General features: G+C 52.0%; 3 protein-coding genes and 1 long non-coding RNA gene across 6 annotated transcripts; 2 read left to right on the forward strand and 2 right to left on the reverse strand.

Annotated features, from left to right (window-relative positions):
• Positions 1-3,940: 3,940 nt before the first annotated feature.
• On the reverse strand, positions 3,941-9,823 carry SERPINF2 (serpin family F member 2). Its single transcript, XM_047080860.1, has 9 exons — positions 9,758-9,823; positions 9,546-9,584; positions 9,364-9,426; positions 8,866-9,067; positions 8,236-8,379; positions 7,918-8,121; positions 7,282-7,424; positions 5,184-5,388; positions 3,941-4,524 (listed from the first exon to the last, which is right to left on the reverse strand). The coding sequence occupies exons 1-9, from the start codon at positions 9,821-9,823 to the stop codon at positions 4,112-4,114; spliced, it is 1,479 nt and encodes a 492-aa protein (XP_046936816.1). The 3' UTR covers positions 3,941-4,111.
• Positions 9,824-11,874: 2,051 nt separating this feature from the next.
• WDR81 (WD repeat domain 81) lies at positions 11,875-26,115 on the reverse strand. 3 transcript variants are annotated; one of them, XM_047080621.1, is made up of 10 exons: positions 22,188-26,115; positions 18,270-18,377; positions 17,819-18,009; positions 17,510-17,700; positions 17,033-17,198; positions 16,780-16,945; positions 15,426-16,112; positions 14,612-14,757; positions 14,152-14,331; positions 11,875-13,108 (listed from the first exon to the last, which is right to left on the reverse strand). In XM_047080621.1, the coding sequence occupies exons 1-10, from the start codon at positions 25,861-25,863 to the stop codon at positions 12,788-12,790; spliced, it is 5,832 nt and encodes a 1,943-aa protein (XP_046936577.1). In that variant the 5' UTR covers positions 25,864-26,115; the 3' UTR covers positions 11,875-12,787. The 3 variants fall into 3 exon arrangements, with proteins under 3 accessions (XP_046936577.1, XP_046936578.1, XP_046936579.1); XM_047080622.1 differs by lacking the exons at positions 11,875-13,108; positions 14,152-14,331 and having other exon boundaries at positions 14,653-14,757; positions 15,412-16,112; XM_047080623.1 differs by lacking the exons at positions 11,875-13,108; positions 14,152-14,331; positions 14,612-14,757 and having other exon boundaries at positions 15,705-16,112; positions 16,835-16,945.
• A 5,346-nt stretch (positions 26,116-31,461) lies between these two features.
• On the forward strand, positions 31,462-36,242 carry LOC124513332 (uncharacterized). Its single transcript, XR_006962356.1, has 3 exons — positions 31,462-31,585; positions 33,624-33,794; positions 35,093-36,242. It is a non-coding gene; the product is annotated as an uncharacterized LOC124513332 (long non-coding RNA).
• Positions 36,243-37,541: 1,299 nt separating this feature from the next.
• Positions 37,542-39,622, forward strand: TLCD2 (TLC domain containing 2). Its single transcript, XM_047080456.1, has 4 exons — positions 37,542-37,711; positions 38,159-38,241; positions 38,445-38,527; positions 39,090-39,622. Exons 1-4 carry the CDS (start codon positions 37,542-37,544, stop codon positions 39,540-39,542), a joined length of 789 nt encoding a protein of 262 aa, XP_046936412.1. The 3' UTR covers positions 39,543-39,622.
• The last annotated feature ends 14,981 nt before the right edge of the window (positions 39,623-54,603 follow it).

Genomic DNA, 54,603 nt, shown 5'->3' on the forward strand with positions numbered 1-54,603 from the left:
CTTCGGATTCTGTGTCTCCCTCTCTCTCTGCCCTTCCCCTGCTTGTGCTCTGTCTCTGTCTCTCAAAAATAAATAAACGTTAAAGAAAAAAAAAAAAAAAGTAGATGCATGTCCATCAACAGGAGACTAGAGATGGAAAAGTCTTCCAGCCCTGAGAAAGTGAAGGGAAGTCATTTGTATCAACACAGACCTGTCTCAGAGGGTGAAGTGATACAAGTTGCAGAAACATGCAAACTGCACGACACAGTTACATAAGGCTTAAAAACACACACTATATACTACCCAAGGATAAAAAAAAATTCGTGTGATCACAGTAAAAGAAATACATGAAAATAATAGAAACCAAATTCAGGATGACAGTTATGGGAGTAGAGGAGGGATCGTGGAAGGACTTGTAAAGCTGTCGCTATATTGAGAATATTTTAATGGCATTATGCAATTCATTGCACCTTTTGTCTGTCCCAATGATTTCATGATAACTTACGAAGAAAGATTTCTCTCTCCTCCGATTACCATGAGAGGTGTCCTGCTCCATTCCCTCCTCAGTTTCAAACTTGCTTCTGTGCCCACCTCTCTTTCGAAACAGCTGTAGCCAAGTTCACGGGTGACCTTCATGTTGACCACCAAAGTGACGTCTCTTCCCTTGACAACAGGCAGCAGAGCAGATGGTTCCTCCTTCTTGAAACTCTGTCTCTCCACACACCCCCATTCCCCACTCCACTCCCCACCAACCCCCTGCCACCCCTGCCTCACACACTGCATCTTTTCTGTCTCCTTTGCTGGCTCGATCCAGGGACCCCTTTTCCTCACCATCGACATCTCCTCTTAGGTGATTTCCCCTAGTTCCGTGACTTTCAATGCATCTGTATGCTCCCAGATACTTCCAAGTGTGTATTCCTAACCAAGATACCCAATAGCCTATTTGACAAATCCACATGGATGCCGAGTAGGTAGGATGAACATACAATTTACCATCCAAACACTCCTCAGAACAAAAGTAGAACCACAGACGTAACCTGAACTGTCCCAGGTAGATGATGTTAGTCTACATTAATGCGGTAGTTCAGTCACAACATGTTCAAACTAGAAATCTCCAGTCGGGGCGCCTGGCTGGCTCAGTTGGTGGAGTGTGCAACTCTTGATCGCGGGGTTGTGGGTTCAAGCCACACGTTGGGTGTAGAGATTACTTAAAAATAAATTTTTTTAAAAAAGAAAGAGGGGCGCCTGGGTGGCGCAGTCGCTTAAGCAGCCGACTTCAGCCAGGTCACGATCTCGCGGTCCGGTCCGTGAGTTCGAGCCCCGCGTCAGGCTCTGGGCTGATGGCTCGCAGCCTGGAGCCTGTTTCTGATTCTGTGTCTCCCTCTCTCTCTGCCCCTCCCCCGTTCATGCTCTGTCTCTCTCTGTCCCAAAAATAAATAAAAAACATTGAAAAAAAATTTTTTTAAATAAAAAAAAGGAAAGAAAGAAAGAAGGAAGGAAGGAAAGAAGGAAAGGGAGAAACCTCCGATCTATGTTAAAATCTGTCCCTTACTCTGATTCCCATCTCCGTGAAACCCATTTTCTCAAAACAGAAATCCAGGAATCTGAACTATGAACCCCACCATCCTTGAGCCTTTCCTTTCCATCATGTCCCATACAATCTATCCACAGAATCTACAGCATCTACCTGCAAAATACCCGCACCCCGTGTCTCTTGCCTGCTAACCCACGCTTGTCCCTCTACATTCCGTTCTCCACACAGCAGCCAAAGGGAGCCTTCTAGAACTCAACATCAGACCACAGCACCCCTCACTTAAAAGCCTTCCACAGTGAGTGGATTATTGCCATCCACAGCAACACAGACGAATGTCACAAACAGGAGGTTGAACAAAAGAAGCTAGACCCAACAGAGCAGATCCTATAATTCCTTTATATGAAGTTCAAAACCAGGAAAGACGAATCTGTTCCTGGAAGTCAGGAGAGTGAGTACCATTTCTTGATGCAGGTGCTGGTTGCACAGGGGTATTGGGTTCATGAGAAAATTCGTTAAGCTCATGTACAGTTGAGACGTGCGCACTTTGCATACTATATTTCACTTGTTTATTGTCTAGATCACTCTACCACCGATTTAGGCTCCGGTGGGTAGGGATCTTGTCTGCTGGCTCATTGCTGTATCCCCAGAGCTTGACGCACTGCTGGACACACAGGCTCTGACAAGGACTTGTAGGGGGATGCAGTCAGACCAGCAGCAGGGAGAACCTAGGAGGTGAGGGCAGGTGACCCGTGGGAGTGATGACCAGATCCAAACCGTGGCTAAAGCCAGAATGGAGAGGAGGAGAGAGCGGAGAAGGATTTAGAAGGTGAAATTAAGTTGGTAGACTGCTGATTTAACTTTCCAATTACTTCTTACTCCAAAGATAAAAACAACACTCTTTACAGTGACCTTAAAGCCTTAACGCAATCGTCTCCAGTTCCCCTCTGACCCCTCCCACCCCCGCCCCCGCCCCCGCCCCCGCCCCAGCCTTGTGAATCTCCTGCTCATCCTGAACCTTCTGAGCATGCTCCCACTTCTGCCCTTGCTCCTCCTCTGCCGGGGAAGCTCCTCCCCAAGATTTCCATGGTGCCTGCCCTCCCCTGCTTCCAGTCTCTGCTCCCACACCACCTATAGGGGAGGCCTTCCCTGCTTTCTTTCTCCCCATAGCCCTTGCCAGCCTCTGACACAACATCTATTTCGCTTGTTTTATTTATTACCTGTCTCCCCACACTGCCAGTTTGTTTAGAAGCAAGAGTCTACCCCAGGCACTTGCTCTTAACCAGTGTTCTTCAGGGTTGCAGGCGGCCACTGCACAGACACCCTGCGCTCACAGACAAGGGCCCACCCACGTGGACACCCGCGCTGCCCCCAGCCCGGTGCCGGTGCCGCGGTGCGCGCAACCACTCCCCCCGGATCTCGGGCGCTGACAGCCTCCAGCTGGAGCCAGCGCTCCCTGCAGCCTGCCCCCCGGCTGGCGGGCGCCTGCTCCTGGCAGAAGGACCCGCATGTAATTAGAAACTCCAGAAGCTCCCTAATTGCCAGTTCTCCCAAACTGGGAGGCCGGCGCTATTTCTGAGCCGCCCTTGTTGCCAGCTGCTGGAGGTCCCTAGAGGGGAAGAGGCTGAGAGCAGAGCCAGGCTGGCGTGCAGGCGGCCCTGGAGACGGCTGGCGAGGTCAGAGGGGACTGCGCGGAGAAGGGCGGGCGAGTGGTCAGAGGACAAACGTGGCAGAGAGGGCTGTCTGCCCTCAGGCACCAGCCGGGTGCTCAGTGCAGCCTGTGGCCTCCTCCCACCTTCCTCCGCCCTCCTGCTCCCACTCACGCCCAGAATAGTGACAGCAAAGCAGCCAGGGCCATTCATTCTTTATTCGCGTGGCATAAAAATCATTACAAAAACTTTACAAAAGAGCCTTAGGGAACTATCCCCCTCCTCTCCCACTGCAGCCCCTGAGACACCTGGGTAGAGGAGGAAGCGGAGGGAAGGAGAGTCCTGGCAATGTGGGTTATGTCCAAGGAGCGGTGGGGGGACTGAGGTGACAGAACATCAGGGTGGGCGGAGGGCTGAGGGCCTTGGGGAGGTTAAGGCCTAAGCGGGGACTCGAAGGCTCAACTCCCACCCACACAGTGGGACAAGGCTCCACCCCTAGGGTCTGTCAGTTCTCTCCCCAGCCAAGGCATCCATTCCCTCCTGTCCCCACCCCCCTCTGGTAAACAAATGTGGAAGTGCCACCGCCAACTTAGGGAATAACCTCCCTCCCTTCCTGTGGATCTCTTCACAGGATTCCAGTGGATCTCTCTAGCTGCCCCTCTGCCCAAGCCCCAAACAAGGACAGCCTCCTAGCCGCTTTGGAAGAAATGATGTGGGATCCAGGCCTGTGATTCCCTGACGCCCGCCCACATCCTGGCCCCACCCACCCCAAACTCCCCGAGAGAGGAGAGGAGCGAAGCGAGAGAGGAGAGGAGCGGGGAGAAAACGGCTCCTCTCCGCTCCCAGACCGCCCACCCAGACCCCTGCCCTAATCCACAAAGCTGTTTGGAAAGAGTCTCAGGAGTTGAGAAGTTGGTCCAGGCAGGGACTCAGGATGCTGGCAGCTGGCCTCTCACTTGGGGCTATTAGGCTGGGGGTAATCCTCCTCTGAGGGGGGCGCAAGTTTCAAGTCAGGGCCGAAGGGCTTGTCTCCACGGGGGAAGGCTTTCTGGTTCAGGAAGGAGTCCCTGTCATCCGGGGAATCCTGCTGTTCCTTGCGCTCCCACTGCGCGCTGGGGTTGGGGTTCCTCACGCTGCCCACGAAGAGGGGCATGCTTGTTGTGTCCTCGAGGATGAAGAAGACAAAGGGGCGGTTCACGATGAAGGAGGAGAGAGACATGCGGGACATGGCAGTGCCCGTTGCCGCGGCCGCCTCCACGCCAGCCTCGCTGAGCTCCAGAGTGGACTGATGCTGCACGCTGGACACCACCAGCCTCTGGTCAGAGATCCCGCGTAGGTCTGGGGCCTGGAACAGTTCCTGCAGGCCTGCCCAGGGCAGGGGATTGCTGCTCAGAGCTGCCTGCTGCCCCCCAGGCCGCCTGGGCACCCGGGAGGGTGTCTGGCATCCTGGCCAGGGAACGCCTCCAACCCACAGGTCCCGGTTAACTCTTATTTAACCTCCAAGTATCAGCTTAAAAGTCCCTTCCTCCAGGAAGCCCTCCCTGATCCCCTGCCCCCAAATCCCGAGAACTGGAGAGAAGCCCCTCCCTCTTTTCACTTATACTGAATTGTAAGTACCTGATTCCTTATCTGTCCATCTGACGGAGCTCTTGGTACACGGTGGGCTCCCAGTGCCTAGTACAGTGCCCCTTGCAGGACAGCCAGAAAGGCTCACATGCCACCCAGGCTCTCTAGCGGGGATTCTCTGCAATGCTCAGTCTTGGATGGAGCAGGTCCTCATTCCCTGGGCCACCCCAGCCCACCCCAGGACAGATGGTCCAGGGGCTCATAGGAAATGCTCTTGCCTCCCGAAGCCCCAGAAAAGGCTGGGACCCAAAGCTAGGGTGCCCCACTGCCAGCTTGGGGTGGGGGTGGGGGTTCCTTCTCACCCACTCTGGCTGTCCCATGCCCTAGCCTGACCTAGGGGGGGCTGTCCCATGCCCTAGCCTGACCTGGGGGAGCTGTCCCATGCCCAGCCTCCTTACCCAGCTGGCTGAGGGTGGCCACCAGGTCCAGCTGGTATTTCAGATGCAGCTTAGGCAGCTGGACCTTGGTGGGTTTCTCTCGCAGTAAGGGCTGGTGCAGGATGTCCCAGCTCAGGTTGGCCAGCACCTGTGACACGTTCCACTCAAAGTGGGTCGGCATAATGACCACAAAGCTCATGTTGTTCTTAAAGGGGAAATGAGCCACCTACGGAAAAGGAAAGGCGACGTGAGGACAAGTAAGCGCCCAGACCCGATGGGGTCTGGGCCAGCACATGCTGCTGAGACAGATGGACAAGGGGTTCCAGGCTATTCTTCTCAGGTTGTGTTCGGCCTCCCTGAGCCTCCATTTCCTCACTTGTGAAGTGGAATAATACTACCTGCCCACATTGCAGGGTGATGTGTGACACAGAGAGGAGAGAGAGAGAGCCTTTTAAAGCTTCTAGCAGAGGGGCACTTGGGTGGCTTGGTCAGTTAGGCGTCCGACTTGGGCTCAGGTCATGATCTCACGGTTTGTGAGTTCAAGCCCCGCATCGGGCTCTCTGCTGTCCGCGCAGAGCCCACTTCGGATCCCTGTCCCCCTCTGTCTCTGCCCCTCCCCTGCTAGCACTCTCTTTCTCAAACATAAATAAACATTTAAAGCTTCTAACAGAGTATCAGCACATAGGCAGTGCTCAATAAATGGTGACTTTCTCTCTCTTCACTTGCTACCAGTGACTTGGGTTGAGAAAGGCCCCCGTGTCGGCCTCTCAGTTTCTCCATGTGTACAATGGCCTGCGTTGTTCATGTCCAAACCACCCTGGGTTCTGTAGAGGAGCCACCGCAAAGGGTGGTTCCCTCCCCACCCCCCAACCTTCAACAATGACTGCCCGGGTGTGTATAATAGTGTGGTTTGAGGTAAGATTTCACGTCAATGGGGTTTCTGCAGCTACACAAGTGTGGAAAGCACTGGGCTCGATGGCCCCTGGCAGCTGTGACCCCCTCAGGCTCCAGGCAGAGCAGCCAGGGAGCAGGAGCCCTGGCGGGGGGCAGGGGCAGTCCCACCTCTGGCTGCCCAGGGCCTACCTGCAGAGTGCATGAGGAAGAGGAGGCCCGAGGGCCAGGAACAGAGGCAGAGGGTAAAGGAGGAGGGGCAGGACACAGCCTAGAGAGCAGGAACAGCACGAAGGGCACAGGTGGGGAGGTGAACAAGACGGTCTTCCTGTCAGGGTGGAAGGGAGAAGCGGGACGCTGCTCCAAGGGTCCGCCTCAACCACAGGCCCACAGCCCCTCTCAGGAGGGCTAACAGAAGCAGCTGAGGTCTGTGCCGGGCCGTCTTGTGAAACTAACCAACACTGCCGTCTCTGCCACAGCTCACGGGCCCTGGGATCCACGCTCAAGCCAAGAGGACCACATTTGGGCCAGAAGCAAGGGAGGCCTCACCTGAGACAGCTTGGCATTGCACTCCACGCGATCAGAATGTTCCAGCAGGATACTGACAAATCCATCCCAACCAGACCCTCCTTTCTCTAAGGAGCACTGTGACAGCCAGGTCACATCGCCTAGGCTTGGGGATGCTGAGGCTGAGTGGCTCTACAGCTGTTGAGTGGTCCCTGTGCTGCCCAACAACCCATGGGCCTTTGTAATAAACCCTTATCACCAAAGATCACCTGGGTTTCGACCCAAGGCCCCTCCTCAAAGAACGCTCCCTGACCACTGTATCTAAAATATCTTCCCCAGCCACCGATCAATCACTTCTTTTTTTCCTTCGCAGCACTCACCACTCTCTGAAACTATGTTTGTTCGTGTACTCTGTATCTTCCCTCCTGAGAGCGGGGACCAGATCCCCCTTGTGCTCCCGGAGCCTAGAACAGGATCTGGCATGCAGCACATGCCCCCACATACTTTTGCCAAATTAATGAACTTCGAAGAGACTGGAACCTCAGTCCCCACTGGGTCGGGGCACAGTGAGACCTTCCAGAGCCACCTGTCTCAGCGACAGAACTGCAAGGAAGATGGGCCACAGCCCCCTCTACCCCTGAGCCTGCTCCACAGTCCCGCCCCCTCCTTTCCCCCGCCTCCCAGCAGTCAGGCCCAGCCTGGGTGGGTGATCAAAGGTGACCTGTATCTCAGGCTGCTCCAGCAGGAACCAGCGCAGGGGATACGTGCGGGCTTGCATCATGTCCACTGGCACCGTGAACTCCTCATTCAGGTGGAAACTGTCTCTCTGGGTGAGGCTCGGGTCGAACTTGCTCCTCCAGAAACCTATATCCAGCAGAGGGCAGGGGCCACGTAGACTGGGACACCACCAGCCTCTTCCCTATTCCACCCAGAACCCGTTCAAGGGACAAACGGTAGAGTCAAACCCCCAAGGGACACTGTGCCAGTGCATACCCAGCTGATCTAAGGTGTCTTCCCTGTAGCATTTTGGAAATCTGGACTTGCATTCTTCCCATGCCCTGCCATGCTCCCAGGAGCGTCCCACCTGCCCCCCACCCCCACCCGCCCATCCTTTCAGACTCAGTTTCCTGCTAGGGCACTCTCTTCACAACAGCCCTATCCAGTTCCTGGCCCCCTCTTTGGCAAACCATCACCTGTTTCCCACCCTCCCCCAAGCCACAACCCAGAGATCTCCCTGCCTCCTGGCCCAGCCCTGAGGAGAAAAACCCTGAGGACAAAGGGTTTGGGCCCAGCTTTGGGCCTACAGGGCAGGGGTACGAGCTGAGGGGTGGGGGACCCGAGGAGAGGACAAACGCACCCTGGAAGTGGATGGCATTGAGGAGAAGCAACACTGTGTCATCTGGCAGCTCTGAAAGGAAATCCTCAATCTTCCCCTCTGTGGCCTCCTTCACCCATTGGTTGATGTTCACCAGATCATCCCTCTTCCTTCCTGTCAGGCTCACGGGCTTTGCGCCAAAGAGCTGTTCTGATTGTTCCAGGAAGTCTTCTTTGATGGGAAATCCTACACAGGAGGGGCCACAAGCTGTTCCTAACCCTAACCTAGGCCAAGCCCATCTCCATCAACCCCGTCCACCCCAGGGCACTACCTAGGGAGCTCCAAACCATCAGCACCTACCTTTCTGCAGGTACATTCTAGCAGCCAGTCGGAATGCCCCAGGGCCCAGGTCCTGGCAAAGGTGGCTCAGCAGGTGGGGGAGGCAGGGCCCTGAGTCTGCGTGCAGCACCTGTAGTAACTTCTGCAGCGTTTGGTTCTGAGCACCTGGAGAGGACCACATCAGCTGTGGCCCGGGGCCGGGGTTCTTTCCCGCCCTGCCGCCCACTCTAGCCCCTGTTAAACCCCCATGGTGAGCACGCCCACAACATCACATTCTCCTCCCATATCCACTGAACTGGTCTGAATGACAGTACTCCCTAAGTTTTACTTTCATCTCTGCTGCTGGCGGTCTGGGTGACCTCACCTCATGCAAGTTGTTTTCCCTCTCTGAACCTCGGTTTCCCACCACGAGAGCATCCAGTCCAGTGAAGACATCGTAGCTCTCAAACTCTTGCATAAAAATCACCAGAAGCATATCCTTAGGCCCAATCCCTGGGAATCTGATTCACAGAGACTGGAGGTGTGCCAAGGAATCTGCGTTTTTACCAAACATCCAAGTGACCCTGATGGAAGAAGCACCCACTAGTAAACTCTGGAGTATGGAGTTCCTACTGGCCTCCCAGCTCTGCTGGTCTGGAGAGGTCACAGTACCTAGTGCCAGGTGAGACAATGCCAGGGCCACACTCAGAGGCGACAGGATGAGGTTGGGGCTGGTGGCCCTTTGGGCCACCAGGGAGAACAGATCTGTGGTGAAGGCCATCATGGCCTGGGCCAACTTGCGGGTCTCCTCTGGGGTTGGGGCTCCCTTGCAGTCTCTTGGGGCCTTCTTCAGGGCAATATGGCCACTGGGCTCCTACAGGGACAGATCAGAGGGTCAGTAGGGTCAAGGGGTCAGCTCTGTGTGGAAAGATCCCTTTCATAGGCCCTGTGCCTGGGAACAGCAGGGCTTCGTCCCAGTCCTGACATGGGAGGGAGAGTCAGGTGGGCAATAGCCTTCTGGGGACCCCGTCCTTTCCTTTCGTCCCTCCCTCCTACCCTCTCCCTTTAGGGCTCAGCCTCATGACCACGCCCCCGGGTCCCTCGCCCCTGCTGATTGGCCCTCCTCCCTCGGACCCCGCCCACTCTTCCCCCAGCCCCACCTGGTTGTACCTGGTTGCCCAACTTGAGGAGGATAAGCGGGGGCAGCTTCTCCTGGGCCGGCCCGCTCATTAGCTGAAGAAGGGAGGAAGCGAATGGAGCGGGACCCTTCCCACACGTCCCCCACCCTGCAAGAGCCACAGGTGAGGCCCCTCAAGGCCTTCCTCCCCCTCTCGCCCCTCACTCCCCAGTACCTGCTGGTCCAAGGGCTCCATGGCACTCGCCGCGGAGAACTGTCGAGAAAAAGATGAGGAGAGGAGAGGGAACGCCCTCAGAGCCAAAGCCACCCTCGACTCAGCCCCCTCCTCTTCCCGCCCAGACCCCCCCCCCCACACACACACACACCCGACCCCCGGCCTGGCCCCACCTGCCTCCCCGCCCCACCCTGACCGAGGCCCAGGCTCACCACCAGGCAGGGGCCTTGCAGGCAGGACAAGCCGAGCAGCAGGAGCCCCCGGAGCAGCAGCGCCATGTTCCTGTGCGGGACAGGGAGCCTGCGTCCCCAGCTCGCCCACGCTCCCGCGCGGGATCCCACCCACACGTTGCCTGGCCTGGCAACTCCTGAGCCTCTACGGCTGAGGGTCAACCCAGCAAGCGTCTGCACACCCACCCGAAAACACACTGGCCCTGGCTCCCATCTCTCAGGGGTGGGGAGCTCCCAATTGCTTTTAACCCCTTCTTACTTTCCGGTTTTTCCCATTTCGTGCACTGAAAATGTTCAGGTTTATAGGGCAAATATCAAAACAAGAGCAGTCCTCATTCTTCAAGGCCCCATGTTGTGAGTCAGCCGTGGTTTAGAATCCACATGCTGCCTCTTCTCAGAGGACCTGAGATAGATCTCCCTTACCCCTCTGGGCTTTGCCTTTTCTTGTCAAATGGTAGCAGAAGTCCCTACCTCCTCCCACTGTTTATTGTGAGGACCAAAATAAGACCGTCTTTGTGAGCCCTGATTACAATGCCTGGCACTCAGTCACATGGCTGTTGTCAGCCTAGCCCAGGGCCCCTCTTCTGGGAAGCCTGCCCCGAAGCCTCCCCTATCCAACCTGCTGTCCAGTGGCCCACCTTTTCTGGCTCGTCTGGTCTTGACCACCAACGTGGACAGGCCCGTGAGGCCCTGAGGTCTCAGCAGCGTTGGTGAGATGGGCTGGAGAGCCACGTTGTTGACCCAGCAACTGAGCCCAATGAATGGCTCCCAACGGAGCCACCTTTGGACTTACGGGAAGCACAGGCCTCGCCCCCCACTCTGTCCAGGTCAGCTCCAGGAAGCCAGGCTGGCGGGTGGGGATGGGCAGGTCTAGATCTGTCCCAGAGCGGGTCCCACACACTCCAACCCTACCGCCATCTCAGGACCAGTCCTTCTATCACCCCTGGCCCCACCCCCCATCATGCACAAGGACCCTTGGCCAGGGCTCTGATCTCCAACCTGGGCTTTTGAAACTTCCTGGCAAGAAAAGACCTCTAGTTTTTGAAGTCCCAGGGAGACTCCTGCCAGAACCCCCACCTTGGGTCTTCATCACCCAGGAGGCTGGGAAATAAGAAACCTGAATAAATTCACCCCAGACCCCCTCAGCCAGGTAGGCAGCTCTTACCTCCTCTCCTGCCCAAAGAGCAGGCCGAGCCACCCCTCCCCTCGTACCTCTGCAGGCTCCTCGCTGCTGCACACACTGTCCCTCTGGCCCCACTTGGGTGCTCCCCACACTCTGCCCAGGCTCCAGCCAGCCCAGCTGAGCCCTCCCCTCCCACCAGGAGGACCTTTGCTCTCAGCCAACCCCGGTTCAAATTGCTTTCTCTTCTGGTAAATATTGACCTGCACATCCGGTTAAACATTGATATTGGGGCCGGAAGCCCCATTCCCACCAGGGCATCTAACCCTGAGATAGCTACCTGGAGCCCTCATGGATTTGAGTCCCACCTGAGTCTGAAGAAAGGAGGTTCAGGAAACGGTTGAGGAGACTGTCCTCATCTGTAGGGCAGATCCAGGAAGGGCCTCCCCCCAACCCCATGAGGTGGGGGTTCATCCCCATTTTAGTGGGGCTCAGAGAGTCTATGCGACATGCCCAAGGACACAGCTGGGCTCAGAGCCACCTCCAGCTTCTCACTTCCAATGTCCTTTTCTCTCCCCCGTCCTAAGGGTAAGGAAGGGGAAGCTATGGGAGCCTATGTGGGGAACCCAAGATAAGATGCCCATCCCCAATCCCTACAAGCCCAGGATCCTGATTGGCTGCCTTCAGTCTGGGTTTGGAAGGGGTGGAGAGAAGAGAGAGGGCCATGGCCTCTGCCAGCATCCTCCCTCAGCAGGATCAAAGCCTCCTTACCTTCCCCCAAGCTGAGGGTTCAGGAAACTGACCTGGGGCTGCATGAACCAGAAGCCCTGTACCCCGTGGTGCCCAAGAGCAATGATCAGGCTGTCTCCCACCTTCCTCCCGCCCTACTTCTCACTCTCCTCACTGCCCTGGAAGCTGCTGGGTCTCAATTTTTTCCCACCCTGATAACCATCATCAAGAAAAGCCTCACTCAGTTCCATGGCTCTTCCAAAAGATTTATTGGTCATATTTACATCTATTGCAAATAGTGAAGAGGCAGTAAGGGCCCAGGCTCAGACCTCATCTCTGCTCCAGAATGTGAGGGTCCGGGGATGCCTGGGTCTTCCTGTCCCCTGGGAGAGACCTGAGATGCAGAGATCATTCCTGCCCCTTCTCTCAGGGTGTTGGACCACTCCCCAAGGGTTCTGGGCCCAGGGGCTGCCTCTTCAGTTCAAGGCACAAACACTGTGGTTAGGGATGGGCAGGCAAGGCATGGGGTCACTCCTGGCAGGCACCAGCTGGACCAGTCCATCTTCCCTCCCCTGGTCCTGCCCTCTTTCTTCCCCTACTGGTCCCATACTGGGCAGGGCCTGGCTGGGTGGACACTTAAACCCCACCCCAAGGCCCCTAACTCCTGGACCAGGACCAGCCCTCCTTAGAGGCTGGAGTCCAAGCACCATCAGTGTCCTGGACTGGAGCGGCTTCCCTGCCCTTGTGAGATAGGGGCACAGAGGGCTCACAAGGGGAGGTGGGGGTGGGGGCGTCCTTGGCTGGACACTGGCTGGACAGGGCCAGTCTCCCTTCTCCTTCTCAGAGCTTCCCTGTCCCCATGTGGACCCAGGGGGCAGAGCTGGGGAGAAGAGAGGGCAGCGATGCTTTCCTGTGCTCCCTCTCTTGCTTCCTGCTGACTCGGGGCAGCATCTCCCCAAGCCACAAATGAGATCCCTTCTGGCAGCACTGGTGGCTCTGGCGGTTCAGGAACCTGGACCCCTGCCTCACTGTGGCTGGCAGGCCATGTGGGCACAGAGTGTGGGGCCTGAGGCCTGCCCAGAGGGAGCTGCTGGGGAGACAAGGGTAAGGGATGGACTCCCGGGGGATGTCTGCCCACCCTCGTTGGCCAGCCCCACCTTGGCCTAGGCCAGGAGGCGGATGACCCCATTGTCCGAGCCCAGCAAGAGGTGGCGTTTAGTGGGCAGCAAGGCCAGGCTGGTGAGCGTGCCTCGGAAGTTCTCAGAGCTGAGCTTCGTGGTGGCCTGGGAGGGCGGCTCAAGCAGGGAGCAGACGCCGATCTTGTTGGCCACGGTGCCGGTGACCACCTCGCTGCCGTACAGGTCGAAGGTGTGGATGGGGTCAGATGCTGATTTGTAGTGGTGCGTGGGCTTCTGTTCCAGCTCCTTCCACACAGTCAAGGAGTGGTCAGAGGAGGAGCTGACCAGGACACTGCCCTCCACCGCCTGCTCAGGGAGAAGAGAGCCTCAGCAGGGCCTGGGCCCTCCCATGTGCCCACCGAGCTCCAAGGTCTTCTGTTTACTCACACTGTATCTCCCAGGAAGACAGGGGATCCCGGGCAGGGGACCAGCTGGCACCCCCCCCCCCCGCCACATTACATTAACACTAGTTAATATGTTAAAGTGTCTTTAACCTAGTCATCACTATCATTTGAGCACTTACTGTATCTAGGCATTTTGTTAGGCATGCCATATTACCACATTTAATTTTCATAACAACTCTATGACGTAAATGCTGTTGTTCCCATTTTATAGAGAAAAAACATGAGGCTAAGAAAAGTTAAGTAATCCTACCAAGGTCACAGAGCCAGTAAGTGGCATTGCCAGGTAATACCCAGGCTGACCCCAAAGCCTTCCTTGGAAGGTCAGAACTTAGAGGTGCCTGAAGCCCTGGGGCCCCGGACAGAGTTGGGGGCAGCCTGCCCTTAGTATTGGCAGTGCATGTCCCCTGGCTCCAGTCAGGATAGGGAGGGAGTGCCAGTTGCCTGGAAAAATCCTCCCACATACAGTCCTGTTCCTCCTCCTGGTCCCTCCCTGGGCAGTTCCCCAAGGTCTGTGACTGAGAATGGGCGGGGGTAGGGGCAGGATCCCCATGCCCGGGTGTCCCTACCCCCACCAGGGCAGCCCAGCACGGGCCATGGACTCTGCTCAGTGGTCGGGGGCAGTAAACACCCTCCCAGCTGAGCTTTATTTAACCTGAACTGGGTCACGGACAGGACCCGACCCCTGATCCTCCAAGCAAGACAAATATGGACAAGGGTTACTCATTAGAACATCCCCAGGGAACAGCAGGGTCAGCTCGCCCCCTGGTTCCCGCCCCCGTGGCCTGCCTGCCGCCAGGGCCCCCTGCAGAAGAGCTGGCTCCTAACCCTCTCCGCCCATCAGCCATGGGGCATGTACGAGGGAGCCGGTCCTGGGTGGGCCCTAAGAGGGCCTGGAGCAGGGGCTGGGCTGGGCAGTGAGGAGGGAAAGGGGACCACGTCAGTCACCTTGATCTGCAGGATGTCCCCCTCATGGGCTGGCCAGCCACGCAAAACCAGGCCTGTACGGGTGTCCAGGAGCACCATGAAGCCCGAGGAGAAGCCAGCCACGACGCTACGGCCACTGGGGCTGACGGCCAAGGAGCGGACAAGCCCCGGGTTCAGCCCGCCACCCAGGCGGAACTCATGCTGCAGACAGAGGGAGATGAGCTAAAGCACTGCCACCCACTCCAACCCATTTCTCCCTGAGGTCCTGTTCACCCCAAGCCCACACGGCTGAAAGGCCTGAGCCTCTATGCCCCATCGAGGGGAGGGCACCCCTTCATCCCAGATCAGAGTCCCACCCCCCAGCGTTTGCTGCTGTGGGTGATTTGTCTCCAAAGAGAAACTACACCCTGCTTCTCTCTTCAGGGTCTTTCCTCCCTGCTGGGCATCCAAGCCAGGGCTCAGGGAACCGAACGCCCCTGACCTGCAGGCCGGGCTTCCTGCAGTCCACAAAGCGCAGGGTCGAGTCAGAGCTGGCCATGGTGATGCTGGTATGGGGGGCAGGCATGACAGCCACAGCAGTCAGGGGCACCCGGCTGTCCCATGGCTCTATTACGCGAAGGGTCTTCCCTGGGAAGGAAAGGCACAGTGGATCTAGGGTCCCAGTAGCAGATGGAAGAACCCCAACCCTTCCTATCTCCCTGACATACCCTGTAACTGCCTCTGATCTCCCAGGGGACCTAAGAAAATACTAAAGATGATTTTTGACCCCCCCACCTTCCTGCATCCATGGCCAGGCCAGGCTCCTGTCCCAAACTCTTCACACAGCACCCCCTGACCAAATGCTACCTCTCCTCGGTCTACCTCGATGCTACTCCATCCCCTCCCCCTTTAAAAACCTTATTAACCTTATTTCTCCTAACACGATGCCAAAAAATCATCAAGCAACTCTCTGCCAAACTTGTATGACATGTTATGTGTTAAGCCAAACCCCTATGTGCATTATCTTCTAAACCAGTTCTGATTCCCATTTTACAGATGGGGAGCACTAACGCTTCCAGCATCAAAGTGACTTGAGCAAGGTAACTCCGCAAATAAGTTGGCAGAACCAATTCAAACTTAAGGCTAATGGATTCCAACTCAGGTCTAACTGCTCCTCTGTGCAGCCTCGCTGGGTTGTCCCACACCATATACCAAGACACCCCAACCGCCCAACCCTGGGTCCCCGCACCCAGAGGCCTGGCCTGGCAGGGCACAGCATGGCAGCAACAGAACAGGCCTCACCTGGGCCCGCTCACCTGTGAAGGGGTCCCAGATGTGCACAGCCCCGTCACAGCTCACCACATACTGCGGGGCCTCAAGCTGGCCCACAAAGAAGACGCTCTTGCGGTGCTGGGCGTAGACGAGGCGTGGGGCCGTCTCACTGGTGCCATCCCCAGAGTTGTAGAGTGGCCAGAGGCGCACCGTGCGGTCCTTGCTGCCACTCAGGAAAAAGTCCTCGCTGCTCAGGGGCGCCACGCACTTGACAGCCCCCGAGTGGCCCGGGAAGCTCTGCAGGCGGATCTGATGGAAGTGGAAGTGGGCATCCTGCTGGCTCACGCCGATCTCGTACTGCCAGTACGCCAGCCAGTTCCCGCTTAGCCCGTGGGCGCTCCGCGGCAGCTCCCGCTTCAGCGCGTTGTCCTCCTCGCTGCTGGGGCCCCCACTGCCAGCGCCAGGGATGGGGCCCAGCAAGCCGGGGCTCTCAGGCTGAGAGTCATCGGGAATCTGGATGCGGTTCCCGACCAGCACGCTCCCAAAGGTCCCCGAGTGGCCGTCGTCCCGGGAGCAGCCCCCACTCTGGGGGTCCCACTCAGGGCCGGCGCTGGGCACTGTGGGCTCCACGCCGGCAGGGCTGCGACTGCTCGGACTGATGGTCTCCAAATACAGCCCCGCCAGCTCCCCAACCAGCTCGTGGTTGGGGATGATTTTCCGGATGATGTCACCTGGATGGGAGTGGGAGAGGTCCTCAGATTAGGGAAGATGGAAGGCCGCTGCCACCACCCATCCAAGGCTTGGGAACCACAGAAAACAGGGCAGGTCCTGGCTGTGCAACTCTGGGCAAGTAACTCTTCATCTCCGAGCCTATTTTCTTCCACAGAGAAAGGTAGATCCATTCACACGAACATCTTCTATGTGTGCCGGGCGTTATGCAGGGCATCAGAAATAGAATGGTAAAAGCCAGGGGGTGCTTTCCCTCCCAGGGCTTAGATTTCAGTAGAGGGACGATGACATATCTGACCACAGGGCTGTCCATCCTATTTAAGATGATGACACACATAATTGCTCGGCAGTGCCGGGCCCATACGGGAGGCTACAGAAATGGTGGGCAGCTAATTCCTCTCAGCTCCGGGAGATGTCAGTACGTCAGCCTGGTGGCCTTGCCGTCCCCAGGGATACTCTAGGCCAGCTCCTGTGCCTCCTTGCTGGCTAATGCTCAGTCCCTGTTGATACAGCACCTTGGAACTCTGAGGTCCAAGGCCAAATCCCTTTGCTCTGACCCAGAACACTGAATGCTCATTACTGATTCTGGGGGCAAGGGGAGCATGGGGCCCTCCCCAGAGAAGAGACATAGCCACAGAGGCTTTGCGAGGGAACGTGATGGGGCAGTACCCAACAGGCAGGAGAAGGGCACGTAGATTGTGTACGCCATCTCCAAGGTGAACACCTTCTGCAGCTCGTCCAGCAGGGTAGGGTCCACCAGCCGCTGCTGCCCATCGGAGAAGGCCACCTCTGGCAGCTGGCCCTCACTGCGGCCCACGGGATCCAGCTTCAGCTCCTGTGGGCAGGGAGGCCCAGGGAGTCAGCCGAGTTCACGGCCCCTGCCCAGCCCAACCCAGCCAGGTAAGGGGGTAGGTCCGCCTACCTGGTGCCGAAGCTCATGCAGCTGAGAGAAGACTTGAAAGAAGGTGGCCACAGGTTCACTCAGGTGCTGCTGGACCATCTCCTGTCCAATGCGCAGGCATATGAGGGCAATGAGGCTGATGGTTTTCACGCACAGGACAGTCCGGGCCTGGGCCCCACTCGGGAACCTGGAAAGAGAGTTCATGAGCTCCAGCACCCCCCACCTCTCCACAACTCTGCGGGACTTGCCCAGAATCTATGAAAAGCTTTAAGTGAAAAGAACTATAAGACAAATTTGATCCAAACCAGACGAGAGGAACCGGAGGCACAGAAAGAAGATGTGGCTTGCTCAGGGCCACACAGCTGGATCAGAACCAGGAATCCTGATAACCAAGACTCCTGACACCCAGTCCGGTCTCACCCCCAAGCTTCCCAGCCCCTCCTGGGTAGCTCCCTCAGCTGAGCTACTCCCCTGCACAGGGGTGGGGCAGGAGCCTACCCAGTGACAAGGGAAGTGAGGAAGCTGAGCACGGGCAGCAAGACCTCGTGGCTGATTCGGGGCAGGATGTCCATGAGGGTGGTGTCCGAGAGGTACACGATGATCTTCTGGGTCAGAGTCACCGCTGCCAGCAGCCCCGCCTCCTTACGGCTGTTCAGTCGACTGGGGCCTGAGGTGCCACCTGGGGCCACCTAGGGCCATAGAGAAGGTGAGGGCCAGGCTGTCCACGGACCCCCTGGGGCCCCCAGGGATCCCAGGTCCGCCCTCAAGCTCCTTGACCTCCCCTGGGACTGCCAGTCAGTAACTCACCAGGTAGCTGATGTAGGGCAGGTACTGGTAGGTGAGGACAGGCTCCCCATACAGATGAGCAATGTGGAGGAGGCAGCTGAGCACGGGCCCCGACACTATATCACCCAGCACCGGTCTCTTCTGATAGATGTTGCCAGCACTCAGCGGGGGACTCTCACCACTGCTCACGGTGAACTGTTGCCGAGTGGGCCCTGCCGAGGAAGAACCAGCAGCCTTGAGTAGCTAACAGCAGGCAGGAGGCAGGGCGGCCTTCCAGGAACTGTGGTAGCCACTCCTCGTCACCCTAGCCTGGGGGCCACCCCATGCCCTACCCAAGGAAGGAAGTAGCTTACAGACGGGGACCCAGGACCTGCCTAGGAGGTAGAAGTAGGAAGGATCCCCTGCAGGGGGCTGAAGATAGACAGAGGGGCTGGGACGAAGCCCCATCTCCAGCACCAACCACAGGCCTTACCAACGTAACAAGATGTCAGCAGGCGGAGCAGGTTCCGGGCCACGTAGCGAGAGGCCACTGTGGGACCAAGCTTGGCAGATAGCCAGCGGACCATCTTGCAGGCTGTATCTGCAGGGCAGGAACGGGCCCTGAGCTCATCAGATAATGGTGACTTGCCACGCCTCCCACCCCACCCCAGGGCACCTCTCCTGGCCAGCCCGGCTGCAGACCTGCCGAGGGGCCCAGTCAAAGCCGGGTGCCCCACACCACCACCCTCTATTTAGCAGTGGCAGAGGTGGCCTGTGGCTTTGGGACTGCCCCCACGTGGCCCTGGCTTTGGGGCTACTCCAGGCTCCTTTCCTTCAGCACACCTTGCAGGAAGGTTATCCTTTCAGCGAATCTTCCTAAGTTGCTAAATGAGGCCTGGCCAGGCCCTGGCTCCCTCACCCTATGGCCTGTGCTCCTTCTTCTTCCTTCCACTCTCTCTGTCTAAACTTCCTAGGTTTGCACTGATTCTTTTTTTTTCTTCAAACTTTTATTTAAATTCTAGTTAGTTAAAATACAGTACGATAAGGGCGCCTGGGTGGCTCAGTTGGTTAAGCGACCGACTTCAGCTCAGGTCATGATCTCGCAGTCTGTGAGTTTGAGCCCCGCGTCGGGCTCTGTGCTGACTGCTCAGAGCCTGGAGCCTGCTTCAGATTCTATGTCTCCCTCTCTCTCTACCCCTCCTCTGCTCATGCTCTGTGTCTCTCTGTCTCTCAATAATAAATAAACATTAAAAAAAATTTTTTTTAAATACAGTACAATATTGGGTTCAGGAGCAGAATTCAGTCCCTGATTCTTCAATGGAACCATGACAACCTTAGAGCCTCACACATGCTGTTCCCACTGCCTGGTATGCTCTTCCCACTGTAAACCCTACCATTTTGCTTGCTATCTCCTATTCATTGGACCTCAACCAGCCCTACTTTCATGGGACCCTGAAAACTTGATCTAAGCCCCATTTATATTCCCTCATAGCAGCCAGTCCTGTTCTTTACAGCACTAACATGACATTTACATGACACTGTCTACAGTGTGGCATCTCCTCGGCTACAGGTGAGCTCCAGGAGGGCAGGCCCACATCTGTGCTGTGTGTGAATCTGCTGCACCCACTGCTTAGCAAAGACTAGGTACTCAGAAATGTTGAATGAAAACCAGAGTAAAGAAAAGCTAATACCTATTCTTCTGACACTATTCCAAAAAATAAAAGAGGAAGGACAACTTCCAAATTCATTCTGTGAGGCAGCGTTATCCAGATAAAGACACAAAGAGAACAACAGGCCATTATCTCTGTTGCACATAGATGCAAATATCCTCAACGAAATGCTAACCAACTGAATCCAACAATACATTAAGAAAATCATTCACCGTGATCAAGTGGGATTTACTCCTTGGGATGCAAGGGTGGTTCAATAGTCACAAATCAATCATCATGATACATCACATCAATAAAAGAAAGGATAAAAGCCATATGATCATTCCAACAGATGCATAAAAAGCACCTGACAAAGTACAATGTGCATTCATAAAACCCTCAACAAAGTAGGTCCAGAGGAAACATACCTCAACATAATAAAGGCCATATATGAAAAACCCACAGCAAATGTCATCCTCAATGGGGAAGAACTAGGAGCTTTTCCCCTAAGGTCAGAAACAAGACAAATATTTCCACTGTCACCACTGGAAGTCTTAGCCACAGCAATTAGACAACAAAAAGAAATAAAAATCATCCAAACTGGTAAAGGAAGTAAAACTTCCATTATTTGCTGATGACATGATACTATTTATAGAAAACCCTAAAGACCCCACCAAAAAACTACTAGAACGGACACATGAATTCAGTGAAGTCACAGGATACAAAATCAATGTACAGAAATCTGTTGCATTTCTATACACTAAGAATTAAACAGCAAAAAGAGAAATTAAGAAAACAATCCCGTTTACAATTGCACCCAAAACAGTAAAATACCTAGGAATAAAATGAAACAAAGAGGTGAAAGACCTGTACCCTGAAAACTATAAAACATGGATGAAAGAAATTGAAGATGACACAAAGGAATGGAAGGTTCTTCCATGGATTGGAAGAATGGATATTGTTGAAATGTCTATACTAGCCAAAACAATCTACACATTTAATGCAACCCCTATCAAAATACCAACAGCATTCTTCACAGAATTAGAACAAACAATCCTAAAACTTGTATGGAATCACAAAAGACCCTGAATAGCCAAAGCAATCCTGAAAAAGAAAAAGTGGAGGTATCATAATTCCATACTTCAAGTTATATTAATTACAAAGCTGTAGTAATCAAAACAGTATGGTACTGGCACAGAAATAAACACATCAATGGAACAGAACAGAAAACCCAGAAAAAAGCCCACAATTATATGGCCAATTAATCTTTGACAAAAGAAAGAATATACAACCGGAAAAAGTCTCTTCAGCAAATGGTATTGGAAAAACTGGACAGTTACATGCAAAAGAATCATGCTAGACCACTTTCTTATACCATATGCAAAAAGAAACTCAAGATGGATTAAAGTCCTAAACATGAGACCTGAAACCATAAAAATCCTAGAAGAGAGCATAGGCAGTATTTTTCTGACATCAGCCATAGCAACATCTTTCTAGCTATGTCTCCTGAGGCAAGGGAAACAAAGGCAAAAATAAACTTTTGGGACTACATCAAAATAAAAAGGTTCTGCATAGCTAAGGAAATGATCAACAAAACTAAAAGGCAACCTTCTGAATGGGAGAAGATATTTGCAAATGACATATCCGATAAAGGCTTAGTATCCAAAATATATTAAGAACTGATACAACCCAACAGCCAAAAAACAAATAATCCAATTTAAAAAAAGGCAGAAGACATGAACAGACATTTCTCCAAAGAAGACATCCAGATGGCCAACAGACACATGAAAAGATGCTCAACATCACTCATCATCAGGGAAATGCAAATCAAAACTACAATGAGATACCACCTCACACCTGTCAGAATGGCTAAAATCAACAACACAAAAAACAGTTAAGTGTTGGCGAAGATGTGGAGAAATGTGCAGTGCTGGAGGGAATGCAAACTGGTGCAACCACTGTGGAAGGTGCTTGGGAGGTACTTCAAAAAGTTAAAAATAAAACCACCCTATGATCCAGTAATTGGACTACTGGTAGTTACTCCCAAAATATGTAAACACTATTTCCAAGGGACACACACACCCCTATATTTACTGCAGCATTATTTACAAGAGCCAAACTATGTGCAGCCCAAGTGTCCATCGACAGATGAATGGATAAAGAAGATGTGGTACACATGTATAATGGAATATTACTCAGCCATAAAAATGAATGGTATCTCGCCATTTGCAACAACATGGACAGCGCTAGAGAGTATTATGCTACACAAAACAAGTCAGTCAGAGACAGACAAATTCCACATGATTTCACTCATGTGTGGAATTTAAGAAGCAAAACAAGCAAGGAAAAAGGGAGACAGAAAAAGAGTGAGAGGAAGAAACCAAGAAACAGACTCTTACCTATAGAGAACTGATGATTACCAGAGGGGAGGTGGATAGGGAAATGAGTGAAATAGGTGATGGGGATTAAAGTGCACTTGCTGTGAGGAGCACTGAGCAATGTATAGAATTGTTGAATCACTACATTGTACCCCTGAAACTAATGGAACACTGTATGTTAACTATATTGGAATCAAAAGACAAAACAGAACCCTGAGGCACCTGGCTGGCTCAGTGAGAACATGCGACTTGATCTCAGGGTCATGAGTTTAAGTCCCACATTTGGGTGTAGACATTATGCAAATAAATAAATAATACCATAAGATAAAAAAACAAAACAAACCAGAGGACTGTTTTACAACACCTCGAGGCCTGAGAACTCACCAAGAAGGATCTTCTGTTCTTTGCCCTCCGACTGCTCAGTTAGTGGTTCCTCCTCTTCCTCCCCATCTGTGTCACCACCACGGGCCACGACAGTATCCATCGACAGCACCGTGTCAGACAGAGTGAGCTCAGACGCCCTGGTGATGTCGTCTTGCTCCCCCTCTCCCTCCTCCTCCTCCAACACCACACAGCCTTCCTCCTCCTCCTCTTCCTCCTCTGAGCCTTCGCTTTGCTTCAAGTCCTGGCTGCTGTCACCTGACCTGAGGCTGCTCTTGTCCACAGGAGCACCCCCCTCATCTGCAGCCCGTTCCTCGCCCAGGGAGGTCTCACTGGTGCTGCTCTTGTCGCTCAGCCGGCCTAGGCTCACAGCCTCAGCTTCCTGGGGCTGTGGGGACTCGGCCACATAGAGCCCAGCTTGGAAGTCTTCGGTCTCAGGGAGGTAGGCCTGGTCATGGAAGCTGACACCAGACGTGTAGTCTGGGAGCCCCAGGCCCGAGGAAGCAGCAGGCTCACCATCCATCTGAATTTCCTCCCCAAAAGCACAGGGGCTGGGCCTAGCCCCTGGGAGCTCACTCTCCTCATCCTCAGTGGCCCCCACCAGGCCCTTGCTTTCCTCCTGGGAGGCCTCCACACCAGCCAGCACCTGGAGGACGTGGGGCAGCAGGTGGATGAGAAAGGCCTGCAGGCCCAGCCGCACCATCAGCTGGGCCACAAAGCAGTCAGTGTACAAGTAGAAGCGGCCGTGTAACCGGCAGGGGCTCTCATAGGCACCAATGAGAGGCTTCAGTAGGTACTTATTGGCATTTTTGGGGCCCAGGGCCTTAGCGACAGGTTCAAATAGGTACCAGGCTGTGTACACAGCCGTGTGCTCCTCAGACATGAGTGACAGCACGAAGGGCAGCAGGATCTCCAGGCCCTCTGGGGTGATGTCACTCAGCACTGCACCCAGTTGCTGCCACAGAGCAAACACCAGCTCCCGCCCCTGGGCCTCGTCCTCCACGCGCCTCGCCTGATACAGGAGGATGAACTTGTGCAGCGCCGGGAAGTACGGAGGGAAGGGAACCACGGAGCTGAAGGGGCTGAGGAGCTGGGCCGGACAGGGTGGAGGCAATCCCCGGGAGATGGGCCTGTACTCAAAGAGTGGGGCCAGCTTGCCCCTCCCTGCTGCCACAGGGCCTTCGGGTCCACTGAGCTGCAGGAGCATGTCCAGCACGGGCTGCAGAGACACGGGGATCTCCTTGGGGTGGCGTGTGCAGAGGCCCCGAACGGCCTCGAAGCGTACCCACAAAGGCGCGTCAGGCTGCAGTGTCCGGACCCTGGTGGCAAACACCATCTCAGCCAACAGGACACCCAGCGCCTGCATGTCCCGATGGAAGAGGTCCTGCAGCTGCACGGGTGGCTGGACCTGGGCATGCTCAGGCACCTCCAATTGGCCCCCTAGGCCTTTGGTCAGGAAGTTGCCTAGTTTCTCCAGCCCTTCCAGAGCCTGCACAGGATTGAAACCCTCGGGAAGAAGAATCTTCCCCTCCTCACCTTCCCCAGGGTCGGCCCCAGCAGCTTTGTTCCTGCGGCCTGCTCGAGAGGCCGAGGCCACTGAGAAAGACAAAAGGCCTGGGGAGGCTTGACTGGAGGAAGATGCGGAAGAGCCCAGCTGGTCACCTGCTTTCCCTGCGAGGGAGATAGAATCCAGAGCTTCTGTGGCCTGTTCCAAGTCATCTTCCCCTGCCACGGGCCTCTCCCTGGCCCAGCCAGCCTCACAGGGAGTGGCCTCCAAAACCAGCCTGCCCACCCCATTTGTAAGCTGTCCTGGTAAGTCCTCCCGGCCTATGCTCTCCTGGATGGTCTGGAACAACACTCTGGGGATGAGTGGAGGCTCAGGGGCCAGGGCAGGAGCCCCAGCCAGGCGTTGGGGGTGTGGCTGATCGAAGAGCTGCACCACACCATAGCTGGTCAGGTGTGTGTGGGCATCCACCAGGTGCAGGCACACATTCTTCTCTTTCACAGCCTCCTTGCCCTGGAGTTTGTAGCCAAATGTGAGGTCAATCCAGTGGTGTAGGTCCTGGGACACCTCTCGGCTCTCCAACAGTGCCCGGTGTGCAGACACGAACTCCTGACTGGAGCCACACCAGGCTGGCACATCTAGGTCAGGCATGTCAGGGTGGATGGAACAGAAGATAGAGGGATCGGTGTAGAACTCAGGAATGCATTCGTCGGGTGTCCAGTTCTGCATACGTTCCATGCTGGCGGGATACTCATGGGGCTCCCACTGCGCCCGCACATGTCCACAGAGCACCGACCGGGGTGTCCTCCGAGCCTTGTACACATAATATGTGATGTCAGAAAGCACGTCCGAGATGTGGTGAGGAACGTGAGGTGGCTCCCCGCCGCCCGCACCACCTGCTACAAATGCCTGCCGCGTCATCTCGTATGTGAAGTCCAGCTGCTTATCCCCCTTGTTGAGGCGGAACTTGGACTTGCGCAGGTCTCGAAAGCGCCCGTGGGGTGTGGTGAAGTCCACCACCCAGGGCAGCACTGGGTGGTAGTTGGGATCCCCCTGCCGCCGACCTGCCAGCCTATTTAGCTGCATGAGGTAGTGAAAGTTGCTGATGCGGCCATGGACCCAATCCAACACAAGGCCTCTAAGTTCCTCCCGGCAGGTGCGACACCCAGCCCCCCCACCTCCCTCCTCTCCAAGTTCAGTGCCTGGCCCAGCCCTTGATACAGGGGTCTCCTCATTCTCTTCCTCCCTGGGCCTCTCGTAAGCACTCAGGTCCAGCCGGAGCTCGCTGCAAAGCTTCTCATCCACAGCGATGTGGTGCAAAGTTAGGGCCCCGCAGGCCAGTCCCTGGCGGTGACAGGCATCCATAGCCCTCAGCACACGGAAGAGAATGAAGAGCACCTTGGCTTGGCTGTTGGTCAGTTTGGCAGGGCTGAAGGTGACCACATCGTGCAGGGAAAACTGCACATAAGGGTGCACCACGTACAGCATCTCTGGCGACTCCAGCAGGGCCTCAGCTCGCAAAAGACTGGGACAGGCCAAGCTGCCCCGAGGGGGACAGGGACCATCTCTTGTATATGATGGGCACTGGGTAAATTCACCCACTGACAGGAAGGAACAACCATAGACCCTCTGCAGAGCCTGTCGTACTAAGTCCAGGGCAGGGACAGCTGAAGGGGCAGGGCTATGACTATACGGCTGCCCATAAGTACGATAAGCATGGCGCCACAGGTTGCGATAATTCTGGGCAGCCACATCCTGCATGAAGCGAGTGAGGGTCTCAGGGCTGCCGGACCCTTCCTCGAAAGGCAAGCCGCCACGGAGCGGGTAGCACAGCCTCCGCTTCCGCAGCCCGTGCACCTCCACGCGCGTCCAGCCGGGGGGCAGCTTCTGCACGGAGCGTTGCAGAAGAGTCCTCACTTCCGCCTCGCTCAGGCCCTCTGCCCGGGGGCAGGGTCCCAGGGGCAGCCGGCGCTCGCGGAGGCTGGCCAGCCAGCGCGCGGGCACTAAGGCCACCACGTGGGTGCCCCCCGGGGCCGCAGCCAGCTGCCGGGCATCGATGTTCAGGTCCCTCTCCACGCTCTGGAGCAGCTCCTCCATGTCGGGGCTTGGGGGCGGGGACCAGCCTTCGGCCCCGTTGGTAAGAGCGACTTCCCGCCCCCTGCTCCCCGGGGCCATCCCCTCCTGGCCGCCTGGGGGCAGCGCGGGGCTGAGCCCGGCCACGGCCCTTCCCGCGACGGCTTCCGGGGTGCCAGGCCGGGCGGGTAGGGACGGGCGAGGGACCCGGGCTGAGGCAGAGGCGGGGGCGGAGGGGCCGGGAACAGAGGAGGGGAGGGCGGGGACGCTCTTACCCCACTGCAGGGTCCTGCGCTCCGGGCACAGCCGGGCAGGGGCTGCGGGGCGCCCGAGCCTGGCTCTGCCGTGACCGGTCAGCTGACTCGGCTCACGTGATCGCCCCGGCACGGAAACAACCGCACGTGGCTCAAATGGGCCGGTCGGACCGCGCCTCCCGCCGGCGCCACCGCCTGGCAGGCCTCGGTGCCCTCCCTCCCAGTGCAGTTGCGGCTTCGCTTTCTCGGGGTGCAGGAGAGGGGGATGCTGAACAGCCCATGAGATTTCCCTTCCTGCTTCCTCCTGCACGCACCAGGACGTGGATTTAGGAAGGATTTTGCCGGAGATCCCAGCCTTTAGCGGGCTGATACCACCGCCCCTCTGGTTTTACAGATAAGAAACAGATGGCAGAGCCGGGCTTTTGACATTAAGTCCCTTCAGCGCCTCCATGCTGCCTACCAAGAGAAGGAGCTTTTAATTTTCCAACACATTTAATCAGTAGCATTCCATTTGGCTTTTACAACACCCCTAAAATACAGAAGACAGTTAATACTCTTTATATTTCACAAGTCATAACCAAGAGCCGCCAAAGAGACTTGCCCAAGTGGCAGAATGGCAACTTAGAAGCTGGTGCACACACTTTCTGTCCTACAGTCCTCACCCCTCCCCAGCCCTCTCAGGGCTCTTTCTTTCTCTCTTTCAAATTCTGAGCCATCTGAGAGGGAGAAAAGTGGCCCAGGCCCAGAAGCCTGTAGTTCTTGGGAGGAAAGGTTCCCCCAAGACTTCCCGTTGAAGATCTGCCTCTGAGGTGCCAGAGCCTGCCTGCTGTGGTCAGAGCCTTGCAGTTGCTACCTTGGCTAGGGGAACGGTGCAGCACAGGACAGGGAGCAGAAACCAGACAGCTGGTGCCAAAACTATCCAGGGGTCTTGGTTCTGACCCATTTGAGGACATTGTAGCAAAACCACTGGCTCTGTTTTTTTGAGTCTCACTCCTAGGAGATTTTGCCTCAAGTAGGAGTTTGGTGTAGAGGGAGGAATCCATAAAGGCACTCAAGAAAAACTACTGTCCTGGGGCGCCTGGGTGGCTCAGGCAGTTAAGCATCCATCTCCATTTCGGCTCGGGTCATGATCTCATGGTTCATGGGTTCGAGCCCCACATCGGGCTCTGTGCTGCACTGAGTCTGCTTGGGATTCTCTCTCTCCCTCTCTCTGCCTCTCCCTTGCTCATGCTCTCTCTCTCTTTCAAAAGTAAATAAATAAAACTTAAAAACAGTTTTTTAATTAAAAAAAAAAAAAGAAAAACTACAGTCCTAATTAGAGAGGAAACAAATGGTTCAGCTATGATCTGATTCCATCTGCATCCTCTTGAAGATACAGTGGGAGCCCCGGATGTGCTTGTTCACATGGCCTTGGGCAGTTATAACTTACAACCATCATTCATGGAGCACTGATTAGGAGCCAGGCACCCGGCTAACACTTTGCATATCTTGTTTTGTTTAAGGAGATATTTTTATAACCATTTAGGATGAGGAAGCTGACTACCTTAGGCAACTTGCCCAAGGTCACACTGCTAAGAGTTGGTAGAGCCAAATTTCAAACCCAAAATATCTCATTCCAAAACCAATGTTCGCTGTGCTCCTTGGCCATGAAGTTTTATTTTTTCACCTGAGAAATTAGGCGTTCTTTGACAATCTCGCATCCCGAACTTTGGTCTGAGTAACTGAGGCCAGAGAACGGGTTTTGATGGTCAGTGGGTAGTGCCTGCTTCTTAGTACCAATAAAATTGGGTCCACCTGGTCTTTGCTCGGGTTTGTTTACCTAGTCTGAATAGGCACTACTTTTTCTTTCTGTAAGTTCGTGTATGCCCTGCCCTCTAGTGGTTTTGGCTTGCAATACAACAATGACCTTGAGTGTAACTAACCTTAAGAATTCTTTTCTTCCTTTGAATAGGATGTCCTTACAATGCTGGGCACTAAGATTTCTGGGGCACTGACACCTTCCCCAACCTGAGGCCTAAAACAGTGGTTTTCAAACTTTATGATGTACTTCTGATTCAGTAGTCTGGAATGAGACCCAGGGACCCGAATTTTTAACAAGCACCCCAGTTAATTCTGATGCAGGCAATCTGCAGGCCACATCTTGATATAATGCTCTGTAACAGCTCAATTCCCAAATTTCCCTGGAATCCCAACCCAAGCACCCTTGGGCTTTGGAGAATCTGGGACCAAATTAGCCACTCCCTTTCGCCAACTTCAATATTGAGTTTCCTGGAGGTCATGGCTTGGATAGTCAAGGAGGGAAGTTGCAGCTGCCCCGGCAGTCAGCCCATGCTGAGTGAGGTTAGTTTTTGCTGATCTGGCAGGGAGAAAAGTGAAGGAAGCTAACATTTAGTGTGCCAACTGTGGGCCAGTGGGCCAGGTACTGTGCTAGGTGTTTTCGAACATAATCCTTTTCGGGGCACCTGGGTGGTTCAGTAGGTTTAAACATTTGACTTCAGCTCAGATCATGATCTCACCATTCATGAGTTCGAGCCCCTCACTGGGCTCTCTGCTGTCAATACAGAGCCTGCTTCAGATCCTCTGTCTCGTCTCTTTCTGCTCCTCCCCCCTCATGTGCTCTCTCTCTCTCTCTCTCTCTCTCTCAAAAATAAACATTTTAAAAATTTTTAATAAAAACAACATAATCCTTTTTTAATCCCTACAATAAACTCTGAATTTATTATTCACTCTATTTTGTGGATGAGGAAATTGAGGTGCAGAGATGTTGAGCATCTTCAAGTTCAGAGCTGGTAAGAGCTGGAATTTGAATCCAAGTTTGTTGATTTCGGTAGTTCTCAACTGGGGGAGATTTTGGCCCCCAGGGGACATCTGGTAATGTCCTGAGACATTCATGGTTGTCATAACTGCAGGGTGGGGGTGTGCTAATTCCATCTAGTGGACCAGGGATGCTGCTAAAATATGCTACAAATGACAGCGCCCACAACAAGAAATTATCTAGCCCAGAATGTCAATACTGCTGAGGTTGAGAAACCCTGGACTCAAAGCCTGTGCTTTTGCCCAATGGGGTGGGAGGGGTGAGGGGAATGGAGAGTTAGCAGAACAAAATGGACATGGGCCTACTCCGAGGGTCTTGGATAAGAAGGGAATGAGACTTCCACTGTAAGGATAATGGATAATGGGGGCAGCTGGTGAGGTTCCTCTTTCTTCCAAGCTTGGCCAAGGCCCTGGTCAGTTTCTCCCAACCTTGCCAAGTCAGTCCTGGGACTTAACACTAAGCTTGTCCTGGAATGACCCTGACTCCCTGCTCAGGGCTGGGGTAAAAATATTTACCTGGGTCTTCCTGCAGGACTTCCCAGCCAAAGCCTCTGGTTTCTGGGATCAGTGCATTCCACTTGCAGTCTCTGGGAGGCTCCACATTAGCACGCCTGCTGTGGAGGGTGAGAGTGTAAATAAAACAAGGGCCAGGTGGCATCTAAGTTATAAGTGGAGCGAATGGGTGAAGCCAAGAGAGTCCCATTAGCTAGTCCCAGTGTGGGAAGGAATACGGCAACTTGAGTAGGGAGTAGGGGGCAAATGGCCTGGGGAGCAGGTTTCTGGCCCCAGGAAGCGTTCTTTCCATGGCTATTCCTCTCCTCTAGGTTTGGTTTGCAGCTTCGCTGGACCTTTCCCAGTACCATTCCTGGAGCACCCACACACCCAGCCAGCCACCATTCTGAGCCTCCCCAATACTGGCCTCCTTCTAGACCTGGGAAGGCGGGTATGAGCTGAGTGTGAACTGGCTGTGCAGACAGGAAATACCGCTCGTTCCAAGCTCAGACCTCTGAAGAGCTAAACAGCAGATGGGGGGTTGGAGGGGGGGAGACAGTCTTGGAGTGAAAGAGGAAAGAACATACAAGCAGATCCCCCATATTTGGGGTTCCATCTCCTCTCTTTCCTGAAGACCCAGGAGGGTTGGGGCGGAGGTAGAGTGGGGGGTGGGGTGGGGATAAGGGGATGGAGGAGGGCAGGCCAGGAGGAGGATGTGGTAACAGCTGATTCGTCCCCTGAGGTCACACTTTCCAGCAATCAGCTGTTACTGGGGTGGAAGGCAGGAAGTTTCCTTAAAGGCACATTGTTCTGAACACAGGCTGGGAATTCTGGAGTTCCTAGGAACCACAGCAATTACTTGGTGGAGCCTGTATTTGATACAGAGGAACTGTCTCTCACCCCAGGCTGATCCTTTTCGGTATCCTCATACTCAACTGGGAGTCTATGGAAAACTCACGGATCCTGTCTACACGTTTCTCTTTTATGGAACGGGCGGGGGTGGGGGTGATAAATTGCGACGCGTCCCAGACTTGGCCCTTTAAAAAAGCGGTTTAGCAGCTTTTGCCAAGTCATTGGGTTCCTCTTCGTTTTGCCCATCCCCCGCCCCCCTAGGCTCTGATTGGCCCCTGGGGAAAGGGGCAGCCTCCCCATTGGTCTCTACCTTTGAAATCTCTTCCTAAGTAGGCCTGAGTCAGTGAAAGGTTTCTGGAGGGCGGGACAGAATAGGGGTATTAGGCGGAGGATGGGGTTACTTACCAGTTGACACTCTGGCAAGACCCATCCCCTAGTTTCCCACCACTAGTCTTGCTTCTACCCTCAAGTGAGGACTGTACTATGAATCTTTTGTTAGGAAGCTGCTGCTTGAGAGGCTCTGCCTCTATGCGACTGGGACGAGACCTACTCTACAAGAAAAATCTCCTGGTTAGTAAGAGCCCGCCAGGAGAGGAGGACTAGATCTCTCCAGTGAAAGCTGGGACCAGGAGAGGTGGACAGTTTTCCCTCCCCCAAAAGCCCTCAAGAGTCCTCATACAATGGAAGAGTCTGCTGCCCGGGAGGCTGATTTCCACCTTCAGTTCTACCCACTCCTGCTTCGCCTGCTCCACCTTTCCCTAAAGAACTATCGCCTCATACGCAGAAGTCAGCGAATCCATTTTGGGGTAGTTTAAAACAAGCACGCACGGCCCAAAAAAGGAGGGGCTGTAGCCCTTTAAGGACTTCGCCAGGATGGATTCGGAGAGGAGTTTAAAAATGCCAACTCACAGAGCGCGCTGGATTCTGGGAACGAGGTGCCAGACCGAGAACTACATTGACCAGTGTGCAACGCAAACACACACGCCTTTACTTCCTTTTGCTCTTTAGGACTCTGGTTTGACGTAGCGCTCCTCAAAGCAAGCTGCCTTAGGCTTATGGCTCAGCCACACCCTTTCACCTATTGGTGAGCTCGTGAGTTGGTGGGCGTGGCCTAGCGCAGCTCACCCAGGCAAAGGGGTGGCCTCCTTGCCAATCAGAGCTAAGACGGCCGGAGAGGCGGGACCTGGGCGAAGTGCTGGCGCCCCAGAGTGGGTGTGGTCACGCTGCCCAGCAGTGGGCGGTGATTGGCCCTGGGCGGTGCAATCGCAGCTTGTGCGTCACGACGCCGCCAGCTGATCGGAGCCTGGAGCCGGTGTGTGCTGGGCGCAGGGAAGACACAGCGCCGCCGGCCGTGGGGGACGGACGCACTGATTTGCTCCCCTACCCTCAGCAGCCCCCCCACCCAGCACCAGGTGGGTGTGAGCTGGGGTCTCCGCCGCACAGGAGGGAACCGTGCTAACAGGGTAACGGGGGAAAGTAGGGTCCTGGTGGCCACACCCTGCCCTTCCGGGGGAGGGGAGAGGGGGCGGCGGGGGTAGGGGAGCTTTGGGGCAGAGGGGCCTGAACTGGCTGGAGTAGTGTGGCAGGAGGTTTAAAGAAGGAGCCAGGACAGCAGTAGTGGCGGAAGGTTTTGCAGAGTGGCTAAAAGGGAGACGAGGGGCTGGAGGGCTGGGGGCAGCTAACCTGGGCGCCCCCTGGTCAAAGGATATGAGAACTGGCCTTCTAGCTTGCGGAGGGTTTGGACCCGGCGGGTAGTGAGGAGGTAGTTTTCCTTTACTGGCAGTCAGTGGGTCAGGGCCAATTGAGCGCCCTGGCAGGGAAGGGGTCTCTGGGCGGGCCGGCCCCTCCTCTCGTTCCCTCCAGGGGATGTTATGTAAGGGGGGAGGGGAGAGGAGTAGGGGGCGGCGGTGCGGGGGCCTTATGCAACCCAAAGGTTAGGGTTTCACCGCGGTTGGTGGGGGAAGCGGGCTGGAGGAGGACCTGGAAACTCTAACCCCCCCTCCCCAGCCTAACTGGCCGTCTTGGGCCCAGAGAAGGTCACCTCTGCACCTCCCCCCAGCATGTCCGGTTGTGGGGCCCCTAGCCCAGGCCTGGCCCTGACCGCCTGGGAAGCCGGCTGACTGGGTGGGGCGCCTGGGTTAGTCATCACTGGGCTCCCTCTCTCCCCACCTCTCGGCCAACTCTTGGCCCCTCCCTATGGCCTCTCGCTAGGCTATCGCCCCCACCTCCCTCCGGCCCTAGTTACAGCCTCCAACTCATTTGGCCTGTCATCCTGGCTGTCAGACTGGGCTAGGAATTGTCAGGGTGCCAAAGGGTTGATGGAGCAGCTGGTCAGAGGGTCAGTGCCCTGGGCCCACCCCGCCCTGCAGCCAAGGGCACCTGCTTGGCACAGACTCTGAGCAGCCGCTGAGTCCTATGGGCTGAACAGAGCTGGCTCAGACAGAGGAGAGTGGGAAGGAGTTGGACTGGTCACCTGGGGGAAGGAAGATACCACAAAGTTCATGTCTCCCTAGAGGGTTTTGTAATTTGAAAACCTCCCACCCCCACCCTAGTCTTTCTTATCCTCTGAGTATAGAAGTCTGAAAGCAAGACCGCCTTGGCCGCTCACACTGGCATGGGCCATGCCCTTGGACTGAGTGTCAGCACAGACCCGCCCTCCCCAGCTCACAGCCCTCTAGCCTGCCACGCCCCCAGCCCCCTCCCTGGGCCATGCTGCAGGGCCCGGCTTTTCCTGCTGATTCATGCGTTGGAACTGTGGGGGCGGGGCTTGGAACTTGGAACAAAGTTCAGACATGGAGGGGCCGGCAGACAGCCTGGAATTCATACCAGATGTACCCGGAATGCGCAAGCGGAATGCCTGGCATTTGAGAGTCTTGGGGAAGCTGCCCATCCACCCTGCCCATACCTCCCTCCCCTCCAGCCTTTGGTCCCCTGTCCTCTCCTCACAGTCCCTGGAGCCTCTGCTGACCTTCCAAACACTTCCTTACTCTTCCCCAGATGTAGGCCCCCAAAACTCTTCTAGCTGAACTCTTTGGGAACAAGTCAGTTGGGCTGATCACTGAACTCACATTTTTGGACCTAAGGTACAACTTCTCACCAAGTACCTGGGCGATTGGTGGGACGTGTCCAAGGTTCTAAGTCCTGCCCTCTCTGAATGCTGAAGAGGAGGGGCCCTCCGTGGGTAGCTGAGGCAAGGGGTGGGGGGTGGGGTGAGAGTAGGCCTGGGTCTCTACAGCCTTCAGTTCTGGAAAGAGGTGCAAGGAGGTATGTTTAGAGCTGCCTCTTGCTTCTCACTGAAGTCAACCGCTCCTGCAGGCCCAAGTCAAAGCCAAGAACCCTTTGTTACAAGGTTGAGCATCTGTTGGAGCTGGACTTTGATGCCAGTGGGACAGTGCCCCTGTGACATGGCCCTGCTCAGATCCTTCCCATTTTTCTTCCCTTTCCTTTTAGGAGCCTGTCCCTCCCACATCCTCAACTGGCTGAGCCGCAGTAGTTCTTCAGTGGCAAGCTTTATGTCCTGACCCAGCTAAAGCTGCCAGTTGAAGAACTGTTGCCCTCTGCCCCTGGCTTCAAGGAGGAGGAGGAAGAGGAGAAGGAGCTGCTTTCCCCCTCATCTGGAAGGTGACGGAACTGGGGCTGGGAAGGTCAGAACAGCGGGAGTGGTGATGCCTTTTGGAAAAGGGAACCTTGTTCAGTTGGAGACCCTTCAGCCAGATTGGCCCAGCAAGAGAGAACAGTTGTAGATTAGAGACCCTCGTTGGGCTGGGGACTAGATGGCTGTGACTACCCAAGGTTAGTTGGTCTACATCAGTGTGTGACAAAGGGAAGACAATGGGAGCAAAGAAAACTGGCAACACCTTTACTCAGATGTCTTTCTTGACCCTCCTTCCTGTCTCCCTTTCTTTCCTACTGCCTTTCCAGGTGAGGTCCAAAGTAAATTTCATCTTCAGGGAAGAGGTCATACTGAAACTCCCATCTGAGTAGTCAACCCCATGCTCTTAGCTTTCCCTGTATTTCCTCAGACTGGCCTAGGCTCCAGTTACAGGGATAAATCACCTATAGTGGGACCCTTGGGCCTCTTGTCTCAGCTTCAACACCTGTGAGATGCAGAATCATACAGTTGAATGTGCAGGAGGGAATCAGAAGCCTACTGTGCAGACTCAGAGCCTGGGCTCTCCTCTCCCTGTGGGTGGGAACAAAACAGCTTTTCATATAAGCTGTTGCCCCTCCCCCCATCCCTAACCAACACAACCCCAGGAGCTGGGGGTGGGGGGAGGATTAGAGGGAGGGGGCTAGAGTTAGACCAGGGCTAGGGGCTGGAGGAGCTCAGTCTCTACATTGACTTCCCACCATGCAAAGGTGGCCCCAGGTTTCCTCTGCCACCCAAAACAGAACTGTAGCCCCTGATGGGGTTCCAACTGCTGTTCCTCTGTTTCTTCTCTCACTTTACCTTCCAGGATAATTTGTGAGACTCAGCTCAGGCTTATGAGGCAGGAAATTCTCTCCAGCAACCAGGCGAGATGGGTTGTGGGATGTGACCCCCTCTGGGGAATCAAGCTGTGTAAACCTAGCACCCCTGGCTCCTGATGCCATGTAACTCTTGGGGCTCAGGCTCTGGTGTGGTTCAACCGTGGCCCAGCCTCCCTGCCTGAAGGTGGCCAAATTCAGGGGCTGCAGAAAGCTGTCCCGCTGTGGGGCACAAGATGTACAGGTAGCTGGGTCCTTTTCTCCATTTATGAGAGAGATTTAGGGGAGAGTAGATCATTGAACCCACCCTTCTGCAGCCTAGGCTGGATGTGTGTGGGATTGCGGTAGAGGGGGTGGGTAGACTGGGTCCACTCATAGGCTGCAACAAAGATTGTTCTGTCCCTGGACATTGCTTCCGTCCTTTCTTCCCCTCTCCGCTTCACTGGCCACAGTGTCTCCCTCCAGCCCTGGGTATGTGGCTCTGCCATCCTCACCCGTCATGGAGCAGAGAGATGAGGAAGAGCAGCCTGGGAACACAGAGGCAGGCAGAAGACCAGTGAAGGACCAGGCCCGGAGAGCACAGGGCCCTGTCTGGGCACCCCGCAGAGGGGACCCATAAAGGCCAGGAGCACCCCAGGAGGAGGGAGGACGGCCAGCCTCCATCAAGAACAAGCTCCCGGCCACTGGCTTCATTCACTATTTCTCTCCAGTGTCACTACCTCCCTGAGATATGAGACTGTGTTAAAATGTCCTGTTGCTTCATCCTCCTACTTCTACTCCCTACCCTATAGAGTGATATAAAGCAGCCTCAAGGAGCAAGAACCAGCTGTGAAAGGACATATGTAGGGAATTCATAGAAGAAATTCAAATGGATAAAACCATGAAAAACACTGTGTGCTTCATTAGTAATTAAAGAAAGACAAGCATAGCTGAAAGCATTTTTCCCTCGGCAAACTATATTTTAAAAAATAAAAAAAGGAAGACCCAGTATCGGCAAAGGAGCACTAAAATAACACTCCCATACCTTGCATATGGGGGTGCGAATTGGTATAGCCTTCCTGGATGTCAGTTTGGTAGTATGTGTCAAACACTCTAAAAGTGTCCATCGCCTTTGACCTAGTGATTCTACACTTGGGAATTTATCCTAAGAAAATAATTAAAGATTCAGTTACAAGATGCTCACCCCAGCATTGCAATAGAAAAAATGAGAAGCAGTTGTCTGATTGGGAATTCACTTCTTCTTTGCTGTAATGAAAATTTGCAATGGGGGATTGCTTAAGTAAATCATTGTATATCCATCCAGATGGTGGAGTACTGCACAGCCATTAGAAGTCATGTAGAAGAACATTTGACTGGAAAGAAAAATGCTCTTTGAATATTAAAAAGGTTATGAAAATAGTGTGTATTATGTGATCTCAATTGTTTTTAATATGGGTATATTCTTGTATATATAAAACAGATAAAGACTAAGGACATAACTCTTAAATGTTAATGATAGTGATTATCTTTGGATGGTGGAACAAAATCATTGTGATTTTCCTCTTTGGCTTTTCTATTTTAAAATTTTCTACATTGTGTATGGTTCTCATATAATAAATAAAATTTAAAAGAATCAGTGTAATTGTTTTAAAAACTTGGAGAGGTGGGTGTGGAGGAATGAAGGGATGCCCCTAACCCCTTGGACGAAATGGGGTTTTGGTGAAGAAAAGGGGTTGTGAGAATGTGAAGAACTTCATTCTCCAGGAGTAAGTAGCTGGAATCTACCCCTCTCCACCTACGAGAAACAGCTCTCTGAATTGCTGGCTTTCAGCCAGCTGAAGAGGTGTGGTGTGGAGTAAGGAAAACAGTAAAAACCTGTCACTCTTCAGGAGATGGAAGGTGGGGGCGTCAGGGAAGATTTTATCTCCAGGCTGAAAGGTTCTAGAATCCTATCAGTCTTTGATTTTCTCTTTGATTCTGCCCCAACCTGGAGGTGACCCTGCGTGACCTCTCCTTGCCACCTCAGATTGGAAGAGAGAATTCTATTCACCTAACTTGTACCAAGCCCTGGGGGGAGGGGTGCTTTTCAAGACTTGAGTGCTAAGTGGTTTCCTTTTCCCTCCCCTCCTAATAGCAAGGGTCCTCTGTAGGGCCCCCAAAAACGGTTGGGGGGAGGAGTCCCCAGCGGGTCGCTTCTCCAAAATGGGAGCTGTTGTTCCATTTGAAGGCACTGTGTAAGGGGACAGTACTATTGGGATTAATAGGGTTGCCATGATGTGTTAAAGGTCTGGAAACCTCGGAAAGTGGAAAGGGTGGCTCGAAGGAAATGAGGTACCCCCACAGCTGAGAGGGGGTGGGGGTGATGTGGGGCAGTGCGGTGGCGATGTTTAAGCAAGTGGGAGTGGGTGTGCGCTGGCTTCTACCTTCAGGTCGGTGAGGGTGCCAAGAGTGGGATGACCAGCAGGTGAAAGGTTAGTATAGGGAAGAGGAGGTGAAAGACAATGGGGCGGGGCCTCTGGGGGTGTCAGGTGAGTTTAGCGACCTATTTCGGGAGTTCCGAAGGGTTTGGGACACAGGAGTTGGGGAAGAACCCTGTCGGCAGCCTGGAAGTCCCCCTGAGCTCCGTTGCAAAGCGTGGTCCCCAGGAGCCCCCAACCCGCCACCCACCCTAGGGCGGGACAGGATCTGTTGGCTGTAGCTCCGGGGCGTGGCTCCCCGGCTGCTCCAATCACCACCTAGCCGAGTGATGGGGGCGTGGTCGAAGCCTAGAAAAGTTAAAGCGGATTCCAAAGGCGCGGTGGGCTGGGGAAGCCAAAGACCCGTTCTTGCGCGAAAACCAACTCACAGCCCCCGCAGCTGACATTGGGTGCGTCCCAGCTGAGAGCGCCGGCGCCCAAGGGACTAAATCGGACCTGCCAGGCCATGTGGGGGCTCCTTGTGACCGGCGCCTCCTTCGCCGCCTTCCGGGGGCTGCACTGGGCGCTGCAGCTGCTGCCCACGCCGGGATCTGCTGCCCAGGACCGTTGGAAGTGGCGGAACATCTGTGTCTCCCTGGTGCACAGCCTGCTCACAGGGGTCGGGGCGCTGCTCGGGTGCGGGGCTTAGAGGTTCGGGAGGCACCGGGGTGAGGGGGAGCGGTCGAAAGTTGAGATTAAAAGACCCATGGGGCACCTTCAAGAATCGAAGCAGGACCTTACACAACCCTTTTTCCTTTTCCTTTTCCTTTTCCCTTCTCCTTCTCCTTCTCCTTCTCCTTCTCCTTCTCCTTCTCCTTCTCCTTCTCCTTCTCCTTCTCCTTCTCCTTCTCTTCTCTTCTCTTCTCTTCTCTTCTCTTCTCTTCTCTTCTTTTCTTTGTTCTCTTCTCTTCTCGTCTCTTCTCTTTACTTTTCTTTTCTTTCCAAGTAGGCTTCACTCCCTCGAAGCGGGACCTTGAAAGTCTGACACTGGGTGGGGGCTGTGAACGGGTGGGTGAGCGTGCACAGCGGGAGAATGGGGTCTGAGTCTGCACGATGCTGACTATGGTCCCCCATCTCCTACAGGCTCTCGCTGTACCCTCAGATGGCTGCCGACCCGATTCACGGCCACCCGTTCTGGGCCCTGGTGCTGGTGGCTGTGTCCGTGGGTGAGTCTGCAGGGAAGGTTGGGCCGGCTTGGTGGGGAACAACCTTCCGATGGTAATTCCAGGTCCCCAGATGTCAAATGTTTCTGGCAGCTTTGCTAAAGGAAACTAAAGACCTGGAAAAAGGAGGGGATGAAGATTCCTCTCCAAGAGGTACAACAACTTGGGGAGGCCTAATGATCCTCCCCCTCATAACATGCCCATAGGTTATTTCTTGGCGGATGGAGCTGACATGCTGTGCAACCAGACCTTGGGCCAGGCGTGGGAACTTCTCTGTCATCATTTGGTGGTGAGACTTGGGGAAAGGGAGACAGGAAGGGTGGTATGCTCGGGGTGGGGGTCCCCAATCTCTCTTCAGGTTTCTGTCCAGTGACTTTCCAGAGTCTCTGACCCTGTTGGGGCTTGATCCTCCCAACTTTGGGCTGGTTTGGGGGGAGAGGATTGACTGCTAGCCACAGCTGGAGTCTGAGCACTGCCTAGGTAGCTTGGATTCCCTCAGGTGGCTCATAGATTGCAGAAATGTTGAATAGGGAGATTTTCTGAGAAGGGGGAGTCCCAGTACAGGGAGTGGGGATGGGGCATCAAAACCCAGGATTGGAAATCGGGGCGGGGTGGGGGGTATACTGTGCAGACGCTGCTGCTGCCCCAGGGGAGACAACCTCTGGGCCGAGGGTTATTATGGAAGTTATTTTAATGCCATTTAGGCCCCAACGTAAGGGTAAGCCTAAAGGGCAGGTTTTTGATAGCATACCACAAAATGCTTAGGAGCCCCTGTCTTAGGGATTGAGATGTTGGCAATGATGGTCAGTAGTTCCTGGAAGGTCCTCTGACCTCTGACTCCTGTTCCCTAGGTAGTGAGCTGCCTCAGCACCGCCATTCTGTCCAGCCACTATGTAGGCCTCTCTATGGTGTCTTTGCTCCTGGAGCTGAACTCTGCCTGCCTGCACCTACGAAAATTGCTGCTGCTTTCCCACCAGGCCCCATCCTTGGCCTTCAGCATGGCCAGCTGGGCCACCCTGGCCACCCTGGCCCTCTTCCGCCTGGTGCCTCTGGGGTGGATAAGTCTGTGGCTGATCCGGCAGCAACACCAGGTGCCTCCTGCTCTGGTCATCCTTGGTGGAACTGGACTGGTGACTGTGGGTGCCATGAGCATCATACTGGGCGTCCGTATCTTGGTCAGTGATGTCCTACGGTCTCGGCACCACCCGCACATCCCTGGGCACAAGGAAACCAGGGACACAAGGAGATGTTGTGATGGTGAGCTTGTCACCAGGGATGGTTCCATTCTCAGCCTGAAAGACTAGAAAGAAGCGTCAGGCTCCTCTCCGGCCAGTCCTGGGGGAGACATGGCCAGGACAAGGACATGTGGTCTACAGTGCACTGTCCCTCGATGGGGTGAGGACCGAAAGGAATTTTCAGTATCTCAATTCCTTTTCCGGCTAACTCACACCCCTCCCCATTCCTAGGATCTAAGAAGAAATGCTGATGCTCATGATGGGTGGGAAACTGGGATCCTGGGCTATTGTTCACTGAATCCCATCATCAGATGACCGCTTCATCCAGCAGACTAACTCAAGAGGTACAGCCAGTTCTACCAATAAGAGGTGGCAGGAGGCATGAAGCTAAATGAAACTACCAATGAAATCCTTTGCTTTAGCATGGGAACAGGTGAAGAAAGGTGAGGTCCTGTTAGGATCAGAGAGATCTGGCATGGAGGGGGTGGGGTCAGAGGAAGAAAGACCTCAACTGTGACCAAATTCTAGCAATGGGAGGAGGCCACACAGGTGCTATCAGTAGCCAGTGGGGGTGGACATAATAGTCACCAAGAGACAGAAGAACTGGGCCACTACAATTGCTGCTGATATTTCTGGTTCTCAAAGCCACACTACTGTGTTTGTACTTAATGTTAGTTCTACTGCCTTAAAAAAATTTTTTTTTTAAGAGAGAGAGAGTGTGGGGGAGGGGCATAGAGAGAGAATATTTTTGTAATGTTTCTGTATTTTGAGAGAGTGCATGCGAGCAGGGGAGGGGCAGAGAGAGAGGGAGAGAGAGAGGATCTCAAGCAGGTTCCGTGCTCCCAGCACAGAGCCTGATGTAAGCCTCCATCTCACAAACCGTGAGATCACAAGCAGAGCTGAAATCCAAGAGTCCGACGCTTAGCTGACTGAGCCACCCAGGCACTGAGAGAGAGAGAAAGAGAGAGAGAGATAGAGAGAGAGAGAGAGAGAGAGAGAGAATCTTAAGCAGGCTCCGCACTCAGTGTAGAACCCAACTCAGGGCTCAATCTCACGACCCTAGGATCATGACCTGAGCCAAAATCAAGAATTAGATGCTCAACGCACTGAGCCACCAGGTGCCCCTGCCTTCATAATTTTTAAGAAGTCCAGCATCTTTCTTTTAAATTTTCTTAGTATCTTCTGATCTTTTCAAAGAAAATGCAGATTCTTCTTTTTTAATTTTTTTAAATGTTTATTTAGTTTTGAGAGAAAGAGAGTGTGAGCCGGGGAGGGGCAGAGAGAGAGGGAGACACGGAATCCAAAGCAGGCTCCTGGCTGTGAGCTGTTCGCACAGAGCCCCACACAGGGCTCGAACTCAAGAACCGCGAGATCATGACCTGAGCCAAAGTCAGATGCTTAACCGACTGAGCCACCCAGGTGCCCACCAGGTCTGTCTTCTTAGGACAGCACTAAAGCCCAGAGCCACGGCAGGGACTCAAACACCTGATCTGGGTGCGGACTATAGGGTTTTCCCAGGCCCTGTCTTTCATGGAAGAATGAAGGCAGAGGCAGAGGTAGATGAGGGAAGGCTTCCACTTGGCTACAGAGGGACTAAGGTGTATCTGACTCCCTTCCAGGATTCCTTTGCGAGCTCTCCCTCTCCTTTCTCCCCTAGCACTTCTGCTGCGCTTTTGTTTTTCACCACACAAAATCTCTTTTCTTCAGGCAGAACAGCCAGGTTATGGGAAGTGTAGAGCAGATTAAGTTTACTATTCTACAAAGCAATGGACAGAAAGAGATAACCCTTAATCATCCACAGAAAAAATACATGAGCAGAAGCAAGAGACAGGAAAATTAAAACAAAAAAATCCTGCCCCAAAGCTGAGCTAGAGAAAAGGGATAGTAGAAGTGGACATACATAGATCAAGGGACAAATAAAAGGATCACCTGTATGGAAGAGACAGAGGTGAAGACAGATGGAGGGCAAGACAGGGAATCTTTGGCAGAAACGCTGAGAAAGACCCTCATGGTTGCTGACAGGAAGCAGTCACAGAACTGGTAAAATGGTCATAAACGAAGAGGACAAGGACGAGGAAAATCAGTATAAAAGCTGACAGGAAGGGCCCCCAAGGGTGCAAGGCACAGATGGTTTAGACAGAGAAATAGAGTGAGTGACAAGGAGGAACGACCCGACTCAGGAGAGATGGAGGTAATAGAAGCCTTCAGAGAGGTTCGCAGAGCGAGAGAAGAGAGAGGTGGAGATAGAGGCTGAGGGGGATTCGTCAGGGGAGCTGAGAAGCAAAAGAACAGAAGGTGAAGAGGCACTCAATGGGAAGATTCACTGGCAGAAAAAGAAAGTAGGAAATATGTGGAGTTGGGGACAGAAAGACAAAGGACAAACGGCTACACTGTATAACACAAAGCCAGAGACTGCCAGGAACTGTTAGGCAGAGACTGGTAGGAAGATGAGGAAAAATAAGAATCAGGGATGTAAATTGAGATAGAAGAATAGGCAAAGGGACTGAGGAGAACCACAGAGAGTGAAAGAAGGGGGAGGGGTGGGTGGAGAGGGGAGCAGACTGAGTAAATAAACATCCAAAGGAAGGGGCACCTGGCTGGCTCAGTTGATGGAGGATGCGTGATCTCAGAGTTGTGAGTTTGAGCCCCACGCTGGGTGTAGATATTACTTAAAAAAAAAAAAAAATCTCAGCGTGCCTGGGTGGCTCAGTTGGTTAAGCGTCCAACTTCAGTTCAGGTCGTGGTCCCAGGGTTTGTGGGTTTGAGCCCCACATCAGGATCTCTGCTGTCAGCACACAGCCTGCTTTGGATTCTTTGTCCCCCTCTCTCTGCCCCTACCCCACTTGCTCTCTCTCTCTCTCTCTCTCCCCCTCTCTCAAAAATAAATTAAAAAAAAACATTAAAAAATAAATAAAATCTAAAACAAACAAAAATGCCCCAAACCAAACCAACAAAACATCCAAAGGAAAAATCAAGGAGAAGGAGGGAACAGATGAAAGAAAGAAAGAAAGAAAGAAAGAAAGAAAGAAAGAAAGAATAGAGATAGGGAAAAAAGCAAGGAGGGATAGTGACAGATACCCATCAGAGATCATTAAAGCACAAAGTGGGTGGGGCACCTGGCTGGCTCAGTTGGAAGAGGATTCAACCCTTGACCTCAGGGCCAAGAGGTTTTTGTTTTTTGGGTTTTTTTAATGTTTATTTATTTTGAGAGAGAGAGAGCACAAGCAGGGGAGGAGCAGAGAGGCAGAGGGAGACACAGAATCTGAAGCAGGCTCCAGGTTCTGAACTGTCAGCACAGAGCCCTACGCAGGGCTCGAACTCACAAATCGCGAGATCGTGACCTGAGCCAAACTTGGATGCTTAACTGACAGAGTCACCCAGGTGCCCCTCAGGGTTGAGAGTTTGAACCCCATGTTGGGACTAGAGATTACTTTACAAAATTAAAACATCTTTTTTAAAAAAAGTTTATTTATTTATATCTCTAAGTTTATGTATTTATTTATTTATTTGGGGGACAAACAGAGAGAGGGAAAGAGAGGCTCCTAAGCAGGCTCTGCACTGTCAGCAGCTCAAACTCACGAACCACAAGATCGTGACCTGAGCCAAAATCAAGAGTTGGACGCCTAACTGACTGAGCCACCCAGGCACCCCCAAAATTTGAAAATCTTAAAAATTTCCAAAAAGCACAAAGGGAAAGAACAACACATAGAGGCTGAGAAGAAATTGCCACAGTTGGAAGCAAACACAGGCAGACAATAAGAGCAGAGACATCAAATGTAATCAGACAAAAGCCAGAGAGGCAAAGGTATAGAAGTTGAGACAGAAACAAAACAGAGTTGTGTCAGAGAGGTTGTCCTTGATAGAAGCAGTATCTTCAAAACTCAATTTGCCATCTTAACTGAATACCTTCATTAACAAAAACACTATCTTGAGTTTTCAAAGCAAAAGAAATGTGACAAACTCACGGAAGAAATCCGTTCCCTAAGTATGTGTTGAGGTCAATATTGATTTGTTCCAAGCCCTGCATGTTTTCTTGTGCCGCCGACACAAGTTTATGGTTCAAGCGAGTACTCCTCAAGTGACTAATTGATAGTATCTTGTGAGAGATGCCAAGACCTTGACCATTATGGAAATATAGCTGTTCCTGTGGGTTAACTAGTAAAACTTGTACAGGAAGGGTAAGATTAGCTACTAGGTAGGGGTAGGACATAAGCAAACACCTGAAGAATTTGGAATCAGACAAATTTTCATCACAGTGACCCAGTGAAACTTCAGGAAGGCAAGACTGCATTATGATTGTAATTGATTAAGTAGATATCTCATCACAGAGACCAGTTATAGATGGTGTGGACCAGATATAGATGATGGGAATTGGAGAGACATGGTCAGTTGGGTCCCTAGAAAAGAGAAACTCAAAAATGCAGAGGTTGGCAAATGCTGCATTTGGTACAATGAGTTGGGTCACCGTGGCAGTGACCTGTCAGACCTCACCATGGCCTAGTGAAGTGGCCCTCAAGACTGACTCCATGCCTACCAAGCTATTGGCTGATGAATTATTTGTCCTCTGGAACAAGGGAGTGGCTTCCGGGATGGGAGACATTGATATTTTATAGTCTTGAAACACTATCCTGATCATAAATTAATAAATTGCTATGCACATAATTGCAGTCTTTTATGTATGCGGTTTCTTTGAGTCATGTTTTCTTGGTTCCAATGGCGGTCTGATTTATAATGAAATGCTGGACTGGAAGCTTTGCTTTGGGAAGGTCTCGTCTTGGCACCAACTTTTTGACCTACAAAGCCCTAAAGTGTTGGAAGATCCTCTACTATCAAGAAGCAAACCCAGAGCACCTGGATGGCTCACTCTGCTAAGCGTTCGACTTGGGCTCAGATCATGATCTCACGGTTGGTGAGTTTGAGCCCTGCGTTGGGCTCTGTGCTGAGAGCTCAGAGCCTGGCGCCTGCTTTGGATTCTGTGTCTCCCTCCCTCTGCCCCTCCCCCACTCGTGCTCTGTCTCTCTGTCTCTCTCTGCCTCGCAAAAATAAATAAATGTTAAAAAAAAAAACAAAAAACAACAAACCAAAACCCAATTATTCAATAGAATGGGCTTAGAGCAAGAGAATGGAATCAGACAATTTAGAGTGATTTGTCAATGCCAAGGTTTGAAACCGAAAGAATCTTTTAGCCAAATTAATCTTGAATTAAGAAAATTAACAGAAATCTCTATAACTGAATTGTCAAGGCTTTATCGTATATAAAATCTGGATTTCTCAGGCTGAAAATTAGGAGCCCTCACTAGACAGGAAATTATATAAGGGAAGTTACTCTTTTTTTTAATGTTTATTTTATTTTTAAGAGAGAGAAAGACAGAGCACGAGTAGGGGAGGGGCAGAGAGAGAGGGAGACATAGAATTTGAAGCAGGCTTCAGGCTCTGAGCTGTCAGCACAGAGCCTGACAAGGGAGCTTGAACCCAAGAACCGCAAGATCACGACCTGAGCCGAAGTCAGATGCTGAACAGACTGAGCCACCCAGGCACCCCAGGGGAAGTTATTCTTTAAAGAGTTGCACTTACATTGAAATGTTTATTAGAATCACTAACTTAAAGTCACAGCTTCCCAAACTAAACATTTGCCGTGCCTCCACCACGTCATCAGTCACCTTTTATGCTTTATCCTATCTAACCCCACTCAACAGAGATGAATCCCATTATTTAGTTGAGAAAACAAAGGCTCAGAGAGGTTGAATACTTTGCTCAGGTTTAACTAGCTAGCTAGTGGCAGGGTCTGGACTCAAACCCATTTTTTTTCTATGATCCCACCTGTGGTCAACATCTGCTATTTTTGCCTGCCTAGCAGTGTAGAGATTTTCCTTAGAAAACCCTCCTCTCTCACTCCCCTCTCAATGGGCATGTGACCTAAGCCTAGCCCATCAAAACACCATATCCTCTTTCCCTGAAATGAATGCTTAACACATAAGCAGAGCTTATGAGCCTCAGCACCTTGACTTCTGCTCGACCTTTTAGCTACGTGCACTATGTGTGCTAACATTGCTAAGCCAGTAGGATGTGAGGGAGCATCCCTGAACATGAAGTCACCACAAAAAAGAGGGGTCAGAGATGGAGATCTCTAACATCACCTGAGTGTCTAGATCAAGCTCTGCCTGAAGCCAGAACTTTTCTCCTGGACAATTCAGTTACAAAGCCAAAAAACTCCTGATTTGCTTAAGTGAGTATGAATTGAGTTTTGTTTTGTTTTTTTCACTCGTAACAGTGAGTCTTTGTTAATACATCACCTTCAAGACTATTCAGTCTTCCTATTTCAATTTGCAGGAAATTGAAACCTAGAAAAGTTAAGTGACCCATCCAAGTACACCCAGCCAGTTTGTGGCACGGCCAGACTTAGAATCCAGGTCTCTGCTTTGGTTCAGGCCTCGTTGTTACACACTATGTTGTCTTTTTCTTTATAGAAAGGCCGAGGAAGGGAGAAACATCAAGGTAAAAAGATAGGAGGCAGCTGACAACCGAAGATCTATCAGATCAGATAAATTGCCTCTGGAGTGGCTGTTTCTAAGTCAGAATGCTTCGCTTTGAAAGCCAGACTTTTATATTCACCAGGTATTGATCCCTGTGCTTTTCAGGAATGTAGCAACTGCCTCTCAGAGGTGCATTTCAGCTTTCCCCTGCAAATAAGAACACCACTTAACTCCATGGTGTGAGCATATTCTTTCCCCACCTCTAACCGGGTGGGAAACCGCCCTTCTTGCCACATCTTCTGCAGGAACATTCTGCAGGAATGTGTAGGTTTGACACAGGTGAAAGGTTATTAGACACGCCATTGTGCCATAAGGATTATTCTGAGCTGAAGTCAATTGAGAAACAGATACAGGAAAAGTTGTCTGTCCTCTCCATCTCTGCCTAGAGGCAGAATGTAAATTTCCCTTTGTTTTTTTTTTTTTTTTTAATTTATTTATTTTTGAGACGGAGAGAGAGAGAGCACGAACGGGGGAGGGTCAGAGAGAGAGACACACACAGAAACCTAAACAGGCTCCAGGCTCTGTCAGCACAGAGCCCGATGCGGGGCTCGAACTCACCAACCGCGAGATCATGACCTGAGCCGAAGTCAGACGCCCAACCGACTGAGCCACCCAGGCGCCCTGTAAATTTCCCTTTGTGAAGGTGTGAAGGTGTCCACCCCGCCCGGCGCCCACCCCCACATCTTTTATCAGGAAGGGGAGAATGACTCCTAATCACCAGAGACACTCTCATCACACCGGAGGTTGAATAAGATTTAATATGGTCTGCATAGCAGACCTTACGCAAATAACCCTTATTATCGCAGAAGTGATTCTTAGACTGAGCTCAACTGAGGATGCAGGCCACGTGACCTTTGGGGGGCGGGGAGAAGAATGGGAGTTCGTTTGTGCAGTGCGACGGGAGGGTCCCTGCAAAGGGCTCCCTGCCTACCACCATCCAACCCCCAACTCCCCACTCTGGGGTAGTATCTGACCTTCCAAAGGACCCCTTCGCCTCCTTGAACTTCGCTGGTTGGCATTGTGCAATCCTGGGAGCTGAGAGACTTGACGCGGTGTGTGCCACAGATCCCAGGTTGGGGCATGGCTGCAGGAGGACCGAGGGGCCTGAAGCACGGGGCTGCCACAAATTCCTGCTGCTACTCTGCTGTTGTTCCCTAACCCTAACTCTTCACAAAGTCCAAAGGATTCCCGGACAGCAAGCAACGGTGAGGAGCCAGGGAGATGACAGAAACGGGGGGGGGGGGGGGTAGGGACACAGGGGGACACTGCCCAGGGAGGGCAGCTACAGCAGCACTGCCTTGACGTGTATTAAATTTTAGACATTCAGGTGAACTTTGCATCCTGCTTCAAAGTCTGTTCATATCCGTTTTAATATATAATACCATTTGAAATTACTTAGGGGTTATGGTCTGTGATTTTAAAAATTTTTACAAAATGTCAAGTGAAATTGTCGGTTTTACCATCCAGGAGGATGTGCCATCGTTTTTAAAGTTTATTTTATTTTTTTTGAGAAAGAGAAAGAGAGAGAGAGAGAGAAAATGATTGGGTGGGGGAGGGGCAGAGAGAGAGAGGAAGAGAGAGAATCCCAAGCAGGCTCCGTGCTGTTGGTGTGGGACCTGATGTGGGGCTTGAAACCATGAACCATGAGATCATGACCCTAAACCAAGAGTCAGGTGCCTAACCGACTGAGCCACCCAGGTGCCCTGGAGATGTGCCATTTTATTCTGTGGCTCCAACAATCAATGGCATGCTTCACTGTTTCTTTATTTCTCCTTTCAACAAGAACTTATAAAGTATAACATTGAGTAAACAAGCCATATCTCTCGCAGGCTAGGGGAAGCCTGCAACCGGGATTTTGTTAAAGTGGGAAATTGGGAAAGAAAGAATCATCCGGCGGAGGGAGACCAGGGGTAAGAAATGTAGAAACAGATCACCGTGAGACTGAGAACAGACAAACGACGTACAGGGAGGTTAGGATTGTTGCATTCTGACATCCGAGGGGTTGTCCAGAACCTAACTCGGGATCTTTCTTCCCAGACCTGCATCCTTCCCAGTGTTCTCCCAGTCTCCCAGTCTCCCGGTGCATGGCACCGCCATCAACTCACTGTAGAAGTCAGGAATTTAGAATCGTCCTCAAGCATGCCACCCCATGTCCACCCCATACATACGTATCTGATTATCACTCAGTTGGGCATGGATCCCACATCCATTCATTCCTTTTTATTTCCTGCTTTCCCACCCTGGTCAAAGTCACCACCATCTCTAGCCTGGGTGACATGACAATGACTTCATAACTATCCTCCACGTAGCAGCCAGCCTGGGATTGTTAAAATGCAGATCTGATCCTGTCATTCCCCTGCTTCATACCATCCGGGTGCTCCTCCTTCTTTTTAAGATAAAGGCATGACTCCGGGCACCTGGGTGGCTCAGTCAGTTAAGTGTCCGACTTTGTGAGCTCAGGTCATGATCTCATGATCTCATGATTTGTGAGTGCAAGCCCATGTGCTGACAGCTTGGAGCCTGGAGCCTGCTTCCGATACTGTGTCTCCTTCTCTTTCTCCCCCTCCCCCTCCCTCAAAAAAGAAATATACATACATACATACATACATACATAAAGATAAAGGCATGACTCAGAGGCTGTCCTATCGTGTTCTGCATAATCTCCCCTTGTCTACTCTCTGGACTCTTGGGACTTTCTGTTTGACTCTTTGTCTCATGCTTCTTTCTCAGGACCTTGCACAATGGCCAATGCCTGGTAGGCTTCCCATTATCCCCTGCTCCTGTCTTTCTGGCTGCCCTCCTCCTACTGCACCCCCTGTATCTTATACACTCTCTTTTCTTTCTCTCTCCCTCTCTCTCTCTCTCCCTCTCTCTCTCTCTCTCTCTTTTTTTTTACATTCTTACTTTTCAGTGCTCATTTCCAACATGTCTTTTTCCGAGGAAAGTTCCATGACCCTCCCCCTATAATTAGGTCAAATCTCTCTGTACTTTTCACTGGAAGCACTTATTACAAGTTTAATTGAAGAACCGATCGTGCTATTTTGAGGAAAGCCTCTAACATGATACATATAGAAAAAGAAAAGGGAAAACACACAAAAAGCAAAGACTGCATGGAGAATAAAACTTCAGAAAAGCTCTTAATTGTTTTCCTCAGATAGACAAGAGAATATATTGCAACCAAGACATAAGAACATACTAGCAAAAAAGAAAGAAAGAAAAGCATTCAGAGAAAACCAAAGAGAATATTTTGAAATTAAAAATGTGACACCGGAGGGGCTCCTGGGTGGCACAGTTGTTTGGGCTTCTAACTCTTGATCTCGGCTCAGGTCACGATCTCATGGTTCAGGAGTCTGAGCCCCGCATCAGGCTCTCTGTTTTGGATTCCGTGTCTCCCTCTATCTTCCTCTCCCCTATTTGTGCTCACTCTCTCTCTCTCTTTCGCTCTCTTAAAATAAATAAATAAACTTAAAAAATGTGATACCGGAAATGAAAAATTTATGGAGGAGTTGGAAGATGAAGTTGAGTGAATCTCCCAGAATTAGGACAGAAAAGATGAGACAATCATGGGACCAGTCCAGGAGATCCAACATCAAAATAATGGAAAGGGGCGCCTGGGTGGCTCAGTCAGTAGAGCCTGTGACTCTTGATCTCAGGGTTATGAGTTCAAATCCCATGTTGGGCATCGAGTTTACTTAAAAAAATAATAGGGGTGCCTGAGTGGCTCCATCAGTTGAGCATCTGACACTTGATTTTGGTTCAGGTCACGATCCCAGGGTCATGGGATTGAACCCCACGTTGGGCTCCGTGCTGAGTGTAGAGCCTGCTTAAGATTCTCTCTCTCTTAGGGTGCCTGGGTAGCGCAGTCAGTTAATCATCTGACTTCGGCTCAGGTCATGATCTCATGGTTTGTGAGTTTGAGCCCGACTTTGAGCCCTGCTCTGGGAGTGTGGAGCTTGCATGGAATTCTCTCTCTCTCCCTCTCTCGCTCTCTGCCCCTCACTTACTCTTGCTGTCTCTCAAAAGTAAACTTAAAAAAGATTCTCTCTCTCTCCCTCCCTCTGCTCCTCTCCCCCACTCATGCTCTCTCGCTCTCTAATTCTATAATTAAAAGAGAAATAGTAATAATAATGGGAATCCCAGAAAGAGAGGACTGAGGAAAGAAAGACAATCATCAATGAAGTAATAAAAGAAAATTCCTCAAAACCAAAGAACACGAGCTGCAGGTACTACCTATGGATGGGTCCGTGGACCAGTGAAAGAAAATAGGCTCACATCAAGCAACATTATAGGTAAATTTCAGGACATTGAGATTAATGGTCCAGTGGGGAGGGAAAAGTTATATACAAACACCATGCTGGGTGGCTCAGTCTGTTGAATGCCCGACTCTTGATTTCAGCTCAGATCATTTCACTGTTCATGAGACCAAACCCTGTGTTGGGCTCCATGCTCAGCATGGATTCTTTTTCTCCCTCTCCCTCTGCCCCTCCCTGTCTCATGCATCTGCGTACTCTCTCCCTCAAAATAAATAAGTAAACATTTTATTTTATTTTTTTAATTTTTTTAATGTTTTATTTATTCTTGACAGAGAGACAGACAGCATGAACGGGGGAAGAGCAGAGAAAGAGAGGGAGACACAGAAGCTGAAGCAGGCTCCAGGCTCTGAGCTGTCAGCACAGAGCCCGATGCGGGGCTCGAACTCACAAACCGTGAGATCATGACCTGAGCCGAAGTCGGATGCCCAACTGACTGAGCCACCCAGGTGCCCCGTAAACATTTTATTTTAATTTTTTAATATTTATTTATTTTTGAGACAGAGAGAGTGTGAGCAGGGGAGGGACAGAGAGAGAGAGAGAGAGGGACAGAGGTTATGAAGTGGGCTGTGAGCTGACAGCAACGAGCCCAATGTGGGGATCAAACTCATGAACTGCTAGATCCTGACCTGAGCTGAAGTCAGACACTCAACCAATGGAGCCACCCAGGCTTCCCAACAAATAAACATTAAAAAAAAAAAAAGACTTTGGACATCTAAACAGCACATGGGAACTAAACAGTAATGGAGTGATGTCACCAAAAATCTGAAGGAAAATTATTTCAAACTAGGATTTGATACCGAGCCAAACTACCAATCGCGTGCGAGGGTTGTCCTCCAAAATTTATTTTCCATGCACCATTCAGAGAAAGCTACTGGAAGATACACTCCACCAAAAAGAGAGAGTTAAACAAGAAAGAAGAATACATGGATAATGAAAACAGGAGATTCAACATAAAAGAGAAGAACGGACTTCGCAGGATAATGTTGAATGGGGATCCTAGGAAGAGAGCTGTATGGTAAGCAAGTAGAGAGGGAAACAGGTGCATTCTACAGCGGGTCATAAATCTCCAGAAGATACTTTTTTGGGAGACTATCTTAAATGTCTGAATATTTGGGAAGAGATTTAAAAACTAATGAGGAGCCAGGGGAAACATTGCGAGAATCTATAGAAAATTGAGCAAATGCATCTGTCAATTATAGACAAAATGAACAGTTGCTTAGGAAAGGAAATGCAATCACAGTTTATTACATGAATGAGCCGCAGATCCATGGGTACCATTTGCATAGGCAGGCACAATAAAGTTTTCTTGTTTGTTGGGTTTTATTTTTATTTTGTTTTGTTTTGTTTTACGTTAAAACCTTGTGTAAATTGCCGATGATAGGCACACAAATGGCAGCTGGAGGTGAGTGCACTAAACGGGGGGATAGGAGAGGTAATAACTTACAGGGAAGGTTCAGGGGAGGTATAGATTTCCCCCTATTTTTCTGAGTCCCAGTATCTTCATCTGTGCAATGGAATGACAGTAATAGGATTATCATGAGAATTAAATGAATTGACATGTGCAGTGTGCTTAGACAAGGGTCTAACACAGACTACATGCTATGTAGTGCTATTGATATTGCATGCACAATTACATAAGCTTGCTTGTTAATGTTGCCAAAATTATAATATAAGCAGGCGGGGAGAATGAGGTAGTGGGAAGGGCATACATATGTATGGGAGGCTAGGGGCAGTTGGATCTCCATTTTCTACAGTGGGAAGTGAGTGGATTATCTCAAAAAGCAAAAAGTCAAGTGGCTCAGTTGGTTGAGCAACCGATTCTTGGTTTTGGCTCTCATGATCTCAGGGTTGTGGGATCAAGCCCTGCTTTGGGATCTGCGTTGAGTGTTAAGATTCTCTTAAGATTCTCTCTCCCTTTCCCTCTGCCCCTCCCCCTACTGGTGCATGCACGTGCTCTCTCTCTCTCTCTAAAAAAATAAAATAAAATTGGGGCACCTGGGTGGCTCAGTTGGTTAAGTGTGTGACTTTGGCTCAGGTCATGATCTCACGGTGCATGAGTTTCAGCCCCACATCAGACTCTCTGCTGTCAGTGCAGAGCCTGCTTTGGATCCTCTGTTCCCCTGTCTCTGCTGCTTCCCCACTGGTTCTCTCTACGTCAAAATAAATTTTTAAAAACTTAAAAAAAATTTTTTTTAATGTTTATTTATTTTTGAGACAGAGAGAGACAGAGCATGAATGGGGGAGGGTCAGAGAGAGGGAGACACAGAATCTGAAACAGGCTCCAGGCTCTGAGCTGTCAGCACAGAGCCCGACGCGGGGCTTGAACTCATGGACCGAGAGATCATGACCTGAGCCGAAGTCGGCCGCTCAATGGACTGAACCACCCAGGCGTCCCCCCCCCAAATTTTTTTTTTGAGAGAGAGATAGAGAGTGAGCTGAAGAGGAGCAGAGAGAGAGGGAGACACAGAATCCGAAGCAGGCTCCAGGCTCTGAGCCGTCAGCACAGAGCCTGACGCAAGGCTTGAACCCATGAGTCATGAGATCATGAGCTGAGCCGAAGTCAGATGCTTAACTGACTGAGCCACCCAGGCGCCCCTCAAAATGATTAAATAGACTTAAAAAAAATAAAAGCAAAAAGTAGCAATACACACTTGTTTGGAGATATGAGAATAAATGCCAAATTAATCAGCTAAAATTGATAGCTGGGAAAGGAGAAATGGGCAGGGGAAGCATAGGCAGCTGTTCTTTGTCACAGATTCTATGAGACTATATAACTTTGTAAAAACTGAAACTACAAACATTCATCGTATAACTAGCTGTTTAATATCCACAGGCAAGCTCTGAGCAGGCACGGCCTGGGTCTGGTTGGCTGTCTTCTGTACCCTGGCACCCTGGCAAGGCCAGCACCTGGAGGTGTGTATTCAACTTTTGTAGAAATAAATCTTTAAGGGCAGGTATGCTTTGGAAAGACTTACTGGATTGAATAGGAGTTTGGACAAGATGATCTCTGATGTCTCTGCCAGTTCTATGATTTTAATCTACCTTGCCTCTTATCTCAGTTTCTCTCTCTCTCTCTTTTTTAAACGCTTATTTATTTTTGAGACAAAGAGAGACAGAGCATGAACAGGGAAGGGTCAGGGAGAGAGGGAAACACAGAATCCGAAGCAGGCTCCAGGCTCTGAGCTGTCAGCACAGAGCCCAACGCGGGGCTTGAACTCACAGACCGCGAGATCATGACCTGAGCCGAAGTCAGACGTTTAACCAACTGAGCCACCCAGGAGCCCCTTATCTCTGTTTTTCTTAACCCTCTTGCTACAGTCCAAATTCTTGTCTTTCTTTTATGCCCAAATTTTCAAATGAATGGTTGATACCCATTGTCTCCATAGGAACCTCCTTGGCAACCAGCAACCTTATTGTCCCATAATTCTTCTGAAACTGCTCTCCGAGGTCAGAGAATTCTTTCTTGCCAAGATCGTGACTTTTCTTAGTCTTCCTCTACTTGCATCATCTAACATGGTAGAGGGCTTCCTTTTCTTGAAGCTCTTCCTTCCTGTGGGCCTCTCCCAAATTTTCCAGCTATTACTTCCCCAGCTTTTTCTGGCATCCTCCTGTTCCAGACTGTGTGTCCAGGCTTTCTCATCTGCTTTTCTGTTATTCTTTTCATGGCTTTACTATCTATCAGCTTTGGTCTGTCGATTGAACCTCTGGTCTGAGCTCCTAGACTTCACACTTGTGTATTTCTAGCCAGAGGACTCCTTCATTTATATGACCCACAGTCACCTTCAAGTCCAGTTTTAAACTCCTTAAACAATGAGGAGATTGGTTTGGCTGCAATGAATGGGTCCATAATAATGGCAGACAATATTGTCCCTTCAGATCTGTTCCCAGCTTTGTCACTTTGCTACTCAACTGAGCTCCATCAGACTAACTCAAGCTATGTTTGACCAGTGAAGAGAACTTAAGAGAAGATCTTAATTCTTTAAGTCTTAAAGTTTCTTCATTTGTAAATTATTTCTTTTTTTTAATATTTTATTTTTATTTTTTAATGTTTTTAGAAATAGAATTTCGTGATTCATCAATTACATGTAAGGATGTACCCTGTGTTCATCCCAACAAGCATCCTCCTAATGCCTCTTGCCCACTTAATGTAAATTACTTAATTTGCACAAATGTTTTCCAGCTTTAAAAGAAAAAGCTTGGAAAACATTGGCAAATAGATCGAATCATTGGTAAAAAGTCAAAGTGCTGCCTGAGCTCTGGAATTCAAGACCAGCTACAATTTAG

The sequence above is a fragment of the Lynx rufus genome, unplaced genomic scaffold (genome assembly GCF_022079265.1).
Source record: "Lynx rufus isolate CCGP_SWC_20201006 ecotype Redwood Valley unplaced genomic scaffold, mLynRuf1.p SCAF_18, whole genome shotgun sequence".
NCBI classification, from domain to species: Eukaryota; Metazoa; Chordata; class Mammalia; order Carnivora; family Felidae; genus Lynx; species Lynx rufus.

Coding starts and splice junctions, on each gene's coding strand:
- SERPINF2 (XM_047080860.1), bottom strand. CDS start 9,823: ATGGCGCTGCTGCTCCGGGGGCTCCTGCTGCTCGGCTTGTCCTGCCTG. Junction 9,585..9,757: donor TGCAAGGCCCCTGCCTGGTG/GTGAGCCTGGGC, acceptor TTTTCTCGACAG/TTCTCCGCGGCGAGTGCCAT. Junction 9,068..9,363: donor TCCTCAAGTTGGGCAACCAG/GTACAACCAGGT, acceptor CTGTCCCTGTAG/GAGCCCAGTGGCCATATTGC.
- WDR81 (XM_047080621.1), bottom strand. CDS start 25,863: ATGGCCCCGGGGAGCAGGGGGCGGGAAGTCGCTCTTACCAACGGGGCC. Junction 17,199..17,509: donor CTCACTTCCCTTGTCACTGG/GTAGGCTCCTGC, acceptor CTCTCTTTCCAG/GTTCCCGAGTGGGGCCCAGG. Junction 16,113..16,779: donor GCCCTTCTCCTGCCTGTTGG/GTACTGCCCCAT, acceptor ACTCCCATCCAG/GTGACATCATCCGGAAAATC.
- TLCD2 (XM_047080456.1), top strand. CDS start 37,542: ATGTGGGGGCTCCTTGTGACCGGCGCCTCCTTCGCCGCCTTCCGGGGG. Junction 37,712..38,158: donor GGGGTCGGGGCGCTGCTCGG/GTGCGGGGCTTA, acceptor CATCTCCTACAG/GCTCTCGCTGTACCCTCAGA. Junction 38,528..39,089: donor TTCTCTGTCATCATTTGGTG/GTGAGACTTGGG, acceptor CCTGTTCCCTAG/GTAGTGAGCTGCCTCAGCAC.